This window comes from Mytilus trossulus, chromosome 5 (assembly GCF_036588685.1).
Source record: "Mytilus trossulus isolate FHL-02 chromosome 5, PNRI_Mtr1.1.1.hap1, whole genome shotgun sequence".
Taxonomy (NCBI): Eukaryota; Metazoa; Mollusca; class Bivalvia; order Mytilida; family Mytilidae; genus Mytilus; species Mytilus trossulus.
This window is the reverse complement of record NC_086377.1, coordinates 45,232,303-45,304,391: the sequence shown is the minus strand read 5'-3', so window position 1 is coordinate 45,304,391 and position 72,089 is coordinate 45,232,303. Positions and strand designations below refer to the sequence as shown.

Sequence of the window (72,089 nt, the reverse complement as noted above, 5' to 3'; positions counted from 1 at the left end):
TACTACAATGACACAACATGTAACTGGGCTGCACCAGAATGTTCTGTGTTTGTAAGTAATTTGAAAGATATATCTGCAAAAAATGTAGCTGTGTGAAATAAACAGGTAAAAGGAAATGCAGATGCATCATTTAAAGTTGCTGTATTATGCAGTTTATATATTTTTTTTATGATTGTGTTTGTATCTTCAGTTTAGTTTTATCATCTTTTCAAGTTAGAATAAAATTTTATTACTATACCATATATTGAATGATTTCTAATGTAAAATATCAAATTTTGATTCTTTTAAAAATGATGCTTGGTGTATTCAATTCAATATTTGGTCATACGATACCTGTCCTTTGAAAAACATTCTTAGTTAAGTAGGTGTTTAATCGATAATACTGTAAAGACATTTAAGAAAAACATATATAATAGAAAACCGATAACGGCAAGTGTGAATTATTTTCGGAAACTTTTTCTTTCTAAACAAACTAGATATGCATGTTGATAAATTAGAATTTCATATATACTTATTTATTTTACGGTTGAAAATAAAGTATATATACTATAGTCTAGATAAATTGTACTGTATTATTGTTACACAGAGGGAAATAATATTAAAATGCAGGTACCCTTCACTAGAAGGCTGGACTAGTGCAGTCAATTGTTAACAGCAAGCAATATATTGTTGAATAAAAAAAAAGATATATAATGTATACGGATGAAACATAAATATTGTATATCGTTATTGAAAAAGTCTGTTACGCGTTCAATAATTAATAGATTCAACATTATTCGTTGACTGTTTTGTGATACAGATTAGACACAACAACAGTCTACCTGCCAAAATGTAATATGAGGTAGGAAATTGTTTACTCAATACCAACTTTAATATAGTTAAAATTGGTAAACTACAAACATTGATAATATGTTTAGATCTTTTGGATATTTCCCATTACACGCACATTCAAGACAATAAAAAAAGGTAAATAAACAAAATGATAGGTTTGTAGGTAATCAAGGTTTAAAATGCCTTTATTTTGATATAATTTTCCATATATTCAAAGGAGTTGTACCTTAAATGTAATGGTTCAAATAAAAGTGGGTATGCCCTTTTGAAGACTAATGTTTCCATTTTTACAATCTGATAAATTGTGTTGCAAAGTACAAGATTTTCGTAGGTAAACACATAAACACACAACAAACAATATATGCAAATTTCAGTCGACGTAATATCATAGAAGGTATGCATTAGGTGAAGTTAATATTTTAATTGAACATGGAGTATAGTAATGTAAATCGTAAAAAAATCCAAAGTTTTAATGTTGCTGCAAAAAAGAACTACAGTACTACACAAAGTTAAAGAGTACTGCGGATCCGGTGTTAGACATTGTTAAACGATTGTACAATTTTACAAACTGTTTTGTGAATCTTCCAGTTCATTCGTCGACATCGTCTTGAACAATAATTTGCAGTTTTGCACCCACTGCAATATTTTAATTTATCTCGATTACAATTAAAACATTGAAAACAGAAAAAAACGTTTTTTGTTCTTCTGACAAACCACGTGTCATATAAAATCACCAACGCATGTATCTTTGCGGAATTGAATAGATACTGTTTACGTTGCATTTCTTTTGTAAATATAAAACAGCCTAAATCCCAAGAGTTCATCAGTTTCCATGATTCTTTTAAATATAGAAGCGCTTTTGGTGTTTTAAAATTGGAGTGTAAAATCCAACCTATTATATTATATGCAACATCTCGATGTCTCACATTTTTCACGTCCATCATCTTGATGATGCAATTTACAGCATCATCAGACTCCTGGATTCTTCCAACTTTTCTCTTTATTAAATATTTCAGTAGAAAATACAAAACATTACTATCAACAACAGCTCTATAATGCCAAAGGCAAAACTTGTTTTCTCTATCTTCCTTCTTTAAAGAAATTCCAACAAACCTAAACATTTCATACTTCAATGCGTCAGGGATAATCGGAAGTTCATTCGGCATAAATAAAACACAGGTTGACACCTCCATCATTGGAGTGTTAGTACCATCATACAGTGTCACTATTGAATCACTTTGAATGAATCTACAAGAACAAAATGATGGATTATACACTATTTCATCCTCGATCATTTGGTCTAGCCACCATTCGCAATCATCATAAAACTCCATAGCGTACAGTAATGATAAGAACTTGAGGTGTCCTCCTGATAATTTACCTCTCATAAAGTATGTTAAAGATCCTAATAAAAGAAAATCCCGAATCTGTGAATTCGGATTATAAATCGCCAATGCAGAAATACTACTAGCCAAACACGTGTAGATATGTGGTAACAGTAAAGAGAGAGCATATTTTGTGTCATGACGTGTGTGTTCTGTTATAGGTCCGTTTTTTTCAATTCGATCTATTGTACTCCACAATAATGTTATGAACGTAGCACTTTGTTTTTGCTTCGGAAACCATAACGTGAAAGAATAATGTTTTTAAATACAATCAACGCTGCACGGATAATAGATGTATTTACGCAGTATACAACTTGATCATAAACTTTTGCACGTGATCTAACAAAGTCAAATATATTGTTTTCTTTTACATGCAGGAAATAAGGAATTCCAACATTTAATAGTTCCCCCAATATTTGTTCTGATATTAATCGTGAACTATTGTTTAGCCTTCCATCAAATAAATTTTCCTTTGGAATAAAATAGTTTGAACAAAACCCACATTTAATCCATTTTAACATTTGAGCCACACACAGCTGTATACAATGAAACAGGTTCTTCTTTCCCCAAACATTCTGGTAATTCTCTTCTATTACATAGAATAAGCACGTTTTCCAATGATAGGAGGTTATGCAGTCAAGCTTAATAATATATCGATTGAACATTTTAAGAATAACATAACATTTGTGTTGAACATCTGTAAGATTCGTTATGAGTTTCCGTTCTTGCAAAGAGAGAGATATTCTCCATTCTAAATCTATGTCTGATGAAAAAGGATGACCTTTTCTGACAACAAAGAATCCAAGAGCCATCAACTCTTGAATCGTATCGGATGAAGGCCAGCCAAAAGGTCTTGGACGGGAAAGCCATTCCTTTGCCATTGTAGGCCATGTTGTGCATCGATAAGAAAATACAGTATCTGTGTTCAATCCATAATAGTTTTCAGCCTTTAAAGCAGGTTTATTTTTTTTTCTTTGTAATATAGGTGTCTTATCAGGTACCAAAAAATCAACCAAAACTAGTCTTCCCGATCTATCAACTTTAAGAGAACGATCTATGTTTAGCTTACACATACGTGGCCAATACCCAACTGTAAATGGTTCATCCTTTGTTACAACTTGAAGTTTAATGTATCCAGCAGGTGTATGTAATTCACGCACAACCAATAACGATAACAAATCCGTTTTAGCTAATGAAAGATCTTCGATGACAGGTAACAGTTCGTCACATTTCAGGAAATCAAGGTCCTTTGGTTCATCTATAAATAATATAAAATGGTAGACTTTGTCATGACTAATCTCTCTTTCTCTTTTTGGCGGAAAACTAAGATACTGTCAAACTACTTATGATGTTCCCTTTTATTGTCGAATGAAATATATATTAATTACTGTGGTATGGAACGCCACAGCTGTCTTATGCGAAACTCTGATATTACTTTATGTTGTTTTAATAATACTAAATGATATTTTGACTTTACTTAATATGGTTTTGACATTACGTTATGATGTTTTAGTAGAGAATTTTAAGTTTTTGACGAACTTAAACGTAACAAACCTTAACATTTCAAAGATACTAGAACACACCCGCGAAATCGCGGGCATATACAGCTTGTGAACTGTTGTAGGAGGATTTTTTGTAAAAGATAGTATGTATGGAGAATTTTATAAAAGGTATCAAAAGCTCTCTCCCTTTTTCCCCAAGTCCGATATTTGTTTCCTTTTTGTTAAATTCAATAATTATTGTGTGTCTGGCCTCAGACCACAATTATTCTTCTCCTTTGCTACAATGCTTCTTTTGGTAAAAGTCAAATCAAATAAATAATTGCACCGTTTCAAACATGAATTAAATATAACTGCTGATATATAGACCATTATTAGTCTAATAAAATATGCTTCTATGACAATTCTATCAGTGCTTTTTCTTTTGAGAGCCTTATTAACATGCCAATGGTATGATATGAATTATGTATAAATGACTAAAACCGACTAAAGCTAATTTGAGGGGTGGTTTGAGGGGTTCTGATCCCGAAATCGAAAAATATTTTCCCGGATCCTGTAAGGATCAATCTCCAAATCCCGAGCTTAAAAACACCCGATCCCGACGCCTCGAAAAAGGTCCTACCTGCCTCTCATCTCTACCTTACTTTCATTTTTGCCAAATCACTATTTTCCCCTTTCAATAATAAATTTGTATGCCTTATTTAAGGGCATTATGTTTTCTAGTCTAAGATTCCGTGCGTTCGTCCGTTCGGTCGTCCGTCCGTCCGTCTGTCCCGCGTTAAAGTTTTTGGTCGAGGTAGTTTTGGATAAAGTTGAGCATTTTTTACTTATTCTAAAATATATAAAACCTCTTAAATACTAAACATTCAAAGAAAACAGAAGAGAGAATACATAGAGTCTCTATATATTAGAGTAGTATAATCGTAGTTTACATGTAGATAAACGCTAGAAGGAGGTATAATAGTTGGGATTCTTGCAACTTAAACACCATGATAACGCTCTAAATGGCTTTTATCTATCATATGATTGGTTGTACTTGTGTCACATGTTTTACTTATTTTAATATATATATATATGCAACTGATATGACCCCTTAATAATAAACATTCAAAGAAAACAGAAGAGAGAATACAGAGAGTCTCTATATATTAAAGTAGTACAATCGTAGTTTACATGTAGATAGACGCGAAAAAGTATTGTCCTCTATAAGGAGGTATAATAGTTGGGGTTCTTGCGATCTAAACACCATGATATGGAGAACGCTCTGATTGGCTTATTTATCTTTTCATTTTTATTATCTATCATACGATTGGTTGTGTTTCAAACCAGAAGTCTTGTCTTTGACTAAAAGTCATTCTGATGACGGAATCATATCCGGACTCCTTTTTTGTCGTTTTTCTCCCAAAATAACTCAATCTGAATAATCATAAGAATGGATGACAAATGCGACTATGCATGTTACCCATATGACATAGAGGCATGATGATTGATTTACTGTGGAAGGAAGAGAAGCGACACCCAAAATGAGGTCTTCTCGTTTAATAGTATAGATTGTAATGATCTACAAACTGACCCCCCCCCCCCTTTTATTACAAGAGGTTGTGTAAGTTATTAACTTTGCACATTACTTATACCAACGTAACATATGTTACAGTTAATGGTATAGTTTCATTTACATAAATATTTGGTATATGAGATTGGTAAATGTAAGCACATGTGGAGGAGTCAACATACATTTTGTGTACGAAGTGGGACGTCTGGTTTTAGAGGATTTCTTTCGTTTAAGCACATGACAGCTGTTTCAGAGGTTATACGTCGGTCGGACTTCTTCTGGTCTTACTTTTAGCATGCCAACATTTCATTTTTATTTCAAATTGTTGTATTATCGGTCAATGTTTACAAACTCCCGATGTACTACATTCCATAGAGGATGTGTATTCGAAAGTTGACTTTGCGCATGTGCGTACTTGGATGAAAATAGAAGGAAACTTTCAGAGGCTCGATATGGGTAAATTTATCCTGATTCACTTCAGTCACTTTAATGTTGAAGTATAAATTTATATTTTCGTCCTGAATAGCTTGTTTCTCCTTGAAATTTGTAATAAATGTGAGAATCACCTCAGTAAAGTAATTTTAAAGCTTATTAAATAAGCTATAAAATATATATATGTTTTTATATTAAAATCATTAAATAAAATAAATGTTCTCTGTACCTTTTCTTTTTGTGAATTTCTGTAATTTTCCGTATGTCCTTTCCTCTTTGATTGTCGAATCCCAGAACCCCGAATTAGCCAAATGCTCTTGTTTTTATATGATGATGCTATGTAGCTATAGCAATTGCTAAAATTTAGCTGTCCCTGTGGTGTCCCCATAGGTACAGCTAAGAGTGGCGCGAAATTCGCTGTCTCTTAGGTAACAATAAGAATCTCGTATTTTCATCCCAACAACATGTTACTTCTTTGTACTACCAATATTATTCAGTTTTCATTATATAAACCTCAAATAAACTTTATTTTATTGAAAACTATTACCAAATATAGAATTTGAAAACTTACTCAAAGTTTAACTCAAACAGTAACCCGAACTTCAATTTAAACACTAATTAGATGGGTGGCCACACGCATTTAAAGCACATACAACATGGAAATCTATCTAAAAATTGATCACGTGGATTTACCTCATCAAGTATGGGATAACCACATCAAAGAATGACGAGGCTACATCAAATAATGAAACAAACACATCAAGTAGACTAAGTGTAAAATCGTCACATTTTGAAACATCATTACGTAATGTTAAAACCATATAAAGAAAAAAACAAATCATCATTTCGATACAACAAAACCACATCATGTTATGAAGCTACTATATTGCGTTAAGTCACATACACATCAAGTAATGTTAAAACCACATTGACTAATGACACAACCATATCAAATAATGGTGAAACCACATCGAGTAATGACAAAATCATATTGAGCAATGAAAAAACTATATTAAGTCAATACGAAACTATATCGTGCAATATCGAAATATCATTAAGTAATGACTATTCCATATTGAGTTATATTAAAACACCATTACGTAAGGTCAAAACCATATTAAAAAATATCATTATGTAATAATAAAACAACATGAAGGAAAATCAGAGTTTCATATAAGACAGCTGCGGATTATCATACTGTGGATTCATTTAATATATTCGTTGGATACAATTTTTTGGTGGATTTCGTTGGTACATTTAAATATTCAACGAATGATATAAAAAAAACATATATGCAAATTTTGCCAAAACCATAAAATTTGATATCCATGAAAATGCAAATTTTCCTCAATCCAAGAAAATTTGTATTCGATCACGAAAATAACTGAATCCACAGTACTCATTGACAAATTGGTCAATAGAAATGTCATCTTCAATTAGAAAAGATAGAATATGTTTTTTATTTATGAAATTAGAATAACATTCAAAATATTCGTGCTTCCGAAGCTTGTTTCTCAGGGTTCACTGTCATCAGGAACGCTGTAATCCTAATATTTGAACTTACAATGTAAAAGATGCGTAAAGAAACATATAACTAACAATCAAACAGATAAAAAAAACATATTACACTTCGTCATCTTAATCTCTAGAATGTTAAGTAATGTTTTTTTTTTGTACACAAAAAATTAACATATTTTGCGTTTTATTCTAAACAAAGAAATCCAGAATTTAAAAATCCATCTTTACATCTATTTGTAGTAAAAATTTTATTAAGAACTAATGAAATAATTGAATGTGATATAATATACATTCGTTTGATGTGTTTGATGTGTTTGGTGTGTTTGAGCTTTTCATTTTGCCATTTAATGTGGGGCTTTCCGATTTGAAGTTTCCTCGGAGTTCAGTATTTTTGTGATTTTAATTTTAGTTTTTGTTTATGATAATTTTAAACAATGTAGTCCGCTATACAAGTTCGCTAAATAAAAATGTGAACAATTCAAAAGATCAAACCTTTCGTCTTCTGTACACTTAAGCAAAGAAAACGTAATTACAGAAACAATGACATTACAAAATACAAATTCAAATTTTATCAACCAACAGTACGAGTGGAGAAACAATTATAATTTCCCTTACTTGGTATAGGAATTTTCCGACAAAAATTATGGCTGAAACCAAATTGCATATATAGCTTAGCAAATCACTTATATAACAATTGTTTATTGTTCCGTTATATTGACAACATTTGACAAAACTTTTAAGTTTTAAAAAACTACGCCCTCTGTTTCTTTAACTTTGACACTTTTTTTAGCAAACATTCAGACAACTTTAAAACACCTTGTTTGGGAAATAACTTAAATCATTAGTTCAGTACAAAGAAATGTCCAATATTTAGATTTAACGACCAATCATTCTTGAAATTGCTGCCTTTACCATATTACTACCTATACGTATATTGGTTTTTTTTCAAATCTATAACGTGGTGAGTTGAACCTGGTTTTGTGACTAGCCAAACTTCGCTCTTAATAGCAATGTTAAATATATCGCTAACATGACAACATTACATGACGGGAATACAGTACAAATAAATGCGAGACAGAGAAATACTTAAATAGATAATACGATGATTGAGAACTACACAGCTCGGTTATTATATGATGTTGTTACTGTCGTATTAATTGTCAACGTTTATCCTTTACTTCAAATTATTGTTTCTTTATCAAAAGTAAAGATATGAGATTTCAGATATAAGTTTAAAAAAAGCACAACGCCATTGTATGTCATATAATCGAAAAAATATTACCTTTGTTAAATGCAAATCAGTTTTGAAAGAAGATAAACATTTGAAAACCTAAGGTGTACTATTTTCAACTATTAATAATATAAAGTGTATGTATTACCTGGTATAAATGTGCCTTCAAATGTACTCCCCATGTGATAAGAAGTCGTTAGATGTGCGAAAGTTTCAAGAATCTCACAAATTAAGCCTGTTCGTTGACATCTCCTTCTGAAGTCATCATTCGCCCCCATAATATTAAGGACGTTACATAACATAATGCTGTCATCTAAAACAAAGGTATTTATGTATAATGCCTAAGAAATCAATAATTCAAAATGATATTGGGTATAATTCTAAAATTCGTCCACGACGGGGGATAAAATAACATTAACGGTACCACATTTCCGGCACCAGATGCGCATCTCGACAATACATGTCTCTTCAGTGATGCTCGGGATAAGACCTGTACTGTACATCTCTCACTTCTACAGCAAAACCATATAGTATTACACAGACTCCATATATGTATATGATTAGGAAAGCATTTGTCACAACTCGGCCGATTCCGTACCTTATCTACGGAGAGTAGGGAGTCACCAGAGGATTGCCAATTGATTAAGATAGCTAATTCATACTTTGGCGGGAACATGATGTAGGGTACATTGTAAGTCAAATGAGGTGCATAAGAGATGTAAGGATTTCACTAAATGAGCTTGCTATATGGTTATAATTGTGCCTGTATCTTTTGTCTAGACCTTGAAAAGACTACTAAGAAATATATTTAAAGCATATTTTTCATTTGTCAAATGCAATGTTGTTTTCAATTGTAAAACATTATAAAACCCAACAAGAAGCTACAAATATAATAACATTGTATTTCATAATTTGAATTATGTGACAAATCTGATAATGGAGTAACCAGGATGTTGTCCCTTGAACGAAGTGGTTGCATGTATTTTGAAATAATATTGTTAGATAAAAATTAAACAATATATCGAATACTTTATCTTATGTAACCTTAAAATAAAAGCATTTGACAGTTAAAGAATGTGTAAAAAGAAAAATTTGAGGAGCTGCATGACCTATACGAATTTGAAAAATAATGGCCAAAGACGTTTAGATTTAGCCTACTGCAGTGTGCTAAATAACTCAATACTATTATTTTTTTGTCCGTTAATACTTGAAATCGAAGTATTGACAAACGTAAACAGTTGAATGACCGCAAAAATAGATAGACGACGAATGGATTATACAGAGTAACACCCATGTAGGCTGTTATAATAATACAGTTACATGCTTTTGTTTTCTTCATACATCGTTGAACTTAATGCGACTAGCATACAAGGGAGATGTTTAGCTAGCTATAGAACTAGGTTTATTACCATTGTCTACAATACGTGAACACAGAATATGACTGTCGTTATCGTTATCGGTATCATTTGATGTGTTTGAGCTTATGATTTTGCCACTTGGTTACGGGCTTTCCGTTTTAAATTTTTCTCAGAAATTCGAATTTTTAGTTGTTTTACTTTTTGTGTGTACTTATACGAGTAATACTAACAAACAAGGATGCACAAATAATCACTCATTGTGTGTTATGAGTTTGTTTGTATTTATTCGAAATTTGGTTGAGGCAGAAAAGAAGCAGTTTTTTTTTATTTTACACATTTACAACAAAAATCATATGAAATATCTTAACATAGTTGACGAATTTTCGAAAACCGACAACGATAAACTTATGAAAATAAAACAAATGAAGATATAGCATTATTGAATCATCTAATAATTTAATTTTTTTCAAATAATATATTTTTTGTCAGCTCATATTATACACGGTCATGAATTACACGCTGCTTTTTTTAGTGGATGTTAATGTTTAATTGAAAACCAGGGATAACACGTTGCTATTTTTCTATATGTTAAGGGCATCCGATACAGTTTCTCAAATAAATGTCATTTTTATGAATTTGTAATATGTTGTAGGCCTTGGCGAGTTATAAAATAAAACACAAAATAAAACATAGGTCACCGTGCTTGTTTTCGAGAAAATTGAGGCTGAAAACAGGGGATTTGTGCAATTTTGTAAAAAATTAGGCAATGTTAAAAAAAATTTGAAGCAGATATTTTTCGTCGTAAATTATTAAGATAGGGTTCAATCTGAAGCTGTGATAAGTGACAAAAAGTGAAAAAATAAATCACTACATGAATAACTATACAATTATTCAAGCCTTGCTTGTAATTGCGGACCAGATGCTCAAAGTGGTATTTTTTAAAACCTAACATAATAGAAATAAACTGTTTCTGAAAATGTCATTTTTTAAAAATTTCTGCATAAATTGCATTTTTTTATGCTTTTTCCAAATCCCAAATAAAAAATATAGGTCACCGTGCTTGATTGCATGATAAACGCGATTTATCTTAAAAATTGCGTCCCCCCTTTGTAACCTCAACGTTAGCGCTAAAGTGCACGACGTCGCTGGCAGACAATTTCGACGTTATCTTTGCAAATGACCGGAGACACTTTTCAGATGTATGAATATTGCTTGTAACATGTGTAAATTACTATCTATCAATTGGTAATATTGTGTCCGGGAATAAAATTATGTGAATAACAAATCCGGCCTCTCTCTGTTTGTGGTCTAAGTGAGAAGTTTTAACTCAAGAAAAGATATTACGGACTGTTGATAATTTTTACGGCTTTTAAAATTAAAGACTCGGCAATTTCGAACTTGACATACAGGTACATTTATTGTACACACTCATATATTATTGTTTATGTTGACCTCTAGATTTATTTTGTTTTGTTTGGTGGGCTGCTGTTACATTGCAAATATTCCTTAAAATCCTTTTATTCACGTTTTAATCACTGAGAAATCCGGTTTTGTTGTTACGAATTAAAAGTTAACGTCTTTTGGACAGTAAATCAAATTTAACGCGAATTGCACATAAATTAGGCCGTTACTTTTCTCGCTTGAATTGTTTAACATTTTCATTTCGTGATCTTTTATAGCTTACATGCGATATGGGATTTGCTCATTGTTAAAGACCGTATGGTGACCTATAGTTATTAATGTCTGTGTCATGTTTGTCTCTTATTGAGAGTTGTCTCATTGCATGGCAATTATACCACATCTTCTGTTTTATGTGGTCAGAAAACAAAAGCAAAATTTATAAAGGAGAAGTCTTTTAATTTGCTAGAGAATGCTTTTGTCCAAACAATGAAACTATAAATTTGTTTTTTTCTTTTATTTGGCAAATACGATTGGATTAGTTGCGATTAAAATCCTTTTCTCATAGCGTTGGTCAATAACTATAATTTTTTTCACCATATAGCGCGTACATAAAATATAGCTCGTCCATTCCTCTGTCTGTCCTTCCGGTCCTTCTGGTCAATTAATTTTTTCAAGTGTACAATTCTTGTGAACTTTCTATAAAACTGATATCGTATGGACACGCTTGAAAATCAGTGCATATCAACTATTCTTTAAAAGAGTTATGCCATTCGGAAATGTTGATTATATTGGAAATTGCAATTGTATTTGCTGTCATTCCATCATTTCTCTAATATATTTATAAAAACTAAAAAAAAAATTAAAAAATAAACGGTTGCGCTACGAGCGCATGATACGCCCGTCGTCTTATGATTTTGGTTAATATGCTGTACCATGTTTAAGACGGACAGACGGACGCGGGCATTTGTATACCATTATTATGTCCTGTAAAAAAATTTACGGTAGTATGAACATATTGTTGGCCATTGTCTTTTGTTGATAAATACGTGCAACGTGGAAGAAATAAGAACTTTGTTCTTTATAAAAGTTGTGTCATTGTTTATATAAGCGGCGTTTACCTACATTTTCCGTATTAGTTTTAAAATGTCATTGGTTTCTTGTGATGTAATAAAATGTCAATCATGGATGATGAATGATAATTACCTGACATGCAACAAAAGGGTCAGTCGTCTTGAGATTGCTCACTATACGATATTTTGTTGAAGATCTCAAAGAAACAGTAATTTGTTTTATTTCTTATAATGTTATTAGATTGTTATCCTGTTAGAATCGAATGCACTAATATTAATGGCGTAGAAGTTAGCATGCGGGAGGAACAGAAATTGGAGCGTAAAAATTCCACATTACGTTTCTTATTACGGAACATTACACACATAAAGTCCCGCAAAACGTGACGTTTTGCGGGAATTCAAACGCTTAACGTCGCGCCAAGAGTTAACTCCCTTGAAACTGTATCGGATGCCCTTAAGTTGTTTAATTCAAAATCAAATAACAAGTCATTACCTTCCTGTGTATTTCTGTTTTCATGTCGTCCGTCGTTGACTGACTCTTTCCGTGAAACTACAGTCGAGTGTAAGTCTCGACTTACTAGAGTATTACACTTTTCCATTCCCCGCAGAATTTAAATCCTCTATTTTTAGATAGATACATATACTCAGTTTACATACAAGTTCATATAAACATGCACAGCTTATACAGGTAAAGCAAACCATTGAGTGTATTCATTGTATCTATATTGTGTATTTAAATGACATTTTTAGGTCACCAACAATCAATTGTTTCTTCGTGTCTTTATAACAAATAGAGTCTACAATATTGTGTAATAAACGCATTCATGTAAAAGATGTTTGAATCTCATTAATACAGAATAAAATTAGAGGACACATGACCTTTGGAAGACGCGAGATCGGTTACGTCGATACGTTGAAATCTTCCATCTATATTGCTGCATCTCCCATCATAAGAATCAAAAACTCATTTGAAATTCCAAAAATCAGGAAACAGGACACAATCGGATAATTATAGACTATAATAATTTTGTTACTTATCATATACATCTTAAAATTTTTCTTTTTCTTTATCGCTACGCTACGTTATTGCAGTTTAGTTTAATTATGTTTTATTTGCGTAAATGTGCAAAGTTATTGCTGTTACCTCACACCCCACATCTAGCGTTCTAATGGTGCAAAATTATATTATAGTACTCATTATTTCATCAGTTACGCTAAACTGGTAATTTAAAATCTCTGTTTATTACAGGAATTATATTTTAAAAAATTGGATCAGTGATCTGTATAAATATAACGTCAAGATCAAACGAACCTCGCCAGACAGGCATGTACACCAAACAATAGTAAGTCAGTTATAATAAATGACAAAATAGAGAAAAACTAACTAACCAACCGTACATCAACTATGCAGGTATGTGAGCTATTGATTGACAAAAAGGCATCTTTATAAAACATGTGAACTACTAAGGTTTGTATATTATGAATAACAATATGACATTTTTCAAAAGCTTCGAATATTCTCATATGTGAAATTTATTGTATGGCAGTTGATCGGTAAAGTCATGATGGTTTGTACTGTACCATGTATGCTTCTACTTCGATTTGTTTACGAATGAAAAAGTAACATAATCGTTTATTTCTTTTACCAAACCTGTCTAAGTATGTCAATGTTTATCGTTTAAGCTTCTAAGTAATTAAGATTTTCGTCGCTTTTACGTTAATATTGATAGTGTGTTAAACTAAAGCGCATTGATCAAAAAATGTATTTGAATAGAAATAGTTAATTAGACTTCAAAACATCAGACACACAAATCAATGAATGTGTTTGTAGTTAGATGTTTTTGTGTTCTGTTAAATTGTTCCTTTTAAAATTGTTATACGATATGATGACTGATGTACCCATATTTTGACTATTTTATTTATTGTGTCTGTTAACGCATCCATGTAAATATAATGGAATTTGATGAGACTGTCATCACAGTGAGAGGGTTAGCGCTATAAACCCAGGTTTATTCCACCATTGTCTACATTTGGAAATGCCTGTACCAAGTCAGGAATATGACTGCTTGTCCATTCGTTTTTGTTGCGTATTGTTATATGATTTTGCCATGTGATTATATGGACTTTCCTAATTGATTTTCCTCTAAGTTCAGTAACTATGTCATTTTACTTTTTATATAGATTTTACCACGGGTTCGTCGTGTTCATAATTAAATATCTAGCACAAAAGCCTATTCTTCTAAACACGATGTTTCGTTAAATGCTGAATGTATAAGGACTATGCTGTCCGTGCATGTACATTTATTTTATCTTTGCATTCAATTGTGCAAATATAAAATCCTTTTTTTTTGGCTACGACTGAATGACTTTATAAATATTTTGAAGACTTTCCAGATAATCTCCTCACCTCCCCAACCCTTAGAAAGTCCGAAACATAAAATGCATTTACTTTAAGTTATATCTAGGTCCAATCGTAACTTAATCACTTAGTGAGTATAAGTTTGTGTGTACCCATAATTTTTGAAAGAGCACAGCAATACCTGTCAAAAGTTCAACACCATTTGCATTACTAGCAGTTTATACTTTTACAAATATTTACATGCAGATGTGATATATCGGTTAATACAATAACCCGCAAAAGCAACATATCCGGCAAACTAGTGAGAAAATCATAATTGTTTTGAATTTATAAATACTGGTTCTAATTGTTCTATTTACAATGTAGTATGAAATAATTCGCTTCAGCGAGTTTCTTTCAATCAGTATATTTCTTTTAAATGTGTCAAGGTAGACTTCGCCTTTAGAATATCAAATTAACAATCTACAGAACATGGTTCGTGAACTGTACGTTGCAAATTAAAAGACAAGATCAATTTGACAGAACAAATATAAAACACATATTTTGTTTATGAATTGTAAAGACGTCAGTCATAACTAACACATTTGTAAAAAGATACCTCTTTTACAAAGGAGAAGATAAACACCAATCGTCTACCTAGTATTACGTTTACGTTAGTAGTACTGTAGTTTTATTCAATTAAACTCGATCGTGTTCGTATACACGTAGTTGGCAAACACAAAACAATTTTATTTTATGAATTAGTTATCAAAGGTACCAGGATTATAATTTATAATTATAAGCTATTTAAAAGCTTATATAATTTATAGTTATAAGCTATTTAAAAAATCAAGGTAGACATGTACAGTGATGTTAGTGCATAGAGACTCCATTGATCAGTATAAGGTTCGTTGTAATGGAATGTGTGTCTGAGATAATTAAAGACTTCAAGCATCGAAGCAATCGATTTCTTGTTTTATTCGCACTTGAATATCTTGTAGACGGAATACAAGACCACGTTAAGAGTGAATTTAACACTTTTCATGAAGGACTGAAAAAGCTGCCAAAACAATGTCTGCTTTCTTGCAGCAAGAATGGCTTGTGCGATGTCTGTACTGGACGTAAACGTTACATTGAAGCATTCCATAGAGATCCACGCAGCATTAATTGGTCACAAATCGGTTCATCCAAATGGCTTACAGATCCGTTCGAAGTTGAAAAATGTTTTCTTCCCGAATGGTGTTTTAAATCAAATCGTTCGAAATTCTCCGGTGATGAACATGATGATGTTGCAGTTACAATAGGAAAAATAATGAATTTTAAAACTCTCTACGTTAAATTTAGTACAACAGTCAAGCCAAATGATATATGGAAAATAAGAAATCAATTGGTAAATGCAACATGGATTTCTTTTGCTCGTAAAGTTGAATTGTGTGCCGCAATAGGGACATTTATTCAAACTTCTCCCATTTACTCGGAAAATACATTAGCGAAAACATCATATAACAAAATTGAAATATTGAAAGAGAAATCGTACGATGATATAATCAGTGGCAAACATATAAGCAAGAAGGAAATTAATACGTTACACAAAAGGGTGAATCCTAAAGTAGGCAGATTTAATATCTATATGTACGTCATTTCAATATTGTTTATATGTATTGGAGTAATTACTAATAAAGCAATACCAAATGAGCTAGATGCCACGACGATAAATAGGATCCGATATTCACATTCTATTGATAGTAAGTTCTTAAATCATAATTCTAAGTTTAAAATCCTCATTCGGTGGTGGACCTTGTGAAGCGTTAACAATTAGTTACGTCAAGCGATATAAAGGTCACACACTCACTAGTTTGTCTATGCGTCTGCTATACTAATTGAAGGTTATTTAAATCCCTAGTATATCCGTCGTTAGTACTGTTGTTAAGACACATTAGCCTGCTACGTTCATTACAACCGAATTAATGTTAACCATATATACAGAAAGGTCATACGACACAGTTAACAATGCGTGATCATCCAAAAAAGTACAAACACTTTGAGTGTGATTTAGGACTTTACGTCATCAAATTCTACCTTAATTACTAAGAAACGAAAATAACCTGATGGTAGCTATCTTACCCGATGTAAACATAAAGAATAAATAGACGGCCGGACATAGCATAATTAAGATAGAAATGTATAACATTGTTTGAACTATGCAATAATTATTCCTTTTTATAAGATATCAAATAAAGGCAACAGTAGTATGTCGTTGTTCAAAAATCATAAATCTATTGAAAACAAATCCTCGTTACAACCTTTAAACGGGGAAACACATCAACTATAAAATATAAAACAAAGGAACAGCAGGAATACTGAAGTAAAACAAATACAAACGCCACCATACACATATTAAGCGAACAACTGCCATATTTCTGACTTGGTTCATAACATTTTAAGAAACGCACCAGCCTGAAAATATTAGTACTCATAATTATTAATTAGGATTTCCCCTGCCACATAAGCATCAAAGAAAAAAATCAGTTAGAAAAAGGACATAACATCAGTAAGAATTATTTATAAAATGTCACGTAAGCATAAAAAAATGATTTGAAAATAAGAAATAGAGTCAAAGCAGATTTTAAAATTCTAAAACCAACATAAAATGTATAGCAAGATACAAGATATTCTTATTTTTATAGCAAGACGCGTAGCTAGTATGCATGCATCGTATAGGCAGTAAATAAGACATTACAGAAAGCAAACCTGTAATTTGGCCATGTTTCTCCCTATTGTCACAGTTTTAGATTTTTAGATACTGATTTTGAAATTCACTTGAATCAAACTATGTTGTACCATATTGTTTGATTGACAATTGCAATTAATAGTATGTCTATATGAAACTATATAAGAAGTGGTATAATACCTAATGAAGCATGTATCAACAAGACGTGACAGGGAAGTGATGAAACAATTGCCACTAATAAAATGATACGGGTATATAATGTATGGTAAATATTGAACGTTGACTTCCATCAACCTTAAATTCCTTAGAGTTGTAGACAGTGTTATAATAATGGAAACAACTTATGAATCTGTCAAACAAATATCATCATCACACTCTCTGTAGAAACTACTGCTGGAATATAATGATTGTATATTGTGTTTACAACTTGATTGAGGTCAGGGTTCGTGTTGCTTAGTCTCAAGTTTTCTATGTTGTGTCTTGTGTCCTATTGCTATTTTCTGTTTTCTTTTTTTAACATTGTAAGGTTTTTTATCTATGAATTGGAATGTGTCCCTGGTATCTTTCGCCCCTCTTTCAAAAGTGACAATTTGAAACGTGTGTGCATTTTTCGGATACGAGTATGTCAATTGCCTTCTTCCTGTCTACTGCAACTTTGAATGTTTCAATATATCTACTGAACTGTTAATGGTTTATGTCACATCTTTTTCTAGTACTGCTGAACAAAATGTTATTTTATTTTGACAGCAGCTTGACTTTATAAATTGCACCATTTGTGAATTTAAAACTGTCAGAAACTGATTCAGATTACTAGTATCCGATACTTTGAATTACTTGCGTGGGTTTGCTTCGCATAAGTTGCGTTCTTTCTTTAGGTAGACATTAGTCTTTTAATATAATTTCGAATAACTTCTCATTGGGAAAGCTGTTCGACAAATTATTCAAATTATACATTCTTTTCTTCTTTTTTTTCAGGTTGTAATCTTGGATATGGATTGCACTTTGAGTATTATCTTCAACAACAGAGACATTTTGCCGGAAGAAAATGGCTGATTGACGAAACATTTCATCGAATCAATGTCACGCATGCGAAAGGTGTCATGCTGATTGCGGGTCCTAATTATGGAAAATCAGCATTTATTGCCGATATTATTAAAAACAAAGACCATTGTAGACCGAATGGATACACAATTATTTACCATATCTGTAAACGCGACGTTAAAATGCTTCAAATGCCGGAGAAATTTGTACTAAATTTAATGCAACGGATTAGTTGTTCATATCCAAGATATCAAAAACTACTAAGAGAGGTAGATACACAGTGGACGGACATTAGAGGAGTATGTATCTATGATCCTTATTATTGTTTAGACAACTTTGTCATTCATCAACTGAATGAACTCAAATCAGTATTAGGTCACAAACTTTTAATAATCGTTGATGGAATTGACCAATGCTATAGCAGCCAAATGGGAGTACAATTAGTTTCATTATTGCAGGCACGATACACTAAATTTCCAAGTTGGGTTAGATTTTTGTTCACCACAAGAAACGATTCTTCTATATTGCAACAGTTCAGTGACCTAGACCACTTGCATCTTTTCCATTGAGAATCTGGAATTAAAGACGTTTAATTATCAGTTCCATGTTACAATATGTCAAACTAATCTTCACATTTGCTGAGAATAAACGTTTAAATATCATGTTACAATATTCTTAACAGTTGTGCAGGATATTTCTTGTCTTGAATACAACTGCTTTCAAAACAGATATTTTGACAAGTAACATTAACGGTGGTGACAATTTACTGCACCAAATATATGTCCATTCAGTGCTGCTCGTGACCAAACTATTTGAAAAACTAAAATATAAACAGACGATCAAAATAAAATAGACCTAAAGTATAGCCATATCCACAAGATCCAGACATAATCGCCTCTAACCAAAATCAAACTTGAAATTCTTTTCAACAGATTTCGATGTACTAGTATGTATTATCGTTTATCTCTCGTTTGCTGTGATTTCGAAACAAAATCTTCAGATCACTTATTGACATTTTCTTTTTCATCTAAAAGAAAAAAAATAATGCATATTTTTTTTTAAATTTTAACTGAAGCATTTCAGTTAAAATACATATCGCATGTATAAAAGAGGGACGAAAGATACCAGAGGGACAGTCAAACTCATTAATCGAAAATAAACTGACAAAGCCATGGCTGAAAAATAAAAGGACAAAAAGACAAACAACAGTACACAAGACACAACCCAGAAAATTAAAGAATAAACAACACGAACCCCACCAAAAACTAGGTGTGACCTCAGGTGCTCCGGAAGGGTAAGCATTCACCAAATTAATTCATCATATTTAATTTTGCGTTTTTAAATTGATATTCAAAGCGTCATTGAAAAGTCTTTTTTCGACGACAATTTTGGGGAATTTAACTTAAGCCATTCTTTGTGTTATCACTGGGTCGATGCCACTTCTGGCAGTCTATAAATCTTTTGTATGTCAGCTGTAAATTAGTTCAATTTATTTTGAATTCATGCATTTAACCAGATGCTCAGCAGGGCGCAGCTTTATACGACCTCAGAGGTTGAACCCTGAACGATTGGGGCAAGTATGGACACAACATTCAAGCTGGATTCAGCTCTAAATTTGGATTGTGATTAAATAGTTGACACAGCATAGGTTTCTGACACAGAATGAATGTGGTCTAATGAACTTAAATAACATTTTTGCCTTTGAGCAATTCACTATGCTGTTGAATATTAATCCTCTCAAAAAAAAAATTCTTTTTATTTATGAAATCTGAAATGAGAAAAATTGACCCCCCCCCCCACCACACCCCACCCCACCCCCAATTTTTTTCTCTCATGCACATCTCCCTTTCCCTTATTCCAAAACTTTCTAATGGAGTTTGCAACAATAACTGCTCATGTAAATACATCATAAAATATAAAGTGCTTGTTATCACTGAATGGTAAAGATTGTTTTAATTTATCAGTTGGTAGTAAAAGTGAAAATACATTGTATATTGTATAAAACAGTGATTTAAGTTGATTCAACTATTATTCTGGACAAAGAAAGATAACTCCAATTGAATGAAAATTTCTTGCTATTGCACAATATTGTGCAATTAGATATTTCTTGCTATTGCGCAATACTCTGCAATTGAAAATACTTGTTATTGCACAATACTCTGCAATTGAGGATTTCTTGCTATTGAACAATACTGTGCAATTGAAAATTTCTTGCTATTGCACAATACTTAATATAATAATTTTGAATCCTGATTTGAACCAACTTGAAAACTGGGCCCATAATCAAAAATCTAGTACATGTTTAGATTCAGCATATCAAAGAAGCCCAAGAATTTAATTTTTGTTAAAATCAAACTAAGTTTAATTTTGGACCCTTTGGACCTTAATGTAGACCAATTTGAAAACGGGACAAAAAATTAAGAATCTACATACACAGTTAGATTAGGCATATCAAAGAACCCTAACTATTCAATTTTTGATGAAATCAAACAAAGTTTAATTTTGGACCCTTTGGGCCCCTCATTCCTAAACTATTGGGACCAAAACTCCCAAAATCAATCCCTCCTTTTATGGTCATAAATCTTGTGTTTAAATTTCATAGATTTCTATTTACTTATACTAAAGTTATGGTGCGAAAACCAAGAAAAATGCTTATTTGTGCCCCTTTTTGGCCCCTTATTTCTAAACTGTTGGGATCTCAACTCCCAAAATCAAACCCAACCTTCCTTTTGTGTTCATTAACCTTGTGTATAAATTTCATTTATTTCTATTTACTTAAACTTAAGTTATTGTGCAATAACCAAGAATAATGCTTATTTGCGCCCTTTTTTGGCCCCTTATTTCTAAACTGTTGGAACCAAAACTTCCAAAATCAATCCCAACCTTCCGTTCGTGGTCACAAACCTTGTGTCAAAATTTCATAGATTTCTATTTACTTAAACTAAAGTTACTGTGCAAAAACCAAGAAAATGCTTATGTGGGCCCTTTTTGGTCCCTAATTCCTAAACTGTTGGGACCAAAACTCCCAAAATCAATCCCAACCTTTCTTTTGTGGTCATAAACCTTGTGTTAAAATTTCATAGATTTCTATTCACTTTTACTAAAGTTAGAGTGCGAAAACTAAAAGTATTCGGACGACGACGACGACACAGACGACGACGCCAACGTGATAGCAATATACGACGAATTTTTTTTCAAATTTTGCGGTCGTATAAAAAGGAAAAATCACAAAAATACTGAACTCCGAGGAAAATTCAAAACGGAAAGTTCCTAATCAAATGATAAAACACATCAAACAAATGGGCTATCATATTCCTGACTTGGTACTGGCATTTTCAAAAGTAGAAAATGGTGGATTGAACTTGACTTTATAATGCTAAACCTTTCACTTTAATTTGACCTTCCTGCTGTTTTGGTTTTGAGTGACATTGTTCGTATTTTCAAACCGAACATTGTCTGCTTTATTCAACCATAACCCTAGTAGTGTTTTCAGTTTGTTCTACCGTTCATTTGTGTAATGAAATAGTTTTCGTTTGGTAAATATATATGCAAATGCCTATAGAGGGGGAATACACCAACTAGTAATTTAAGGTTGCATTCAAATATTAGTTCAAAGTCCAATACAAACGGACTAAGATGGCCAGAAAGTCAAAGCACGTACAGGCGGATAACAACCGACTAAACCAAACAGGTAATTTAAGATTAATTCATAGAAACTAACAACAAACAAAAGAATATATTTTAGGATGGTAGAGTCGTTCCTGTTTTACAACTGACACCAATTGCATAAGTCGGTGCAATTAAAAGCTCATTGAAAAGGTCATAATCTGTGATTTCACAATGAGTGAAAAGATTATGAAACTATTGCTACAAGTAAACTTGTCCGATGTTATTTGACAAGGATATGCCAAATCATAATGGCGTCTGTAAAGTTTTAAAAGGCTTACATAAACTGTACAATTTTGAACCATTTGTTTAATAGCTTTCTTGTAGAAGCATCATTTTATAACAAACGAAATTTAATTATTTTACAAAGATTTTCACTTTGGCTTTAGTTTCAAGCATATCCATTCAAAAGTTAACTGAACCACATTCTGATCTGTCAAATTTCTATTTATAGAACTGCAAATGTAGTGAAACTTTTTTCCAAGTTCCGACCATCTTTACTAGAACACACAAGATCTGTTGTTCATCAGACGTCCAATTACAATAAGGAAAAAGAACTACTGATCATCATGCTAAGTTACTGAAAATACAGATGTTTTGTGTTATAAAAATTTGCTGTTACAAAATATTAGAAATTATTATAAATTAAGGAATGTGTCTCCCTCATGCAAAGCTCTGATTCCTCTTACCTATTTGGCTATACTTTTTGGACCTTTTGGATTATAGCTCTTCATCTTTTATATAAGCTTTGGATTTCAAATATTTTGGCCACAAGCATCACTGAAGAGACATGAATTGTCCAAATGCGCATCTGGTGCAAGAAAATTGGTACCGTTAATTTTATTACTGTATATTCAGAAATTACTGCAAATTATTATATCCAATAAGGCAGATGGATGACACCATTCCTCAAAAATTGCAATAATAAATAGCCTCAATATTTTCTGAATCTACAGTCACAGACAAACAATAAATCTTTGCCAATGATGTTTATTCACCATGAGGTTGTTAAATTTGATATATGCCTTTTGTGATTCTTTATATTTGTTTGTTTTATTGTAATTAATATAATAACACAATGCTGACTGCTGTATCCCTATTTTTGACATTTTTACATATTATGTGTTTGTTTTGTTCACTCTTTGTTGTCAATATAAGGAATTTGATGCTACTGTCATACAAATGAGAGGTTTAGCTAGCTGATAAACCACGTTTAATCCACTTTTTTCTTCATAATAAAATGTGTGTACAAAGTCAGGAATATGAACTTTGTTATCCATTCGTTTGATGCGTTTCAGCTGATTTTGCCTTTTGATAAGGAACGTCCAGTTTTGAATTTCCTTGGAGTTCAGTACTTTTATGATTTCACTTTTTCTTTATCTTTAACTTCTGCTTTTTCTATCGTTGTTTAGTATTACCCTTTTACCATGACATATAAATATTCTATCAAATTCTAGTTAACACATACTGCTATGGCAGGAAGATCATTTATACTATGGATTATTATTATTGTTGGATACCAATTTTCATGGATCCTGTTAATACAACAAACCACGAAATTAATTGTTCAACAAATGACAATCTTTAAATAGGCTTGTATGTGCAAAATGAAAAAAATGAATATCCATGAATATGCAATTTTTCCTCAATCCACGAATATTGGTACCACCAAAAATAAATGAATCCACACTACTACTTATAAACATCCAATTCCATTCATGAATAAACTAAACTAGAGGCTCTAAAGAGCCTGTGTCGCTCACCTTGGTATATGTGAATATTCAACAAAGGACACAGATGGATTCGTGACAAAATTGTGTTTTGGTGATGGTGATGTGCTTGTAGATCTAATCATCTAACTTTACTGAACATTCTTGCTGCGTACATATATCACCATCTATAATGATTGGCCCAGTAGTTTCAGTTGAAAGTGTTAGTAAAAATTTACAAATTTTATGAAAATTGTTAAAAAATTGACTATCGATTTGTCTGAAATTTTCAGGGCAGATAGATCTTGACATGATAAACAATTTAACCCCATGCCAGTTTTGCTCTTAATGCTTTTGTTTTTGAGTTATAAGCCAAAAACTGCATTTTACCCCATGTTCTATTTTTAGCCATGGTCGCCATCTTGGTTGGTTTGACCGGTCAACGGACACAATTTTTAAACTAGATACCCCAATGATGATTGTGGCCAAGTTTGGTTAAATTTGGCCCAGTAGTTTCAGATGAGAAGATTTTTATAAAAGATAAATAAGATTTACGAAAAATGGTTAAAAATTGACTATAAAGGGCAATAACTCCTAAAGGGGTCATTTGACCATTTCGGTCATGTTGACTTATTTGTAAATCTTATTTTGCTGAACATTATTGCTGTTTACAGTTTATCTCTATCTATAATATTATTCAAGATAATAACCAAAAACAGCAAAATTTCCTTAAAATTACCAATTTAGGGGTAGCAACCCAACAACAGGTTGTTCGATTCATCTGAAATTTTCAGAGCAGATAGATCTTGACCTTATAAACAATTTTACCCCTTGTCAGAATTGCTCTAAATGCTTTGGTTTTTGAGTTATAAGCCAAAAACTGCATTTTACCCCTATGTTCTATTTTTAGCCATGGCGGCCATCTTGGTTGGTTGACCGGGTCACCGGACACAATTTTTAAACTAGATACCCCAATGATGATTGTGGCCAAGTTTGGTTTAATTTGGCCCAGTAGTTTTAGAGGAGAAGATTTTTATAAAAGATTAATACGATTTACGAAAAATGGTTAAAAATTGACTATAAAGGGCAATAACTCCTAAAGGGGTCATTTGACCATTTCGGTCATGTTGAATTATTTGTAAATCTTATTTTGCTGAACATTATTGCTGTTTACAGTTTATCTCTATCTATAATATTATTCAAGATAATAACCAAAAACAGCAATATTTCCTTAAAATTACCAATTTAGGGGTAGCAACCCAACAACAGGTTGTTCGATTCATCTGAAATTTTCAGAGCAGATAGATCTTGACCTTATAAACAATTTTACCCCATGTCAGAATTGCTCTAAATGCTTTGGTTTTTGAGTTATAAGCCAAAAACTGCATTTTACCCCTATGTTCTATTTTTAGCCATGGCGGCCATCTTGGTTGGTTGACCGGGTCACCGGACACAATTTTTAAACTAGATACCCCAATGATGATTGTGGCCAAGTTTTGTTTAATTTGGCCCAGTAGTTTCAGAGGAGAAGATTTTTGTAAAAGTTAACGCCGGACGACGACGACGGACGACGACGGACGCCGGACGCAAAGTGATGAGAAAAGCTCACTTGGCCCTTCGGGCCAGGTGAGCTAAAAATGGAATGAAAAATAATGCAGGCTATCAGTCAAAACGTGTTTTATACAGGTATAAATTTATTTTAAATATAGAAAATATCACAGACATGTTAAATAAGGAAAGTTCTAATCCTTGTATGAGACAAAAGTAAAAATGATAAATAGCTTGCCGATTCAATCAATTTTATCAGGAATACATGGAATATGTGTTGCCAGTTTTACTACATATATTTATAGAAAAACTCAACAATGAGCTAGGAGCCTGCAGGAAAATTGACTTATGTTAGAGAGACATGTACAACTGCTCTTGACAATGGACAATTGTTGGTTATTCAAAGTATCTGATAAATAACATACACATACAAACTTAATGTTGATCATATATTCATGGAATGTAAGTGAAGTTTTCGTTAAGACAAATGACACTTTAGAGTGAATAAAAATGCATCTTTAGCTGCTTCATAACAGAAATTCTCCACATTTACAGATTTATTTGCCATATTTTTCAATTTCATACCCCTCATCACTATTACTTTATATCACAAAGGCCACCATAAAATTTGAATTCATAATAGAAAATTTCTGACGCAATTAAGGAAAAGTGACTGTTGTATGACGGCAATAGTTTAACCGTCGCAAATTCTCGAGTCAACCGATGCAGATTACTAAATGTAGATGCAGCACGATGAGGCTTGTTCACTGTGCACCACAAAACAAGATTAACTTTTGCAAATTTCCGATCCATCCAAAATTTTCTACTTTGATATTTGAAATAATCCTAAAACCTAAAATGCTGAGGATTTAAATCCTCCTAATGTTTGTTTTGTCGTCACCATGGTGTTGAACTTTGGCCTTTTCTTCAGTTCATCTTCTTTACTCAATACAAATTTATTTGATAAACCAGGGCTCCTACAAAACAGAAACAAAAATGTTAAGGTGATACATAACTGTACAGGGAGATAACTCTGTAAAATCAGCATAAACATTTTAATAACGTTCTATTGTTAAGGAAATATCAAGGTTCTTGTTGATCCAAATTTTAGTTTGTCAAATTGCTATATGCGGTATGGGCTTTGCTCATTGTTGAAGGCCATATGGTTACCTACAGTTGTTAATATTTTGTCATTTTCGTCTTTTGTGGATAGTTGTCTCATTGGCAATAATACCACATCTTCTTTTTTATATATGTCCAATGAAATTTTTACGATACGGTCTGTGGTTATTTCTACATTTTTGTTAGATGGTCAAAGTAAACATTTTGTCAAAATTTTATGAAAATGAAAAGAGCAAAATTAATGTTAGTCTAAATGTTTGGTACCAACTTGAGAAAGCATTTAACTAAATGTGTGTCATCTGTGAATCAATTAACCATGTCTTTGAAAGTAAAATTTAAAAACTTAAATATGGTCACTGAATATTCAGAAGTTTTTGTGTGCATCTGTTATTTTGATCATTAATATTGAATAATGGACATTGATGCAAGATAATTAAATTAAATTTAAGTTATTATTTAGCTGTTACTTATTAAATTAGGTTATGATGTTCAAACATGGAATACTGTGATCATTGTTTGTATTATTTGTGTACCAATATTTTAAGTACAAATCAAGTACTGGAAAATACAAGTACCTAAATATTACAATAATTCTAAAATAAAGAAATAGTACTAAATATCAAAAGTAAATTTCCAGTACTACAGCTTTTTAAGTACAAAAATACTACAGAAATAGTACCTATGCAAAAGTAGCTGTGTACAAATTATAATATCAAAATTTGAAATGCAATTTTCTCAATGTAATTTTACAAATGTAACTTTATGTACAATACACAGGGTACTCACTAAGGATTTTTGAAAGCGAGTCCAGGGACTCGTCATTTTTGGCCATGGTGAGTCCAACAGCAAGAAGATTATATTTTATTGCAATATAATGTAATATTTTATTCTCCATGGCCTAACAGAGCAATAAAAGGACATTAAATTCAGATTACTTTTTAAACTTTTGCTATAAAATGATGATATTTGTGTTTAACTGTGTTCAGTTGATACAAAATCTTACAATCTTGATGCATCTGTGGACTCACCAGTTTTGAAAATGGTGAGCCAAGACAAATTTTGATGAGTCCAGTACTAATGGACTCACCTTAGCGAGAACCTTGCTGAATACACATATGTATATATGCCCTCATTTTACCATAAACCTGTTTATGTCTGTGTGTTATCAAGTGAATATAAATCCATGATATCTAATTTACTTACGCCATTAATATGTCAATGGTTCTTTCCGTATCTTTTGTTTTTCTGTGATTTTTACCAAGGACTATCTGTTCTATGTTTAAACACTGAAAACAGACGATATAAATGGCAATTAATTTAAAATAACTAGAGAAAAACATCAACTTACATAAATAATATAACTAGAGGTTCTAAAGGGCATGTATCACTGACCTTGGTCAAAGTGTATTTTTAACAAAGGACACTCTCCAACATTGTAGAACAGAATAAAATTCATTACAAAAATCTGTATTTTGTTGATCTTGTATTGCTGATCATTTGGTCTCTATCTTCTTTATATTTTTTTTCAAAACACATAAGAGGGTAAAAAAAACTATATGAACAATTGGTAGAGTTAAATATTCTGAACATTTATGTTCTTGTCAGATTTTTTTCTCAATAACAGTTTTAAGCAAAACATTCATTTTACTGTTATGTTTAATATTTAGCCATGTCAGACCATCTTAGTTGGCAGAAGGGGTCATTGGAGGACACATTTTTAACTTGATACCCAATAATGATTGTGGCCACAGTTTAAGAGAAGAAGATTTTGAAACAGTTAACAGATGACGACCATAGATGCGGACAAATAACAGACGTCAAGTGATGTGAAAACTCTCCACCAGAGACCAAATGGTGTGTAATAAGCTTATTTTTAATTTCAAGACGTTTATAGCGGACTAAACAGCATAAGCTTTGATACTGTTAAAGCCCATACCATAACCTATAGTTGCTTACATCAACATTTCTTGCACTTTCATTGGTAATTGTCTAGTTGGCAATAACACAACACTTCCTTTTTTATATGAAATACAAATTCTTCATGTCAACAAAATTAGTAACATTACCTTTTTATAACCTCTGAGTGATTTCTCCAGATTTCCCTGAGATAGATGGACTGATGCTGTAAGTTTGTGTGTATCTGAGACCTGCTCTGAGTAGTCACCGTAAATCTCACATTTATCTGGTAAAGTGGATTTTAAAATGTCTAAACCATCCTGTAAAAAATGAATGGATGAACGTAATCCATAAAATATGATACCGCTTGATAAGAAATAAAATATTAAACAAACATGTATAAAGGAAACCTGAAATAATATGCAACAGGAATGTTGTTCATCAATTTTTAAGTCATCTTTAAAGTTTTATTATAAATATCTAAGGTGTGTAAAAAGCACAACAATTGTCGCAATACATAACTGATTATTTTGTTTTTGGCGATGGCGTATGGTTTTATTAATGATGTCACTGAAGATTTTCATTGTCTCCTTTAAATTCTTTTTTTATAGTTTTTACCCACATTATTTCATATGGAACAGTTATATGAGTTTCAGTATAAAGCAAATAGCTATACAGTGTCTCAATCAAGGGTCCGGAAACGGTCATATTTGCCAGTCATGTCCTAAACTGAAACTATAATGTCCTAAACTTTTAATTTGGATTTAGGTCAAATTTTATTTTTCAACAGTAATAATTTCGGTCATTTCGTTGAGATTGACTTTCAAAATCGCCATTTTGAACATATTTTTGTTTTGTTATCAATTTCCTGTAATTAAACTGCCACTCCAATAAAGTGTAATAATCCTGAGGGCCCTCCTAATAACTATATTAATGCCTCGGGGAGCTATTGGCTAATGATTGCTAATCTCTTTACCTGTGTTTTTAATTCACACCTGGCATTTAATCACAAGCTCCAAACTATTATTATAAAGAAATAAAAATTCCATACCAACTGGCTTCATTATTTAATTACCCAACAGGTCAGACAATTGTCAATTATGATTTAAAATCAAATTAAAACTTGGTTTAATTTACGTAGAATTTTTTTTTTTTTTACTTCTAACACACGTGCTTTGTTTACTATGTAATACACATGCTTGAAATTCTCTTCCACAGATTTAGACAATTAATCGTAAATTTAAAATAATTTCATCCTAAATAAAGCTAGTGCAACTATTTTAATTAATATTCTTGCACTACTAAAGGTAAAATATTAAAAAGCCGATGATTTCCTGTGATTTGGGTAAACAAAACTAATCCCGGAAATGAGTCCGGAATTGTTCGTCTTACTATTGTCGCATAACATCCGAATGAATTTTGACTTCAGAATCGAAAGAAACATAAGTGATAACTGAGAATATTATCGTTTTGAGTCATTAAAATCATTTTATTTTTAAACTGTTGCCTTCCCTTAATTGCTCTTGATCAATTTTTGGAAAATGGTAGGACAAATCATGAAGCAATTGCAATGCAACAGTGAAACAAGTTTGTTGATGCTACGAACATGACGATCGAGTATGAGCATACTCATAATGAGTCTCATGCAGTAATGTGATTTTGACAATCATTTTTTTGAAAAGGGGCATCAACTTTTAAGTTGTATGAAAATGACCGAAATTAGGTGAAAAAATTTCCGGATCCTTGGTCTCAATATGTAGCTTAATTTGTTCTGAGATTATGTTCTATTCCTAAGGCCTTGTACAAATCTATTTTTTTATTTGAGACAATGTATCTTGTTATTCTTTATGTATTTGATTTTAAGAAAATTTAAAGATCAAATGCCTTTTTAAACAATTGATGTCCTAAGTCAGGAACCTGTTGTTCAGTGGTTGTCTTTTGTTTTAAGTGGTTCCTTAGTGTTTCTCTTTTTTTTATATAGATTAGACAGTTAGTTTTCCTGTTTGAATAATTTTACACTAGTCATTTTGGGGGCCCTTTGTAGCTTACTGTTCAGTGTGAGCCAAAGCTCTGTGTTGAAGGTCGTTCATTGACCTATAATGGTTTACTTTTACAAATTTTGATTTTCAGGAATATATTACCTTAGCTGTATTTGGCAAAATTTTTAGGAATTTTAGGTCCTCAATGGTCTTCAACTCCATACTTATTTTGGCCTTTTTAAAAAAAAATTATTGGAGCGTCACAGGTGAGTCTTTTGTCAACAAGACAAAAGTCTTTTCCAAATAAGAAGTTTCAATCCTGCTATTAATGATGAATTTTTTTGGATGGAGCTTTGTCTCATTGGCACTCATCCACATCTTATTATATCTATTAAAATTCATAAAATGAACACAACACAATACCTCTTGTCGATCTGTTCTGATAAGTAACCTAGCCAGTTCATCCTGTACTTCTATTGTCTTTTTATGTTGTGGACCGTACCCTGTCTGACATGTTACTAGACATTCATTTAGGTACTTCTCAGCCAAGTCTTCAGCTTCCTCCTTCCCGGTACTGATGTATGCCTGAGCTAGCGCTAAGCCTGTGTCCACCATCTTAGTACTACCTTCACGATAACTGAAATATTGAATATAAGACATCAACATATGGGATAATACATTTAATTTACTGATGTAAGCCTGGGCAAGAGCTAATCCTGCACCTTCACGATAACACCAATGTTGCAAAGGTTGAAGAAACTGGATTTTCCCATTTGAATGGGAAAACACTAGTCACTATTTGGGCCCTTTATAGCTTGCTTGTAGGCTAATCCAAAATTCTGTGTTGAAGACCTTACTATGACCTATAATTGTTTACTTTTACAAATTGTGACATGGATGGAGAGTTGTCTCATTGGCACTCATAATCACATCTTCTTATGTCTATTGTGTAATATTAATATCTATATAAAAATTTTCTGGTCTGAACTTTTTTGTATGTAGAAACCTTAAATAATGGTCTTAAATAATGAGACAGTTGTCTTTGCTATTTCCAAAACTATAAAGTTTTTTTTTGCAAAGATTAACTTTTTGTATTTCAAATGACAAACATGTTAGTAAGGTTTTATTTAGGCATTTTTCCTGTCCTGAATGAGCAACAAACAGGAAGATCCTTTTTTTCAATTTAGTTAATAACAAGATACACAGAAATGTCAATTTCAAATATAAGAAATGACACAGGAGTGAAGCCAGTAATCACATTAAATGGCCCTGTAAAGTTCTTTTTTTTAAACGACAATTTTTTGAGTAAATGTAATGTGAATGAATCACTAAATTATTATTTGTTTAAGAATAATAAAAAAAAACTGTGTTTATATAAGCCTGAAATAGGAATACATTGTGGTATTCAATTCTGTCATTTTTTTTTTTAAATTTGTCACCAAGCACAGGAAATTCCTGTGACTTCAAGGTCAGGTGGAAATCTAAACTTACTTAGCACCAGCTATAGTATGAGACTGTAGGTAGAGGTCTGTGGCTTTGTCATAATTGGCATATTTTCCTTTACTCAATTCTACTTATACTTGTTAAGGAAAGTTAGCAGTAACAGTATGACCTTTTTTGGTAATTGATTCATTTCCTGTACTATGTATGCACATCTTTTTCGACAGTTTTTTTTTAAATCAATATCTTAAATTTCAATAGAATTCATTTGGTTATGTTACACAAATTAATCACAGTTTTCTTATAATACTAAAATGGCTAACACATAATAGTTTCAAGAGTCATTTGGAGCATTTTACACATATAAGAGATAATCAAGAACAAACACACCACATTTTATATAGCTGACTACGCAGTTTGGGCTTTGCTCATTGTTGAAGGCGGTACAGTGACTTATAGTTGTTAATTTCTGTGTCATTTGCTGTGTTGTGGATAGTTGTCTCATTGGCAATCATACCAGATGACGAGATCTTCTTTTTTTTTAGACAACTCAATCTAGTTTTTATATATGAATAGGCTCATGCATTTTGTACTTCTATATTATACTTGATCTTTCCTTCTTTTTTTATTTTGACTTTTGTTTTTGTTTTGGTTATTTTTTTTGTTTCTCAACTTTAATAGTTTATCTATCTATAAACCATTTAAAAAAGGGGACTTTTCATAACATAAATAAAAGGATATTTTGCCATATTCCTGATAAATAGGAACAAGGTCCATAGAATCAGGTCCATACTGTCTCTTCATTAAGTCTAATAGTTTATCAAACTGGGCGGCTGATCTGGCATGCTTCTTCTGTTTCCAGTATAATCTGTAGAATAAATTACATAATGTAAACAATTACTGTGAGGCTTTTATCAATGCAAATAATGTGACTTGGCATTGCAATAATAAGAACTATATATTCTTGAATGGTAAGTTTTACTGAAAAGTTGGTGTATTCTAAAATATTATCAAAATCTTCATAAATGAACCGCTATTGAAATATTGTCTTCCCTTAAACTAATTAGTGGATGTTTTTTCTGTATCCAGGGACTTAAACTACTAGTCCTCTTGTTTGAACTGTCCCCACCACACACATCGCAAGTCTGATGAGAAAACTGTCATTTACAAGTGAAACTGCGAGCTACTGCTCACTGATGATACCCCAGCCGCAAGTGGATAATATTAATAGTGTAAAAATATGCAAGTGTTCGGTAAACAGGAAGTTGTCGAGTGATGAATCTGAAAACGCATTTCATGGTATAGCTGACTTATATAAATCCTGAAACCAAATTTCAGAAATCCTTGTATTGTAGTTCCTGAGAAAAATGTGACGAAAATTTTCAACTTGGCTATCATGTGTAAAATCATACAAGTGTTCGGTAAACAAGAAGTTGTCAAGTGATCTATCTGAAAAAGCATCACACAGTATAGCTGACTTAGATAAACCCTGAAACCAAATTTCAGAAGTCCTTGTTTTGTAGTTCCTGAGAAAAATGTGACAAAAAATATTTATGGGATGGACGGACTGACTGACGGAAGGACAGACAGAGGTAAAACAGTATACCCCCCTTTTTTAAAGCGGGGGTATAATTAAAGAATTTTAAAAAAATGGTAAGAACTGATTCTTAAAGAAGCAGAAATATTTGCAGGTCAAAGTGCACAGACACATAATATGGCTGCAAACAGCCAAGAATAAAAATAAAACCCTAGACATTTCGCCTATTTAAATGCAAGTAACAAACCTAGCAGTAGCATGACAATATTTAATCTCCATCTCGTCACATTCGTTATCACTGACACATGTCAACCGACTGAAATCATGACAGGTCCTATCGGCCTTCGACAGAGCCTTCTCTGCATCAGAGTACTGTTTCATCTCTGTGAGTGCTCTCCCTTGAGTATGATGAATCTTAAACAAAATGAAGATGACATCTGCTTTCTCTTGTTCCGTTGTGTAGGTAGCGACAGTGTTTAACATGATGGTTTTGGCTGATTCTGCATGATAGTCTGCTTGTGGTGCTAATCCTAAAATAGAAGAAACATGAAATTGAAATGTATGTCAAGATATGTATAAAAAATCAAAAATTTACATTTAGTGTTCTTTTAAATGCTTTATATTTGGATAGATTCATGACTTCAAAATTATTGGATTTTTTTTACTTTTTATAACAAATTCCCGAAAAGCACTGAATCTATTTTATTCCTGTCCAAATATAAACCATTTAATATTTTTCTATTATTGACATCTCTGGTCTTGCAAGTTATATTTAAGAATCCTGATTGTTTAAAATTTCTGAGCTAATATCACAAAACCAGGGGGAAGAATTCACAAAAGACGCATACATTAAAAAACAATTGCAATCACATAACAGAGGTTGGGTTGTACTACGATCATCATTTATTCCCTTTCCCCCGGTCAAATCATTTTATCATAAGCTTTCACACTTCATACAAAATGTGCTACCATCAACACTTGTACACCCCAATAAAATTATAAAAGAGGCATTCATCTTCAAAAAGTATAAAACTTTAAACCTGCAGAATAATCCCACCTTTAAGATCTAGATATGCTTCGGCCAGATCAGCATGGCTTTCTGCTAACTTCCAGTGATTAGCACCATAAACAATCCTGGTAAGTGCTATGCATCGCACCAGTTCTCTGATAGCTTCATCATGCTAAAATTGTAAAATAAAAACATTAATTTTTAAAGTCAATGAGGGTCAATTTGGACCTTAAATTTTTATGATAATTCTATAATTCTAACTTTATTTTTAGCAAATATAAGTTTTGTGTTTCTTGATAAGTAAACAAGCTTGCAACAAATAAATTTTAACTTACTGTAATTAGAACAAATTTGTTTTCATACTATATATAATGCTTTGATATCCATTTAATATCAATCATGTCAAAATTCTTAAAAAATACAAACACATTTTCCCAAAGTGATTATATTTATATACTTTAAATTCAGAAATTATTGTGATAAGTTTATCATTGTGCATAATAGGACTGAATGAGTATCACAATAACAAGAATATATCTGAAATCGCGATTTGATCTTGCATTTAATTACTGTAAATTCAGAAATTATTGCGTGCATTTATTATTGCGATTTTGTCATTTTAGACTGAAATGCGATTTTTATTTTTACGATTTTGAGAAAAATCCTGTTTAATTCATATAAAACATTTCAAAATGCGAGTTTGAATTATTGCGTTTACAACTCTGTCGCATTTTTCGCAATAATTAAAACCTCGCATTAAATTTTGAATTTACAGTATACAATGCACAACTTTCCTTTCAGCATTATCAGTCATTTGTTAGTAAATTGCAATAATTTCTTTATTTACAGATTAATGTGAAAGGAGGTATATGCAGATTTGGTAATATTCAAAACTAATTCATTCATTCTTGTTTGGGTTTTCTAGTTAGCTGGAAAAGACAGGAATAAAAGTAGGAATATTTTTTAAAAGGAAAAGACCAAAAAATAGTTCTTACTTTTTCATTTTCTCTGAATTTTCCAATCCTTTTAACTGCCTGTTTGAGAAGTTTGTCAGGTGGTGTCATATCTATCCCATGACGACCATTCTTCCCAGGCTTTTTCTTCCTACTGGTTGTCCTCCCTGATCTAGCTGTGGTCATATCATCCTCGTAATCATCTTCATATCTGGAGAATAATTTGTAAAAATTAATCAAAGTGCTTGTAAGCAAATTCACTGAATGGTAAAGTTTGTTAATTTATCAGTGGGAACTTTGGGAAGTCAAATAAAATACTGCGTTGGTTGTTGCTGATTTAACAGCTATTATAGACAAAGGATGATAACTCCAATTTCTAAAGATGACTTTTGCAATGACATCATTTATACATGTTATATTTTTAGAACAGATGTTAGAATCCTGCACCTTACAAATGTAAATTTCTTGACAATTGAAACATCATCTTGGATATTAAGCATGTATATAACATCAATTGTTTTTGGTAAAGCTGAAGCCTGCATCATGGTGCAGGATATACATATGTACTTGTTGCAATGAAGACCCTTTTGTTGCCTTAGGTTGTTATCTGCTCTTTGTTGTCTTCTTGGCACATTCCCCATTTCCATTTCAAATTTTATCAAATTCATGAATTCTGTAGTGCTGCACATTTTTATCTAATGTTGCACTCACCTGTTCTCTTCATCTTCATCAGAATCTCTGTGAAGTGACCTTTGTGAATGTTGCCTTGGTGTTCTACTATGACCTTTGACCTCCACCATCATGGGAGCCCCTACATTCATATCGTCATCAGAATCTTCTGAATGCATGTTGTGAACTTTCTAAAATTACAAATAAATGATTCTTTAATAACATGATTTACCAGCTGTATCCTATGATTTGGTAAACGTTTTGAATCTAAAAATTAACATCAATTGTAAAAAAAATACCTTTATTAAAAGTTTCAGGATCCAAATTTAGAAATGCACTTTAATAACAATATAGCAAAATTATTTATTCAAAATTGTAGATACATGTGAAGCTGGATCTATAATAAAAGTATAATAAAAAGTAATAAAGCCAAGATGAACTTTGATAAGTGAGTACATGTATGTTAATTGATAAACTTAAAAGAAGGCAGGGTTTGAAGTTAGCAGGAACACTTTTCCCAAATGTTTCCTAAAAATTGGTGTTGGCTACTAAATTCTTAGCTTCTTACAAGGAACAAACAGTAATTTTTGGCTTCTGTTAGCCACAAATTAGTTAAAAATTTGTAAGGGTTCCGCGGAACCCAGTGTCTCGGCTACTATTACTGTAAATCGCAGGCTCAACAAAAATGAGGAAAAAAATCAATAAAAATATTCCTCTTGATACAATCTTTTGATTGTAAGAAGCTTCTGTCCAAATTTGGTAAAAATCTAGGATAGTTATTGAATCTAATAAATGTTTTGAAAACTTTAACTGCAGACTGTATGTAATGTTTCCCGCAGAAAAACTACAAATGAACTAAGTCCATTTATAAGAAAAATACGGAAAAAATGGAATTTTATTTTTACAAAATTTACTTCTGGATACTATCTTATGATCATAAACAAGCTTCTGTCCAAGTTTGGTACAAACCTAGGATAGTTTAAGAAAGTTATTAAAATTATAAAAACTTTAACCACAGAGTGAATGTAATGTTTCTCGCAGAAAAACTTAGTCAATTTAAAAGTAAAATACAGAAAAAATTGAGTTTTATTTTTACAAAATTTACTTCTGGATACTATCTTATGATCATAAACAAGCTTCTGTCCAAGTTTGGTACAAACAAAGGATAGTTTAAGAAAGTAATTAAAATTCTAAAAAACTTTAACCACAGAGTGAATGTTATGTTTCGCCGCAGAAAAAACTAAGTCCATTTATAAGTAAAATATAGAAAAAATGGAATTTTATTTTTACAAAATTCACTTCTGGACACTATCTTATCATCATAAACAAGCTTCTGTCTTTAAGTTTGGTACAAACCAAGGATAGTTTAAGAAAGTTATTAAAATTCTAAAAACTTTAACCACAGAGTGAATGTAATGTTTCCCCGCAGAAAAAACTAAGTCCATTTATAAGTAAAATACGGAAAAAATGGAATTTTATTTTTACAAAATTTACTTCTGGATACTATCATATGATCATAAACAAGCTTCTGTCTAAGTTTGGTAGAAATCCAGTATAGTTTAAGAAAGTTATTAAAATTTCAAAAACTTTAACCACAGAGTGAATATTTGTGGACGCCGACGACGACGACGACGACGGAAAGTAGGATCGCTTAGTCTCGCTTTTTCGACTAAAGTCGAAGGCTCGACAAAAATGTCACTGTGATTCGTCAAAATATCCTTATTTTAATGTTATTGTGATATATGTCAGAGTTCTCACCTAATTATTGTTACCATAATTTTTGGGAAAAAAAATAATGTAATTATGTACCAAAATAATTGGCATTTAAATTTACTAGCTAATAAAAGCAGTAAATTGCGTACTTACAGGTTATTTAAATCAAATTATTGTACAGAAAAATATTTAAGTATTACTATGCCCGGTAAATATAGAAGTGCATATGCTAAATTTAGAGCAGGTGTTGCTCCGATTAAAATTGAAACTGGCAGATATGAAGGTATAGATGTAAATGAAAGGTTCTGTTTTAATTGTAGAAAAAATGATTTAAATATAATTGAAGATGAAAAACATGTTTTATTAGAATGCCCAGAATATGCAGATCTGCGAACGTTATTTTTTAACAGTGTATGTAATATAGAAAGTAGTTTTAGTAATTTAAGTAATGAAGAAAAGTTTTTATTTATGTTTCTACAGCCAAAATCTGCCATGAAGTACTTTTTAAGAGAAAGTGTATTTTATACTCGTAATAAGTTTCTATAATTTTGTTTGTTTTCTTTTGTATAAGTGTTTTTAATAGTATGGTGTTTTATGCTAAGATATATTGATATATGTAATAGATGTAATATAAATGTATTTTAATCTGTGTTTTTACAGTCTCTCATAACTCTTTTTAGAGTAGCTCTTTTTTATAAATTGTTAATATTATATTGTGTTGTATATCAAATGTTTTAAAGAGGTGAGACTCTAATAAATTATTTGTTTGTTTTGTTTGTTTGTGATTTGTCAAAAACTGACTATTTTTTATATTGTATTAAAGAAAGTGTACAACTTATCATCATGCACCAAAAATTATTATTATACATGTCATGTACATGTACCTCGATCAGAATGTTATTTCTGTATAAAAAAAGAATGAAATAGATGTGTTTTTACAATTCATAGACTATTTGCCAGTCAATAGTTTAAGGGGGCTCGCGGGTCGAAATCGTTTTTTTATTTAATAAAGGATTTCTCTATATTTTTCTATAAATGGGGTCACTGTTTATTTACGCTCACAATCTGCCTTGGAAAGAAGCATATATTTTTGTTAATGTCCTTTTTTTCTGTTGGGCAAATAGCAGAAATAGCGGTAATAAGGAAAAAAAAAAAGAATTTAAAATTACAGAAATCGCTTAAAGGAGTAAGTTCGGTAAGTGTCATATTTGGCCCCAATTGCAAAGTTCATGGTTACAAGACAATAATTGTTTTCAGTTGCCTTAAAGACATATGGTAAGTTAAACAGAGCTGTTTTTCTTAAAGTTTTTTTCTAATACTTTGATTTTTTCATCCCAAAAAGGTCAAAATAAGGGATTTTGGTGAAAGTTGACAAAATCATCTGGATTTTAACCAAATAGAGGAATAGGAAACATAGAGCGCAGGCGTCATCAACCTTAATTTCAAATAAGACATGTTTAATGTCTTCACAAACATTATTTTAAAAGATCTTTGATGTCGACATATGCGCTCTATGTTTTCTCTCAAATAATCCTTGGAAATTAACCCATTTTCATTGATTTTTTTGTGAAAAATCAATATGAGTACAACTTGTGACGTCATAATGAAACGCAGACACGTAAAATTTTCAACAGAATGCTTCATATCCTATCTATTTAATGTATTAGCTATAATTTATCGTGACATTGGTCAATAAATCCGCATTTGAAATTTACGCTAAAAAAGGGGGCCATTTTAGGACCTTATCGAACATACTCCTTTTACAATTATTTAGTTAATGTAAAGCTTTTTCGAAAACAACTATAAAAAATATAGGTCACCGATAAGTTAACAAAGATATTTCAATTTTAATGCCAAAAAAATGGCATATTTGCACCAAAGGGAGATAATTTAGAGCTTTTTCAATGATATCTACATTTTAAAATTTACCTGGGGCCAACACGACGATTTTTTGTAATGATTTTTGTACCACATGATAAAGTAACAACTACTCAAGGTAATAGATAAAATTTGTATTGAAGCATTAATGTTAATTTTTTTTTGGAAAATCTTATACCCCAAGCCTCCTTAAAAGACTATTACCCTCGTTAATAGTTTTATAATTATTTTTCCCTTACTTATACTTCATTGGACAATAATGATGTCATAAACTATCCTGCATGGGTTTGTACACTTGGCAATGCCAAACTCTAATGTTTCTGTTTGTGCCTGTCGTAATTTCAAATTAATATATGGGTCATTCTCAAAAAATGTCCAAATTCAAAACCAGAAGATTTATAAAAATGATAAGCAAGTCTAAGATAAAAAATTACTTTAATTAGAACTCTAACTTCTGCAAAACCTGAAAATACAACTTAACATCAACATGAACAATAACTTTTTTGTAAAAATATCATAAAACATACCCTTGCTGCTTGCAAGTGTCCATGGAGTTACCGATTAAGAAAGCACTGATATTTAAAATTGGTCAATTTCAGATTATGTGTAAAGTCAAAATAATAGCCTGAGTATCCAATATATGTGTTATCAAATTACGTCCACCTTATCCTAAGTTCCAAAGAAGTGAATTTTTCACTTTCATACTTTAGGTAGAGGCATAGTAAAAAACAACTTTGTTATTTTTCTCTTAAATCTACTTTGCAGGATCAATTTCATTTGTTTAATATCCCATTGTGTAAATATTATTACTAATATCATTTGAGAATCTTCTTGAATAAGTTTATTTGCAATGAATTAAATATTTAAAAGTAAAAGAGGATGGTAACACAAAGGACAAAATATAACAACAATGACATAAATAGTATCATCAATGACATTTTCAGCTAAAAAACCGTTATTTATCAAAAGGAAAGAAAAAGTGTTATAAAGAAGGTATCTGTCAAAGAGGATTTTAACATAAACTTGGTTATTCTATGATTGTCAGAAATTTCTTAAGATTATTCACTTTAAAACATCATATCAGTAGGACCGGTAACTCCAAGGACGTACCAAAAATAGATGAAATACTTTTCTTGTAAAAAGAAATTTGAAAATTATTTTTGTCCTACAAGTCTTGGTTTAGGAATGACTCCTATGATCTTATCCATACCGTACCAACATTTATCTCGAACTGCGAGTGGCCAATAAAACGTACTCGTTCTTAAAGTCTTTCCTAATCTATGCATACAAGTGACATATACTTCAGCTTCATCACAATCTATTACTTTGCCAGGATATGGCTTATTGTCATATTCAACGAGAACATAACGATCGACTAGGTATTGGGGTGTTACATCATTTGGATCAAAATTCTCAATAGTATCCTTTTCCTCCATTTCAATATCTTTCAAAGCTGCTACAAAATGATTTGGAACCCAGTTTTTCTCATTCATATCTGTTCTTGTTGATGTCCACATTACATAAGCTGTTTCAAGGCCTATGTTTTGTCTAGGTAGGATTAACCTATGAAGATCATTGCGAACATTTGGATTGCCTAGCATAGGATACACAGAAAATAATGGTCTGCACAAAATACTTGAAAGTGAAAACAGTTGCCAGATTCCCATATAAGACCTGTTCTTTGTAATTTTCATTACTTCCTGTTTGTATACCATTTCCACTTTTCGCAAAGATAGTCTTTCATTTGGAATATACTCATCTGAGTACATGGCATAAGTCTTTGACAAAGCGTTGTTTGTATATGAATTATCTGTACCCCGTTTAAGGTAATCTTGGTCTAGGTAGCAATCCTTGAAAATAGTCTGTTCAATAATCATTCTGACCCGAATCTCTTCTGCTCTTTTCTGGTCACCAAAGGCAAATACACTGCCTGTATAAGGTAGACAATTACCATCCGCTCCAATCCTAACAGGAGTCAATTCAAGTAATTCTTTCTGAGAAATATCCTTTGGAAATATTTGAAGAGAATCCTCATCAACACTGATGCCTGTATTCAAAATAGATGGAAAATAGTTGTAATCTATGTTGAACTGTTGTCTTTCTATCTCGTTCTGTATCGTGGTGCATATTTTGTGTACATCAGTAAAAGTTGTACAACTTGCCAAATTATTTAAAGTCTTTAAGAAGAATGCTTCTCTGGTACTAGAATCTGTATCTTTAGGGACATATCCATCAGGTTCTTGATGATCACAGGATTTTTTATATTTTGTTTTAGCTTCTTTATCTTCTTCACTCTTTTTCGAACCACTTTCTTCTGGAATTAGCCCTCTCAAATTGCTGTCTTCTCTATCTTTGTCTTGGACATGTTTGCTATTTACTATTAATACTGCTTTTTTCCAATTATGTCCATATTCCGAACAACTCTCAACACATGTGCAGCTGACATCTCTGTACCAAATTTCCCCACATATTGACGTTCTTCTCTGATGCAATTTGAATGTTCCAGGTACAGCTTTTAGATTCTGAGATGCTAGTAGATGTGTTTTTTCTGCAATATGTTCTTTTACAACTTCATACAGCATCACCAAGGATTCTTGCTCTTGAATACTCTCCACAAAAGACTTTGCACTTGTGATGTCCTTTCCACGTAAAACTAAATCGTTTGCTGTTCTCTTTAGTGTGCCACCAACACCATCAGGGACCCCTTTCCCATGTCCACTCTCATGAAAATTCCAAGTAGCCTGTAATCCTCGTTTTGACATTTCCTTTGATAACAGAAAAAAGTTACCCTTCTGACGGTACTGGCTGCATGGGCCATCACTGAAGAAATGTAGTGTGTCTACATTTTTGTTCTCATTTATAATTCTATCTAAAATCGGATCAAGAAATGCCCAGATAGCACTTGGATTGTGGTCTAGGCAATCCGAAACTCCGCAAAACGTTTGGGTTCTTCCTTTAGTGTAATACACACCTGTGTGCAAAGTGATTTGTTGCTTGGATGCACCGAAATGCATACTTTGAATTTCTGTTGAAAGCTTGCAAAGGAAGTTCTCAGCAAAATCAATGTGTATTAAAACTTCATTTTCTTTTAAGTTTTCTTTCATTTTCCTGTAGTGATTGAATTGGTTGGTGATATTGAAGGTGTGGACTTTGAATCTTTGCACTTCACTCGAAAATGTGTCTATCAAACAATCTATACTGTCAGTTACCTTTTCCTTAACTGTTAGTGTGACTTCTTTCTCTTGATTATTTATAAGTCTGGTTTCCTTCTTTGTTTTCCACTGAAACCATTCAGTATTTATAGTACTATCAGTTTCTGATTGAAGAATGATATCTTTGCATTCCATACATCTTCCGTACATGCAATCCATTTTGTTAATGTCACAGGCAAACATCTTAACGATCTCTTGTAGTCTTTTCGATGGAAGACAGTTTAAACCGTGAAGAGAATTGACAAGAAATTGCATGTTTTCGTGGTATTTGCATGCGCATGTTTCTCTATCTGAATCCTTCGGTGGTTGAACCCAAAATGGGCGCATTCTGCAGAACGTTGGATAACTGATCTTTATATCTGTATTTTCAAGGATAAATCTTTCGTGAATAATCTCAATACTTTTGGTCATAACTCGTCTTTGCTTCTTTATTCCATTCTTTGTTACCGTATCCTTGATTCCTGGTGTGATTCTACTTATGTCATCTCTTTCATAGAATGCGCAGACTCTGTCTGTCAACCTTTTACTTAGTGAGCCTTTCTTTTGACGTTGTCTGCCTGCTGTAAATCTAAATTCATTAACTGCTTCTGTAATGATTTTGTATTTTCTCATTAGCTTGCCCCGTATAATCTGTGATAGTGCCTGCTTTCCTTTGTTCTTTGATCTGTACTTATTCATTAGTTCTGCATTTAATGTGTATTGGAACTGTAGTGCTTTCTTTGCTTGATTTTTCATTAATCTCCTTTTAGCTCTGGATCCTTCATCTTTTTCAGTAGACCAATGTCTTAGAAGTTTTCTGGCTTTTGACCTTGGAGTGTCTTGACCTGTTGGTGTATTCAAAGAGGATTTCCGTTTCAATCTTAACAGGCGCATCTGAAGCCTATGTGCAAGTCGTTTTTGCTTTGCAATTTCCAACCTTAGCTGGTCATTGTCCCTGTAGCACTTTGCCATCAATCTTTTCTTCCTGCGTGTACTGTGGTGTTCTGGAGGGATTTGTTCTAGAGCTGGTTGTGGTGAAGAAGGCGGTGTAAGAATGGTGTGATTACTTTTCTTTATTTTTCTTTGTTTTGATTTTATTTTCCTCCATTCTTTTCTCTGCTTCCTTTGTTCTCGTGGTGTCATTTCAATGATGCGTTTGCGCTTTCCAACACCTATGTCACTTTGATATTTTGATTTACATATTGCCAGGAATTCTGCTCTTCTGTTGGGGTCACTGTCTCTCTTTTCTCTATAACGACGTTGTTTTTCTGCGTTCGTCAACGGCATGATGCTCTGTAAAATAATTTAGATAGATAAGATGCAAAATAAATGATAATTTACAAAATGCATCATGAGAAAAACGTAAAATCATATCAAATTTCGAATTCAATAAACATACAAAAAGATTATTTTTTTAATCTGTTTTTTTCCCTGGTGAGAGGGTTAGCGCTATAGAACCAGGTTTAATCCACCATTTTCTACATTTGAAAATGCCTGTACCAAGTCAGGAATATGACAGTTCTTGTCCATTCGTTTTTGATGCGTTTTGTTTTTTGATTTTGCCATGTGATTATGGACTTTCCAAATTGATTTTCCTCTGAGTTCAGTATTTTTGTGATTTTACTTTTTACTATTCTTTTTGATGTTTGTGGTTGTATTATTCTCAACCGAACATGTATAGAAATGTGTTATTAATTATGAGTTTAGGTTACCTATTTACTCAATATATTTCTTATTTATAAATGTACTTTTTTTCATTGTTGACGCTTTATTGTTGTTTATGTGTCCAGTGTGTTACCATTATTTTCCCTGGTGTTACTTTCTAACTGATTTTATAATAGTGCATACGTTTTGTATTGTTTACATATATCATGACTTACACTCGTCTGTTTTGGTTTTATATAAAATCGAAAAATGTTATAAAATTCTTTTATATCATCTTTTTCATAGGTTTAATTAAACATTTGTTCCTTCACATAACCGATTCTGTCCATTATGTTACTTATTTTTAGGTAACATAATGGACAGTAACACCAAGGATATATTTACGGGAAAACATTACCAATTGAAAAATTACTGCTCCCCAGTCACAAAATAAAATCTCATGTGCAACGTATTTTCATAAGCATTTCGCTTGTCTATCATTTTTAGTTTATGCTTATTTATAAGACAACCTTTTTTTAATAACATCATGGACCTAAAAAATACTTATGGTGAAGTCAATACAAACCTAAACACTGAATTTCTTTGTATTATACCAAATTGTCGTCTGCTTTTGTCACAAGATGTCTGCAAAGGAAGTTGTCTTCAGGGATCCATCATTAAAGAAGAGTTATTGTAAGGTACATAACTCTTACACATTCTAAATTGTATTTGGTAACAACAAGGACATGGCAGATGGCACCTTTGATTTTTAATATTTTTTTCATTTTTTTGTAATTCTTATTGAGATATATGTTCACATTTGTAATTAACAAAAACATTTGTGATGTAAAACTAGTAAAAACTATGCATTTTACTTCACAAGAAAGTTGAATTCATTACAGTAAGTGCTTTCAATGGCGAAATCACATGCAAAATAAGAGCAATCTGGAGGTATTGAAGAATATTTTTTTCCTTATAATCATACCCACAAACATTAAACTGCCGTTTCTGAATCTAATTTGTGTCACCATTCACAGTACAGTACATGAAACTTGTATATATTGTATATTTTTGTTGGAGTCTTTCGTTCACAAGTATTTGGACAAAATTTGAGAATGACCCATATAACAATATACAAATGTAGCTAACCAAAAGCAAAAAAATTCTTTGAGAAAAAAAATCTTGGCAACACATTTTAAAAGATCTAAAATATAGTTAATGTATAATATGGGTCTGTCAATGTCTTTAAAAACTGTATTTGTGATTGATGTCCTTAAGCCTTATTTAGCTAGAATTTATCAGCTGCACAGAAATTTTAACACAAGTATTCCTAGTCTTGATTGTAGTAAATGAAATATTTACAAATGCAACACAGACTTTAAAAATAAATAATAGTTAATTTTATGCATGTTTAAGTGACATTTTTCTTTTCTTTTAGATAATGTATATTGAATTTTAGAAAATTTATTTATTTGGTATTATAACACACATAAAGACTAGTAATAGCAAGTTTGTTGTCCCATCAATACCAACTATTGCCATTACCCTCATAGCCAGTCAATATGTGTATACTGTTAATTAAGGTCATTTGGTAAAAATTTAAAACCATTATTTGTCATGAATGTCATTACGACCCTCATAGTGGAATATAAACAGAAGTATAGTCCAAAGGCTTGTCCCATATCAAAAAGTGGAGATTTGCCCATCCAAAATAGCTGCACTGCTTTGTCGCTTCTAGACTAACGGCCTTGGACTTATATAAATCAGGTATCAATTTGTTCATTCTTCTGAAGAGAAAGGTCGCTGTGAAAACTGTCTAAATATGAGAAAGTAAAGGGTGGTAGGAAGATGAAACTTACATAAACGAAGAGATAAATGAAGAATGAACAAATTGATACCTGATTTATATAATTCCATGTCGGTTAGCTTTGACCAGAAGCAATGTAGCAGCACATCTATGTTGGACATAAGAATATCCACTTTTTGAGACAGTATGTCAGTATGGGACGAGTGCTGATGTCAAAGGCCCAGCTTGTCTAGCAAAATAGCCGTTGAACTTCAGAGTAATCGCTGACTAATATTATGTGTTATGCATAGGCGAATTTAGGGGGGTGGCCCAGGGGGCCCCCTTTTTTGGAAATATATTGGTTGCTTATATAGGGAATCACTGAAGCGTGACTGGCGCGGGCCCCCTCTTAGGTCAGTCAGAAGGGCCCCCACTTATGAAAATTTCTTGATCCGCCACTGTTATGTGGTGTGGATTTGTCTTGATAGCAAATTGTTTTTCTCTGGTGTTTAGCCCATGAGGAAATTGCCAGAAAGGGCTAATTACACTATAGTCAAATCGGCACCTGTCTGGTTAACTCGACTTCTGGTCAAAAGGAATCTAATTGTTCCTGAATAAAGTGCTACTTGTATATGAATACTTATGATTGTAAACGATAACGTACAATATAAATGTGTTGGACAGAAAAAAAAGTTTATGTCTATAGTTTTGTTGATTTGTTTACATCTACGGTCGCCATTTGTAAACAGTCTTGAAACAAAATTAAAAAATAAATAAATATTTTATAGATCTATATATTTTTACGACAAATATATCAGATTAGTATTCAATAATAATTTTATAGTTATAAATGGTAATAAAATGTAATATAACAGATCAAATCAAAAAATTAACAAAACAATATTTTGTTAGAGACTATAAATTTTTATCTTAGACAGGTACGCGTTTTATCAAAGAGAAAAACCGAAGAGAAAATAAAACATTCTATTGACTACACAGCCACCGGCAACGGGATGGCGAATCAGTTGGTAAGGATAAGAAATTGTTTTTATATTATGGACAGTTAAAGATCATGTGTGTATTGCACTCCTCTTGTAACTATACACACAACAGATGAATCAGTACAGTCACTGGTACACAGATCCTTACTGTTGACATAGTCACATTACTCTTTTTTCTCTCCTCCAGACTCAACATCATAGATAGTCCAAAAAATTATGAGGTCTTGAAAGGCTATTATATTTTTTTTCTTTGACGCCTTACTTCGTTGATGTAAGGCGTCAAAGAAAAAAAATATAATATCCTTTCAAGACGTCATAATTATTTGGAATACATCATAGAGCGATACTGATAGACACATGTATGCAACAGTGGCTGATAATAAACAACATAAAAAGAACTAGAAAATCACTAGAATCTGTATCCTGTAGTATAATAGGGCTCTTCACGGTTAGTTCGAACTAACCGTGAAGAGCCCTATTAAAACTTTTGTATTATTCAGCACACTGACAATGGTCTTGTGTACATGAGAATAAATACCCTAGTATACCAGTCAAAATAATTATGACATCTTGCAATTAGGCGATTTTAATTTTTTTGCTTTTGATATCAAAAGTCATCATGTGAGTTTGTGGTCTAGGGGTTTGGACCAATGGCTACAGTGCTGAAGGTCCCAAGTTTGATACTGACTTGGGATGCTAAAAATATCAGTACATCAGAAGGGTGATTTTCACCCTCTCACACACATCTCTGGTACCCAGACCAGAGTTTAAACTAGAATGGGTACTTTGGGGGCCTGGGTTGGTCAAAGTTGTCCCCTGCTTTGACCTGGAGATCAATCAGCTACTGATATATCTGCAGTTTGTCTGTTTCCGACAAGTGTCCCAGTTGTTCCCTCCAAGTACTTTGGCTTCCTCCACCATAATAACAGATATCCCAGTGTTCTAGCACTCCCTTTGTGTTGGGGTGGGGATTGTCCTTTTAAATATTGCACATTGTAAATTTACATTAGTGACACTTCTCCATTAATCCCGAAAGGGAGTGTACACAGATTCCACTATACCCTCTCAGCTCAGCAGAAGCTGCAGAAGGTAACCAACAGGTCTACAATGTAGCGAGAAATTCCCGCACCGGGAGGCGTCCTTCAGCTGGCCCCTAAACAAATAAATACTAGTTCAGTAATAAAATGAACGCCATACTAATTTCCAAATTGTATTATGTATGTTGGAATGCACATGTATAATAAACATCATTTTTTTCATGAACATGATGTATGAAATAAAAAAAATAAAAAAATCACAATATATAAAATGTTTTATATATGAAGTATGTTGGAATGCACATGACAAAAGTCATTTTGTATAATAGCTAATTATTTGGACTAATAAGAATCTTAATTCATGGTTAGGTGTTTACTTGAAAATAGTTCACATTGATGTAATACATGTAATATATTAAAAGAAATGAGAAGGTGTGGTAAGAGTGCCAATTACTGAATCAGACAACTCTCCATCCAAACAGCAAGACAGAAAGGGTCCTAAATGACCAGTTTAAAACCATTCAAAAAGAAAACCAAAGGTCTACATAGATAAGAAGACTTGGTTTGAGTGTCATTGAGAAAACTCTCCTTCCAAGTCACAATGTAGTTTAAATTAGCAATTATAGGTCAAAGAAATACTGCCTTGAACACAAACCCACGCTCACACTAAACAGAATGCTATACAGGTCCCCAAAATGACCGCTGTCATGATTTGACTGTACAACAATATCAACAGGAAATCCAACTGCCTTAACTATATACAAAACAAGGAGCGTGAAACACCTATAAAACACACCAACAAAAGAGTATAAAATATGCAGTGGGTTTGATAGGCTCAAGATGAATAACAACACCTAGAATGAATTAAATTATTTGTGTTAATTTATTTTTTACCGTAACCATGGTAACAGTTTAAAAGTAGCTCTCTGGTTGTTTGGGGGCTTCCACACCAACCATCAAAAGTTCGATATTTAAAAAAAAAAATGCATATAACAATTAACCTATAAAATAATATGAAGAATATTTCATGTTTACCTAATTATGTTTAATTGTATCTTTGTAGTATTCCCTGATATTCAAACAGGAACAGGGTGAGTTTAATTCACAAATCAGATATAACTTTCTTTTACCAATGAATTTTTGTTAAGTACTCTGTTTCAAAATAAGTTTTTCAAAAGACTTCTATAAAATCTGAGTACATATATTTATAAAAACGAATTAAAAAAAGGCAGAAAAAAATGTAAGGTCTCTGTATGCAGGTAGGTATATTTTTTTTAGATTTAAGCCATTGAAAAGTTGGTGGAAAATTATTTTCTCTAATATTTTCATTCATTTAAGGATGTTTGCTGCTCAGTTTCAAAATAAATACTTTTCCATAAAATTAGTATATATTGGTAGAGGATTAATTGAGTAAACAAAAAAGCAAAAAAAATATAGGGGTCAATGTGTTTGTTTTTCGAGATATTAGCCATTTGAATTTTGGCTGGAAAATGTTCTCTCTTGATTTTTCATAGCTATTAGTATATATTTTTTTTAAATTGATGAAAAGAAAAGTAAGGTATGTATAAGCAGGCAAATTAAAAAAAAATATATTAAAAAGGAGATGTGGTATGATTGACAGTGAGACAACTTTCCACAAGAGACCAAATGACGCAGAAATTAACAACTATAGGTTATTGTATGGCCTTCAACAATGAGCAAAGCTCATACCGCATAGTCGGCTATAAAAGGACCTGAAATGAAAATATAAAACAATTCAAATGTGAACTAATGACCTTATTTATGTACAAAAAGTGAACAAAAAACAAATATATGTAAAACATAAACAAACAGCAACCACTGTCTGGGCACTGAATCGCAGGCTTCTGACTCGGGACAGGCACATTCATATAGAATGTGGCAGGATTAAAAATGTTAGCTGTATCCCAACCCTCCCCTAACCTGGGACAGTAACAATACAACATAAGAATGAACAATAAAAATCAGTTGAAAAGGCTTTACTTATCAGATGGATACATACTACAAATATAATATTTGTACAAGTGGCCATGGCTGGGTACTTGTACATCCCAATAACCATGATAACAAAATAACACAAAGTAGTTGCTAATATACAAATGTATAAAAGCAGAGGATTCCGAATCTTTGACAAAAAGTCGTGGTACATGTTAACTTAAGAATTGAATTTAAAAGATGCTTATAATATATTTTACTGTTATTTTATAGCACATGAAGACAGTATTTGGAGTTGTGCTTGGAAGAAGAACGAAACAGATGGATCCGAGAACATTATAACTGGGGGAATAGATGATCTGGTCAAAATATGGAGATGGTAAAATTATTATTTAAAATTTACTTTATCTGTTTTAAATCATATTTTGATTACAAGGAATTTGAATTTAAAAAATGGGCATATATATATTTCCATTCTCAATTTTATATAATATATACTACTGATATATAGTTCGTCTCAACATTTTCAGCCTTGTATCATCATCACTGCTGGTGATCTGATGGATAAATACTGTTGAACAGTTGACACTGGTTCAGACATATTTTTAATAAATACTGTATATATTCTAAAAAAAAAATTGCAAATAGAATTGGAAATGAGAAATGTGTCTACGAGACAAAAATCCAACCAATGAACAAAAAACAGCTTCAGGCCACCTATTTGTTTTCAATACAGTAAGAGAAATCCACACATAATAGTGGGCATGATCAGCCAACCCATAAACAGGCTAAACACAAATGTTCAGTAAAAATTAAAGTCACACTAAACTCATAAACATATTAATGAACTAAAATTCAAGTTGGCTCATTAGGTTATAAATATAAGATTCAGGTTTTGTACAATATGCATTTAAATGATCAGTGAATTGTTTGCAGATGACATACTTCTAGAAAATGTTGCCACTGATATATTGAGTTGCACATGAAAATTTCTTAAGGACATTGGCTACTTTATTTCAAAATAAAAAGGTAATAAATTGAAAGTTTTGAAATAAAGGAACCTAAAAAGCAGGAAAAAATAAAGGGTCAGTGTGGTTGTTTTCTGGGTATAAGCTTTTGAAAATTTGATGGGAAATAATTTTCTCTAGATTTTTCATACACTTATAGTGGACATTGGCGCCTTATTCTTTAAAAATGATGAAAAAATTATAAAGACTTTATAAGATTTTCAAAGAAGACATTTAAACTGTAATATGTAATCAAATTACGAAAAGAAAAGAAGGGGTTAGTGGGTAAATCATTTTAATAGTACTAAATGGATAAAACCAGAGGGTTCTGAAAATCTGGCAAAATTCAAAAACTAGAGAAGTGATCATCATATATGTTACATGTATAAGATTTGCTATTCTTTTCTCTCTTATTTTACAGGACAGACGGAAGATTAGATCTACGACATGCCTTAGAAGGACATCAGCTTGGTGTGGTTTCTGTAGACATTAACAAAAACGGAACATGTATCCTATTTAAAAATAAATTAGAAAATAAAAAGGGGTATGAAATAAACTATGAACCATTCAAAAAGTAAAATAAAATGGCCAACAGCACAACAAATTAAGAATTAAAAAAAAAGGCAAAGAGAGGTGAAATAGGCTGAAGGGACATCTGAAATCATAAGTCGAAATTAACTTTAATACAATGCCATGGTTAAAAAAGAAAAGATCAAAAGACAGAAATAGAAAACTAAAGACTGAGCAACGCAAACCCCACCAACAGTGCTCTGTAAGGGTAAGTAGATCCTGCTATGTAAGAGATTGACATTCTGAAATGTCAACAAGCAAGTTATTATGAGATCATTTAAAGTGTTTTGCTCGGTATAGTACACAGTTATGTATATAGTATGCACCCCCTTTTAGAAGTTCAAGTTTCAAAGAAAACTATTCCTTAACCTATTGATAGTGGCTGCTTCTAGTAGTTTAGACAGCCATGTAAGAGTATGGGATATCATCACAGGCAAATGTATTAAAAGTATTGATGCAGGTCCAGGTAAGGTTTTATATGTGTTTTTTTTTACATAAAATCACGACCTAGAGATAAAAAAAATGAAAGCAAATGTAACATGCTTTTATTATTGTTCTCCAACTAAAAACGAGTCACTGTCAGCTTGGAGCATAAATATCACTGCACATTTAGTTGAAGATGACCTTAGCACCTTTTCTGAAAGATTACTTCTGAGAATGTTTTTTGACAGAATCATTTTGTGTACTGTAACTGCATATGTGTAGTATATACAAATCTACTAATGAAATGAATTACTTTTTAAAATATCAGAGAAATAATTATATATTAAAGCAGTGATACTATTTTGTACCAAAAATGTCTACTGGGCAAGAAATATAACTTCTGAGCAGATGAAATTGTATCTTTAAGGAAAATAACACTTGATGTCCAATACAAGGGTAAATGTTTTCAATGCAACCTTTGACCTTCTCTAGCAGTGGATGCCTGAATAACACTTGACCTTAAGTCAGATACAAGGGTAAATGTTTTTAATGCAACCTTTGACCTTCTTTGGCAGTGGATGCCTGAATAACACTTTAAGTCAGATACAAGGGTAAATGTTTTTAATGCAAACTTTTAACCTTTTAACCTTTTAACATTTTAACATTTCCTTGCAGTGGATGCCTGGACGCTAGCATTTTCCCCAGACTCCAAATTTTTAGCAACAGGTAGTCACAGTGGTAAAATAAACATATTTGGTGTGGACTCGGGGAGAAAAGAAATGACCATGGACACAAGAGGGAAATTTACACTAAGTATTGCTTATGTAGGTTTACACATGTACAAGGGAGATCATATTCTCATTATGGTGGCTTGAAAAACACCGGTACCACTCAGATTACCATTCTACCTTGACAGGTAAGTTTGTATCTAGCCTATAAAATACTTATTTAGCCTTGAGAATTGAAAGGTCAGTTTATCCCTTTCATACAAAAGAAGTTTACCTATGAGGTTCAGAATGGGGTTTACAGAATAGAGAATACATGTAATAGCAACAAAAAATAATAGAGAATATAGAAAATGAATATCAAAATAAAGAAAAGAGAATAATTTACTGCATTGCAAAAGTATAAAGAATAACTGTGCAAAATAAAGGGTTACTTAGGTAACTGTTATGCAATACTGATAATATAATCATGATCAATGTACATAATTGATAAATAATCTTGTAACAGAAAGACTAAATTGGAAAATCATTTTCATGAGAATTTTACAGAATGAGTTATTTCAAGGCTATTAAAAGAAAATGCCCTAAAACTTTAAAGAATACAGATATTAAAAAAACCCATCCAGGTCCTCATGTTATTTACATTGTCAAAATATAGGCCACACCATTGTTATTCCAAGAGTAATCTAGACATCTAGTCAAACTGGTTTTTAACTAAAGATCTAGTCAAACTGGTTTGGTATAACTGACAGTTTGCTCCTGCCCTAGATGTCTATTTCACAGTGACCTTATGTGTTTGTGCTTAGAGTACATTGTACTGTCATATTTATTGATTTTTTGTTGGGACATGACCTAAACATGCAAAACAGTAGCTTGAGATTTGCAATAACAATAAAGTGACCTTAATGTTGGACAAGGTAAATGGCATGAAGCAAATTTTACCAACTTCTTTTGTATGAATGGGATAAACTGACCTTTCAATTCTCAAGGCTAAATAAGTATTTTATAGGCTAGATACAAACTTACCTGTCAAGGTAGAATTGTAATCTGAGTGGTACCGGTGTTTTTCAAGTCACCATAATGTATATATCTTAAAATGGTTCTATGCATGTTTTCTGTTGTATTTTGATAATAACCTGAAATTGAATTATTTTCATTATAATTTGACCAAGGATTGTGTATGTTTTCAGAGAAACTGTTACTGTGGATTCATTATAATTTTTTGGATACCAATTTTTCGGGGATTTCATGGGTCATGGTGAACCATGAAATTAAATATTCAAAGAATTACCGATTTTCTAAAGGCTTGAATGCAGACTTTAGACAAGCCAAGAATTTATTTATCCTTGAATGTGTCATTTTTTAGCTCACCTGGCCCGAAGGGCCAAGTGAGCTTTTCTCATCACTTGGCGTCCGTCGTCGTTAACTTTTACAAAAATCTTCTCCTCTGAAACTACTGGGCCAAATTAATCCAAACTTGGCCACAATCATCATTGGGGTATCTAGTTTAAAAAATGTGTGGCGTGACCCGTTCAACCAACCAAGATGGCCGCCACGGCTAAAAATAGAACATAGGGGTAAAATGCAGTTTTTGGCTTATAACTCAAAAACCAAAGCATTTAGAGCAAATCTAACATGGGGTAAAAATGTTTAACAGGTCAAGATCTATCTGCCCTGAAATTTTCAGATGAATCGGTCAATCGGTTGTTGGGTTGCTGCCCCTGAATTGGTAATTTTGAAGAAATTTTGCTGTTTTTGGTTATTATCTTGAATATTATTATAGTTAGAGATAAACTGTAAACAGCAATAATGTTCAGCAAAGTAAGATCTACAAATAAGTCAACATGACCAAAATGGTCAGTTGACCTGTTTAGGAGTTATTGCCCTTTATAGTCAATTTTTAACCATTTTTAGCTCACCTGGCCCGAAGTGAGCTTTTCCCATCACTTTGCGTCCGGCGTCCGTCGTCGTCCGTCGTCGTTGTTAACTTTTACAAAAATCTTCTCCTCTGAAACTACTGGGCCAAATTGAACCAAACTTGGCCACAATCATCATTGGGGTATCTAGTTTAAAAAATGTGTAGCGTGACCCAGTCAACCAACCAAGATGGCCGCCACGGCTAAAAATAGAACATAGGGGTAAAATGCAGTTTTTGGCTTATAACTCAAAAACCAAAGCATTTAGTGGAAATCTGACATGGGGTAAAAATGTTTATCAGGTCAAGATCTATCTGCCCTGAAATTTTCAGATGAATCGGTCAACCCTTTGTTGGATTGCTGCCCCTGAATTGGTAATTTTGTGGAAATTTTGCTGTTTTTGGTTATTATCTTGAATATTATTATAGATAGAGATAAACTGTAAACAGCAATAATGTTTAGCAAAGTAGGATTTACAAATAAGTCAACAGGACCGAAATGGTCAGTTGACTCCTTTAGGAGTTATTGCCCTTTATAGTCAATTTTTAACCATTTTTCGTAAATCTTAGTTATCTTTTACAAAAATCTTCTCCTCTGAAACTACTGGGCCAAATTAATCCAAACTTGCCAACAATCATCTTTGGGGTATCTAGTTTTAAAAATGTGTCCGGTGACCCGACCATCAAATCAAGATGGCCGCCACAGCTAAAATAGAACATAGGGGTAAAAGGCAGTTTTTGGCTTATACCCCAAAAACCAAAGCATTTAGAGCAAATCTGACAGGTGGTAAAATTGTTTATCAGATCAAGATCTATCAGCCCTGTAATTTTCAGATGAATCAGACAACCCATTGTTGAGTTGCTGCCCCTGAATTGGTAATTTTAAGGAAATTTTGCTGTTTTTGGTTATTATCTTGAATATTATTATAGATAGAGATAACTGTAAACAGCAATTATGTTCAGCAAAGTAAGACTTACAAATAAGTCAACATGACCGAAATGGTCAATTGACCCCCTAAGGAGTTATTGTCCTTTATAGTCAATTTTTAACAATTTTCATAAAATTTGTAAATTTTTATTAACATTTTCCACTGAAACTACTGGGCCAATTTCATTATAGATAGAGATAAATGTAAGCAGCAAGACTGTTTAGTAAAGTAAGATGTTCAAACACATCACCATCACCAAAACACAATTTTGTCATGAATCCATCTGCTTCCTTTGTTTAATATTCACATAGACTAAGGTGAGCGACACAGGCTCTTTGGAGCCTCTAGTTTGTTAATTAAAGTAATCTTTTACAAAAATCTTCTCCTCTGAAACTACTTGGCCACAATCATCTTTGGGGTATCTAGTTTAAAAAATGTGTGGCGTGACCTGGTCAACCAACCAAGATGGCCGCCACCGCTAAAAATAGAACATAGGGGTAAAATGCAGTTTTTGGCTTATAACTCAAAAACCAAAGCATTTTGAGGAAATCTGACATGGGATAAAAATGTTTATCAGGTCAAGAACTATCTGCCCTGAAATTTTCAGGTGAATCGGTCAATTGGTTGTTTGGTTGCTGCCCCTGAATTGGTAATTTTGAGGAAATTTTGCTGTTTTTGGTTATTATCTTGAATATTATTATAGATAGAGATAAATTGTAAACAGCAATAATGTTCAGCAAAGTAAGATCTACAAATAAGTCAACATGACCGACATGGTCAGTTGACCCCTTTAGGAGTTATTGCCCTTTATAGTCAATCTTTAACCATTTTTAGCTCACCTGGCCCAAAGGGCCAAGTGAGCTTTTCTCATCACTTTGCGTCCGCGTCCGGCGTCCGTCGTCTGTCGTCCGGCGTTAGCTTTTACAAAAATCTTCTCCTCTGAAACTACTGGGCCAAATCAAACCAAACTTGGCCACAATCATCATTGGGGTATCTAGTTTAAAAAATGTGTGGCGTGACCCGGTCAACCAACCAAGATGGCCGCCACGGCTAAAAATAGAACATAGGGGTAAAATGCAGTTTTTGGCTTATAACTCAAAAACCAAAGCATTTAGAGCAAATCTGACATGGGGTAAAAATGTTTATCAGGTCAAGATCTATCTGCCCTGAAATTTTCAGATGAATCGGTCAATCGGTTGTTGGGTTGCTGCCCCTGAATTGGTAATTTTGAAGAAATTTTGCTGTTTTTGGTTATTATCTTGAATATTATTATAGTTAGAGATAAACTGTAAACAGCAATAATGTTCAGCAAAGTAAGATCTACAAAAAAGTCAACATGACCAAAATGGTCAGTTGACCCGTTTAGGAGTTATTGCCCTTTATAGTCAATTTTTAACCATTTTTCGTAAATTAAAGTAATCTTTTACAAAAATCTTCTCCTCTGAAACTACTGGGCCAAATTAATCCAAACTTGGCCACAATCATCTTTGGGGTATCTAGTTTAAAAAATGTGTGGCGTGACCTTGTCAACCAACCAAGATGGCCGCCACCGCTAAAAATAGAACATAGGGGTAAAATGCAGTTTTTGGCTTATAACTCAAAAACCAAAGCATTTTGAGGAAATCTGACGGGATAAAAATGTTTATCAGGTCAAGATCTATCTGCCCTGAAATTTTCAGATGAATCGGTCAATCGGTTGTTGGGTTGCTGCCCCTGAATTGGTAATTTTGAGGAAATTTTGCTGTTTTTGGTTATTATCTTGAATATTATTATAGATAGAGATAAATTGTAAACAGCAATAATGTTCAGCAAAGTAAGATCTACAAATAAGTCAACATGACCAAAATGGTCAGTTGACCCCTTTAGGAGTTATTGCCCTTTATAGTCAATCTTTAACCATTTTTCATAAATCTAAGTAATCTTTTACAAAAATCTTCTCCTCTGAAACTACTGGGCCAAATTAATCCAAACTTGGCCACAATCATCTTTGGGGTATCTAGTTTAAAAAATGTGTGGCTTGACCTTGTCAACCAACCAAGATGGCCGCCACGGCTAAAAATAGAACAAAGGGGTAAAATGCAATTTTTGGCTTATAACTCAAAAACCAAAGCATTTTGAGGAAATCTGACAGGGATAAAAATGTTTATCAGGTCAAGATCTATCTGCCCTAAAATTTTCAGATGAATCGGTCAATCGGTTGTTGGGTTGCTGCCCCTGAATTGGTAATTTTGAGGAAATTTTGCTGTTTTTGGTTATTATCTTGAATATTATTATAGATAGAGATAAACTGTAAACAGCAATAATGTTCAGCAAAGTAAGATCTACAAATAAGTCAACATGACCAAAATGGTCAGTTGACCCGTTTAGGAGTTATTGCCCTTTATAGTCAATTTTTAACCATTTTTCGTAAATTAAAGTAATCTTTTACAAAAATCTTCTCCTCTGAAACTACTGGGCCAAATTAATTCAAACTTGGCCACAATCATCTTTGGGGTATCTAGTTTAAAAAATGTGTGGCGTGACCTTGTCAACCAACCAAGATGGCCGCCACCGCTAAAAATAGAACATAGGGGTAAAATGCAGTTTTTGGCTTATAACTCAAAAACCAAAGCATTTTGAGGAAATCTGACGGGATAAAAATGTTTATCAGGTCAAGATCTATCTGCCCTGAAATTTTCAGATGAATCGGTCAATCGGTTGTTGGGTTGCTGCCCCTGAATTGGTAATTTTGATGAAATTTTGCTGTTTTTGGTTATTATCTTGAATATTATTATAGATAGAGATAAATTGTAAACAGCAATAATGTTCAGCAAAGTAAGATCTACAAATAAGTCAACATGACCAAAATGGTCAGTTGACCCCTTTAGGAGTTATTGCCCTTTATAGTCAATCTTTAACCATTTTTCATAAATCTAAGTAATCTTTTACAAAAATCTTCTCCTCTGAAACTACTGGGCCAAATTATTCCAAACTTGGCCACAATCATCTTTGGGGTATCTAGTTTAAAAAATGTGTGGCTTGACCTTGTCAACCAACCAAGATGGCCGCCACGGCTAAAAATAGAACAAAGGGGTAAAATGCAATTTTTGGCTTATAACTCAAAAACCAAAGCATTTTGAGGAAATCTGACAGGGATAAAAATGTTTATCAGGTCAAGATCTATCTGCCCTAAAATTTTCAGATGAATCGGTCAATCGGTTGTTGGGTTGCTGCCCCTGAATTGGTAATTTTGAGGAAATTTTGCTGTTTTTGGTTATTATCTTGAATATTATTATAGATAGAGATAAACTGTAAACAGCAATAATGTTCAGCAAAGTAAGATCTACAAATAAGTCAACATGACCAAAATGGTCAGTTGACCCGTTTAGGAGTTATTGCCCTTTATAGTCAATTTTTAACCATTTTTCGTAAATTAAAGTAATCTTTTACAAAAATCTTCTCCTCTGAAACTACTGGGCCAAATTAATCCAAACTTGGCCACAATCATCTTTGGGGTATCTAGTTTAAAAAATGTGTGGCGTGACCTTGTCAACCAACCAAGATGGCCGCCACCGCTAAAAATAGAACATAGGGGTAAAATGCAGTTTTTGGCTTATAACTCAAAAACCAAAGCATTTTGAGGAAATCTGACGGGATAAAAATGTTTATCAGGTCAAGATCTATCTGCCCTGAAATTTTCAGATGAATCGGTCAATCGGTTGTTGGGTTGCTGCCCCTGAATTGGTAATTTTGAGGAAATTTTGCTGTTTTTGGTTATTATCTTGAATATTATTATAGATAGAGATAAATTGTAAACAGCAATAATGTTCAGCAAAGTAAGATCTACAAATAAGTCAACATGACCAAAATGGTCAGTTGACCCCTTTAGGAGTTATTGCCCTTTATAGTCAATCTTTAACCATTTTTCATAAATCTAAGTAATCTTTTACAAAAATCTTCTCCTCTGAAACTACTGGGCCAAATTATTCCAAACTTGGCCACAATCATCTTTGGGGTATCTAGTTTAAAAAATGTGTGGCTTGACCTTGTCAACCAACCAAGATGGCCGCCACGGCTAAAAATAGAACAAAGGGGTAAAATGCAATTTTTGGCTTATAACTCAAAAACCAAAGCATTTTGAGGAAATCTGACAGGGATAAAAATGTTTATCAGGTCAAGATCTATCTGCCCTAAAATTTTCAGATGAATCGGTCAATCGGTTGTTGGGTTGCTGCCCCTGAATTGGTAATTTTGAGGAAATTTTGCTGTTTTTGGTTATTATCTTGAATATTATTATAGATAGAGATAAACTGTAAACAGCAATAATGTTCAGCAAAGTAAGATCTACAAATAAGTCAACATGACCAAAATGGTCAGTTGACCCGTTTAGGAGTTATTGCCCTTTATAGTCAATTTTTAACCATTTTTCGTAAATTAAAGTAATCTTTTACAAAAATCTTCTCCTCTGAAACTACTGGGCCAAATTAATCCAAACTTGGCCACAATCATCTTTGGGGTATCTAGTTTAAAAAATGTGTGGCGTGACCTTGTCAACCAACCAAGATGGCCGCCACCGCTAAAAATAGAACATAGGGGTAAAATGCAGTTTTTGGCTTATAACTCAAAAACCAAAGCATTTTGAGGAAATCTGACATGGGATAAAAATGTTTATCAGGTCAAGATCTATCTGCCCTGAAATTTTCAGATGAATCGGTCAATCGGTTGTTGGGTTGCTGCCCCTGAATTGGTAATTTTGAGGAAATTTTGCTGTTTTTGGTTATTATCTTGAATATTATTATAGATAGAGATAAATTGTAAACAGTAATAATGTTCAGCAAAGTAAGATCTACAAATAAGTCAACATGACCAAAATGGTCAGTTGACCCCTTTAGGAGTTATTGCCCTTTATAGTCAATCTTTAACCATTTTTCATAAATCTAAGTAATCTTTTACAAAATCTCCACTGAAACTACTAGGCCACAATCATCTTTGGGGTATCTAGTTTGAAAAATGTGTCCGATGACCTGGCCATTCAACCAAGATGGCTGCCACCGCTAAAAATAGAACATAGGGGTAAAATGCAGTTTTTTGCTTATAACTATGAAATCAAAGCATCTAGAGCAAATCTGACAAGAAGTTAAATTGTTAATCAAGTCAATATCTATCTGCCCTGAATTTTTCAGATGAATTGGACAACTGGTTGTTGGGTTGCTGCCCTCCAATTAGTAATTTTTAAAGAAATTTTGCCGTTTTTGGTTATCTTGAATACTATAATAGATAGGGATAAACTGTAAACAGCAATAATGTTCAGCAAAGTAAGATCTACAAATAAGTCAACATGACCTAAATGGTCAATTGACCCCTTAAGGAGTTATTGCCCTTTAAGGTCAATTTTTAACAATTTTCATTAATTTGGTAAATTTATGTAAATTTTTACCAAATATAGTTCTCTGTTACTAATGGGCAAAGTTCATGATAGATATAATTGTAAGAAGCAAAATCGTTCAGTAAAGTAAGAACTTCAAACACATCACCATCACCAAAATACAATTTTGTCATGAATCCATTTGTGTCCTTTGTTTAATATGCACATAGACCAAGGTGGGCGACACAGGCTCTTTAGAGCCTCTAGTTCATAAATCTAAGTAATCTTTTACAAAATCTCCACTGAAACTACTAGGCCACAATCATCTTTGGGGTATCTAGTTTGAAAAATGTGTCCGATGACCTGGCCATTCAACCAAGATGGCCACCACGGCTAAAAATAGAACATAGGGGTAAAATGCAGTTTTTTGCTTATAACTATGAAACCAAAGCATCTAGAGCAAATCTGACAAGAAGTTAAATTGTTAATCAAGTCAATATCTATCTGCCCTGAATTTTTCAGATGAATTGGACAACTGGTTGTTGGGTTGCTGCCCTCCAATTGGTAATTTTTGAAGAAATTTTGCCGTTTTTGGTTATCTTGAATACTATTATAGATAGCGATAAACTGTAAACAGCAATAATGTTCAGCAAAGTAAGATCTACAAATAAGTCAACATGACCTAAATGGTCAATTGACCCCTTAAGGAGTTATTGCCCTTTATAGTCAATTTTTAACAATTTTCATTAATTTGGTAAATTTATGTAAATTTTTACCAAATATAGTTCTCTGTTACTAATGGGCAAAGTTCATGATAGATATAATTGTAAGAAGCAAAATCGTTCAGTAAAGTAAGAACTTCAAACACATCACCATCACCAAAATACAATTTTGTCATGAATCCATTTGTGTCCTTTGTTTAATATGCACATAGACCAAGGTGAGCGACACAGGCTCTTTAGAGCCTCTAGTTTCTCAATCCACAAAAATTTGTACCAATGAAAATAAATGAATCCACAGTACGTAAGTTTCTTAATAGAAAGGTGGAAAAAATCAAAGAAATAGTTACGCATAAATTGAAAAACAAACTGACAATGCCATGAGTCATGACAAAAACAAAGAAGGACCAAAAGTCAAACAACAGAGAACTTTTTTTATTTTGTAACAATTTACATTTCAGAGTCCCAATGGCCAGTATATTGCATGTGGTTCTATAGACGGGATTGTTAATGTTTTTGATGTAAATAAAGGTGTACCTATCAACACATTGGAAGGTAAGTTTTGCTGGTTAATACAATACATTTTACCATCAACAAACATGTAAAAACTCATGTTTATTCTACTTAAAACCAGTTGCAGTTCGCTCAGACAAGGTTGGGCTCATATAGAGTCATGAAAATACACAAAGAATTAGAAAAAATTTAAAGTCTTATCTTATAACTGTACCAAAATTAAATAAAATTAATTCCAAAATATGAATAGAGAGGTGCACTAAAAATAAAATTATTACAGTAAATACTTATCCTGTTTTATATTTTTTTAAATATATACATGTCACCTTTTCACTTTCAGGTCATGCCAAGCCAATCAGATCTCTATGTTTTTCACCAGACTCCCAGCTACTTCTGACAGGGTCAGATGATAATACCATTAAAGTTTATGAAATGTAAGTACCAGGTTTGTTCCTTTTTTAAAAATTTTGTCATTATTTCAATGTAATATGATATCATGTACTTAACATGTTTTATCTTTAAAAGGTCAGATTTCTTGAGATTCCTCTTTTCTGTCTTCTAACGTATTGAAATTTATCATTTTGCATAAGTTTCAAATAGATATTTTATTGTTTAAAATGACAAAAGGATCAGACACAAGAATTTCAATTTTGCATTGACCATGTTAGAAGACCATTTGATAAGTTCGATATGTATTTGAAATTCAAAGAAAACAAATGGAAAGAGGTAGCATAAATGAGATGAACGATACTACAGGGATATTTAATCGTTAAATAGTCAACAATCATGGCAAAAAAGAAAAACAACCCACAGACAAGCCAAGCCGTATGTAAAAAGAAAACTAAAAATTGAGCATGACAGTAAAATCACAAAAATACTGTACTCCAAGGAAAATTCAAAATGGAAAGTCTGTAATCAAATGACAAAATTAAAAGCTCAAACACATCAAATCACAATTTTTCTCATGAACAAAATGGTGGTTTTATAGCTAGCTAAACTTCTTACTTTTATGACATTTGCATCAAATTCCATTATAATGACACATGAATTTAGGTTGTCACAATTTAACTGATTATTGTAAATATTACATTGCAGACAACATGCCATCATGGCTGGTGCCTTGTCAGGACATGGTTCATGGGTACTCAGTGTAGACTTCTGTAAAGACGACACACATTTTGTTTCAAGGTAAAATATTTCTTATCAGAACCTTTGATCAGAATTCATTCTCAAGTATGCAATTGAATTGTAACATCCTCATTTTTTGTTACTTTGAATTATACATAGAGGGGAATATATGTTTCTTTTATATTTTGATATGAACAAGCTTTGCAGCAAATACAAATTCTGACTCAAAACCAAAGTTTTCTGTCTTCATCACATCTGGTAGAGGCAATATTTTTTGTTAATTTTATATCATAATCAAATGATTTTTTTACAGCTTTTCTCTTAAAAAACTCACTAATGAACCAAGAATATAATATTGTTGTTAAAAATTAGAGGAAACAATGCATTTTCTCCCTGATTTTCAACCTATATGGTGTCTGTATAGTAGAAAGCAGGGTTGAAATTCATTCATATGACATAATAGATATAGGAAGATGTGGTGTGAGTGCCAATGAGACAACTCTCCATCCAAATAACAAATTAAAAAGTAACATGTTCTCGTCCTGAATATTCATATTAATTTGCTGCCGGATGTTAAGCAGCCATTTATTACCTTCATCATATATGCAGTCAGACCTGTTTATAATGGTCCTCATTTGATCCTCACCTCACCTCACCTATCCTCTTCATGCCGGTCGACATTTAAGGCCCTCATTTGATCCATACAAAACTAATAAGAGAATTGGCTTCACAGAATTTTTTTATATAATCATGTTATATATCTGCTTACAGTTCATCAGATAAAACCGTAAAGATCTGGGATGCTGGATCAAGGCAGTGTGTACATACATTCTATGACCATGCAGATCAGGTAAGTTACTGTATAGCGGAGAGGGGTGGGTGGGTATGTGCGTGTTAAATTTCACGATTTCCATTGAATAAGGTATACAAAATATTTTGGTGGATTCAAAACTTTTATCAATTACCTTTGCATGTACATTTAATTTGGCAGAATATATTTCAGTGATTTTGTTCTATCCATGAAAATAAGCCAAAATTTACACTCTGCAAAAATAACATGCTATACCGTATATTTATAATTTCTGTCTTGCTGTTACAGGAAACAGATTTCTATCTAACACAATTAGAATCTTAAAAGGAGCTTTCACTAGCCTGTATATGTGTTTTGGTTTTTGTCATTGATCTCTGTAAGTAAGAATATAAACCCTTGCAACATTTATTTGGAAGCACTGACTACTGGCAAACATTTTAGGTAAATTTCTGCTTTTACAGTATATAGTTTTTTCACATGTCTGTCAGACAGTATTTCTAATGTTTTTACTTGTTTTGCAGGTATGGTCAGCTAAATACAGTGACGATGGATCAAAGATTGTGTCAGTGTCAGATGATAAGTCAATACAGGTTTATGAAGGACCACCTGTGTAATATGGACACTTATATCATTATTATTCATCATTATATCATGCAAGTTTGGTTGGGAACAATTATAAAAAATTGGTCACAGTATATCTTATTGAATGATACTGTGTTCCTTCATCTGCTTCTTTTTTTTAATATAAAAAAGGATCTATAGAACAGAGGATATGTTCCATAAATTTTATTTTGAATGGATTTTATTCCTGAAACTATTTGTGTTCTAATTAGAGGTAAACTGCTGTTCATGGTACATGTACTTATAAATGAATAAAATGAGTTTCTTCAAGTAGATAACTTCAGCTGCCAGTTCAAACTTAATTGAGAGGAGCATACATTGCTGTTAAAATCATTGTAAATAAAGATCATATTTTAAACGAAAATGTCTTAGAATTGATTTTTTTGTATTGAAAAATGACTGAAGATGATAAAATATTACACAGGTTCCTCAATGGGTATTGAAGCATGACTGTAGATGGGTACTCCATGGTCTGATGCATGTATATAGAGAACCAGCAATTGGTCTTGTGGTGTTTGAAGACATGTGTATTCATATTTTCATTTGATATTATTTATCATTGAATGAATTTAACCTTGAACATCATCTGTAAAAAACACACCATGGTATTCAGAATAAGACCAGTATCCAGTATTTCAGTATTTGCATGAACATGCAGATATTGTTTGATTTAAACTTGTTTTGATTTCTTTTTTCCTTTTTTAAACAGATCATTATGGTTTGTATTGTGTTATGGATTTTTTAATATTTTGGCCCTAGCATCATTGAAGTGATCCGTCACAGTTATGCGCATCTGATTCAGTAGAATTGGTGTTTATGTTGTAGCACATTTGTAAAACATTTGTACATCGTCCACATACTCATTATCTGTTTATGGAAACACTTTCACAAAGTACACAAAAGATATCAAATCATATATAGTTTGAGTGCAAATTCACGAATTGAACCCTTACAGAACGGGCATATCAAAGTTGACCATAGTTTTAGCAAAATTTCATGAACAACTTATATTGAGATGACATTCTCATTAAACCATGTCAATGTAAAGAAAATGAAAATGTAGAGTATATGTTTTCACAATAAACACATTAGTTGTATTCCTGGCTCAATTGTTTGGTTTGGGCACTCCAGATAACTGAATTCAAAAAGTTTTTTTGCTGCACATACTTGGTATTGGATGTTCAGTATAATACAGAATATAATGCAAGCACCTCATTTTCGTCTGAAAAAGGATCACTAACTTGATACATGCTATCATTCATAATAGTAAGATAATACAAAAAAATCATTTATGTAATCACTTGATGTGTACACACACTTACACACAGAAAATGAATAGCAAAATAGATAATGATACATTAAAATAACAGAGAAGATAGAAAGATCAAAGATGAGTGCCTATCTACAAGTCATCCAATTGTTTATGGGATGCCCCACAATCTTTCATGATTTTTATAAACGGTCTTAAAGGATTTGTGATTTTATAGCAATGCTGAATCTATGTGTATATATGTGACCTCTCTATATAGTTGTAATGGGAAAGATCAAAATGTGCAGACTTTTCCACCATAACAACAAGAGAAGCAGCTTTCAAATTCGAATTGATTTAAAAAGACACTATATCCTTTAAAATTTGTTTCAACTTTTCGAAAAAAAATACCATTAGGAATTTTATAATGGAAAAGGGATTTTTTTACAAACTCTTATTATCGAACTTCCCCTATTGGAATTTGCCTCCAAGTTCGGTCTTTTTGAAGATTTGACTGATGATTTAAGTCATGATAAACTTTTCGTTAAAGAATTTGTTTTCCCCCAATATCATTTAGTTTTAAGATATTACCACAAAAAAGCAAACATTTATATAATTTCAGTCGGTTGATTTTATGAATTAGCATGAAATTATTTTTTTCTGAATTGTCTGCCCATATATGGCGTTTAGGTAAAGTGTTTTGTGTGATTTGGCGGTTAAATCATTCGGCACGACCGGGTCAAATCGATAGGTCACATCAATTTTCCTAGCTGTGTTGGTCGATTAAGTGCTTTTAAAATTAGTCTTGGATAATGATGGTGAAACGGATATTTCATTGAGAACTGTTTCAACTGCTGTAAATCAACAAAAATATTGAGCCAATTATTGGTGACAGAGGGACGGATAAAATTCGTGGATTTAGGGATGAGTTTCAGGGTGCTAACCAGTTGATGGGGTCCCAAGTGAAGAGAAAGAAAAAAGGAACAGTGCTACTCTTGTGGGTCCAACACACTACATGTCCATCAGTCTGTATGTCAACAGTAGTAAATCATAATCGATAATTGTATTGATTATACTTTCACCAATGATTATTTTGAATATCAACAATGTTATAAAAAACGGTTTAAAATTTATTCAGCTACCCGCCGTCCCGCGTCACACATTTCATGCTCCCGCCGCCTCGTAATTTAAATTACCTGGCTCGCTCAGGTAAGACAATGATTGATTTTTACTAACCAGATAAATGTATGACGGGTGTAAATAACAAAAAAATATTTTTTTTTTTTACTTCCACCCCCCCCCCCCCCCCAAAAAAAAAATAGGTGATGCGCTTCTAAAACAGATACAAAACTATCATATAATATGTAACTCGGAAGATTTTTTGTTTATAAATTATTTTTTTTACATTACAAACAATCAGATTTTTTTGGTTCAAACTAAGGCATATTTTCTCCTATCATTATTCGTTAAACAATTACCCGTTTTAATTAATTAAACTTGAGAATTAATCATTATGCAATGTTTAAATTGAAACAAATTATTTTATTAAGTGAATGTGTAAAGAAATATTTATGAAAAAAATACAAATTAAGGTGACTTTTTTGCGTTCAGAAAAGGTGCACTGTATCGAACTCAATAAAGATGTGCTTGATAACATTTTGTGTTTTAGCTATGTAGTGATTGACTTAAGATTGTTAAGTCATTCAATCGACAAACATCGCTTTGAATCAACGTCAATTAGTCAGTTGTGGGATTTGGCAATACTTTTTACTTTCTTAGGTTTCTTAGAGATACAAAAAAAACATCCGCCCAAAAAGAACTCAGAAAAACTCGAATGAAACGAGACGAAACTGATGTTTTGAAATTGTTTCAAACACTGCAAAGCTGACAAATTACATTATAACATCTGAGCAGTTTTATGGCTTGTTCTCGGGTTCTGTTGCTTCTTCGGAATTAATGTGCTACCTTCTAAACGCGTATGAAAAGGGAAAATTTGCGTCAGAAATTTTCATTACGGAACGGCTTATTCAAAAGTCAACCGATATCTTCAAAACACTCAAAAGAAAATCATTGCTTACATTTTAAAAAAAGGAAATAAAAGGCAAGCAGTTAATGGCTGATAAGAACAACAAAACACTGAGAGCAGATGAAAAAAATGTCGCATGCTTGTCATAGCTCAGACAAGATCATTGGTTATGCGAAAGTAGATAGATATAGGAAGATGTGGTGTGAGTGCCAATGAGACAACTCTCCATCCAAATAACAATTTAAAAATTAAACCATTATAGGTTAAAGTACGGCCTTCAACACGGAGCCTTGGCTCACACCGAACAACAAGCTATAAAGGGCCCCAAAATTACTAGTGTAAAACCATTCAAACGGGAAAACCAACAGTCTAATCTATATAAACAAAACGAGAAACGAGAAACGAAAGGTTTGAATTAGGTCCTCTTCAAATGTCTCTTGCAAACTTTGATGGTACACATGTAATGAAAAATTAAAATCTGTCCTGAGTGGTCTTTTAGAAAAGGCTCATTCCTTAGGAAAGCATGTGGATATTTGATGACATGGCAGTTATTCAAACCATTACTAGGATAACAAACACTTTTTTCGATTTGGCAATTATTATTTTAAAAACCATCCTTTTAGTTTCGAAAAGTGGTCCCGCAGTGATTTTGTTACTGACTAGTATCCCACAATATTCATAAATTTAATATGTTCTCAATAGACCAATCATACATTAGTCCTAACCAAAATATATGTTGACATTGTAAGGTTCATCATAACAAACGGACAAATATGGCTGTATTTGCATCCCAAAAATAACTCTGAATACATACTTACCTGGGAAGTTGGAAAAGATTTAATGCCTGGCATCCACTAGATATAACAAAGTTAAATGAATTTTGTGTTTCAGAAAGATAAAATCTCTGTTGGATTTTGATGGGCATTTTTTTTCCTTCATGCAAAAGGTGTGAAAATTAACTAGGTTGTGGTACAACTATGAGATTTATCTGAGTCAGTGAGTGGACAGTATCAAAGTAATTCAGGTGTTTGTTTATTTTTACCGACGCAGGACGTAACGGCCATACTACCATGACGTCCATAGGATGAAACGGCCATACCCCGAAAAGATGAAACGGCCATACTTTGTAAAGACGTATCGTCCATATTATAACATGTTATATATGAATTATTTTGATACCTATAGATGGTTATTATAAAAAAATTTGATAAACTATACTGTTTAAACATCATTTATCATGTTTAATTTTGTTGTATCATTTATTATTATTCATTGCTTAGTATTACTTCTTGGATGAACACAAGTATTAATTATGCTTTTGTCAATAAATTCAAAAGGAAATACAATTCGAGATCACTATAAAAACACAGCACAAAAGCTGAGTTCAAGCGTAGTGCAAACATACATCTGGTAGTGAAATTCTTGCAAAAATGCAAGCTGTTTGGAGTCTTTTGATGTACCGACCTTGCTTTATAAAAGTAACACAGCTTTGAAATACAGGTATATACTTTATTAGTAATGTAGTTTTTCATTTGAATCATAGTTCGTACTTTCGTTTATATTTAAGATACATTTTTACTTTAATTTTGGTTTTAACCTTCCCTGAAAAGAATTATTTCATATTTGCATTACAAATTAGTCCAATAAATGGACCAAAAAAGATATTAATTAACAGATATAAAAAAAAAAAGAAGATGTGGTATGAATCTGATGATGAGACAGCTCTCAATCAGATACTGAATGACGTCACCTATTGTTTATTATGCATATTGTTTGTAATATACCAAATGTATACACTGTACATGTACTTGATTATTCTGATGAGCCGTTAAGCTCAAAGTTGATAAAAAATTTGAAATTTAATTTGATTACCTATAAAAAAAACCCATCATAAATCATATCAATCAAATCAATGTCGGGACGCGTGTCTCTGTTTATTGCAAAGTATTCAAATTTCGGAGGTGTTAATCCTTTAATTAGTTTACGTGATTGCCAATTAGCAATTAATATTACAACTATTAAACTAAATGATCATAATATAGTAAATGGTAGTATGTCTAGTGCTTTAGTTTCAGTTGTGACTTTTATAACTGCACGTTTATGTATTTAAGTGCTTTATGTTATAGGTTATATGTGTGAGTGTGAATATGGATGTTGAATATTTGGTGACATGTGTATGCAGTGGAAAAAATGAATGAGTGGCATGAGTATATAAGAGAAAAAGTATGAGATGGTTAATTTTAAAAAAATGTATACAAGATGAATATTTTATGACATATGTATGTATTTTATCACATTTCAATGCTTGTATGGTTTATATGTTTGTTGTATACTAGTATTTCTCTAATTCTATGTAAATTTATCCCTTTCCGAACCCATTGTATAAAAAAATTTAATCAACGTGTGGTTGCTGGTGATCTCAAAAGATCATTGGATGATTTTAAGAGTCATGACCTTTTTAGCTAACTGGATGAATCAAAATTTGATAACAGGTGTTAATGAAATTGACAACTTCGTGCAATGTGAAAGGCACTCGAAGGGGATTTTCGGTTAACAAAAAAAGAAAATGCCTTTTTAATCATTAGAGAAACAGATTCTTACATAATTACTCGTGGATTATCGGATTTATCCAATCTCGATAGTAAAATTATAAATTTTAAAGTCCTCGCCGAGGCGGCTCGGACTTTAAAATTGATAATTTAACTATCTCGATTGAATAAATCCGATAATCCACTGGTACCAATGTAAGAATCTATATTTCTTTATCTGTATAACCGAAGTGATAAATAAAATATGTTTGACAAAAATATTATCTCTTTGTTTTTCTTATACTAGAGTATATTGGTATGGTTGTCCATAATACATTTCTGTCAGATATTACGGGTAATTTGTTATGTTATTGAAAAAGTCTACAGTAGTCTCTGTCTTGGAAAGATGTTCTGCAAATGAAATGACTCTAAACTATAAGAAAGAAGAAAACTACAGAATCATTAAACTATGTGATGATCGATGATCACGAAAAATCAAATATAACTCGAATGAGTTGCCTTCCTTAGAGTTAACCTTTACACTGAGGCTCCCTGTTTTAAATTTCACGAAGATTGAGATTGAGAAGATTTGTATTGTTAGGAATAATATATTTTTTAAAGATATAATAAAATTGAAGATCTGTAACATGTCCTTGTTTTAATCAACAAACGTTCTTGTATTTACATAAATATATACAAAAATTAATGTGCCATTTATTGTAAATGTTAATGGTATGCGTATGTGTCATATGCGAATGTTATTCATTTTGATGTACGTCTTATCATCAGATAACTCTTTGATATATCAGTTCTCCAACCTTTCCAACCCATTTTTCCAAGATAACCATTGTATGCAGTGTTGAAGTCTGAATAATTACATGCGTTAAACCACCAGGCACTTTTGTTATCCACGGCACAATTTCCAGGCATATAATTATCGTTATCCATATCTTTTGTCGAGAATGCCTGTCCGTTAGCCTTTGCACTTGCATCAGTGTCATCCATGGTGTCTACTATGACGGTAAAATAATATAAAATAAATACATTTGAACTAAACACACACACACTAATAATAAACAAATACCACAAGCAGATTCAATACAAGAGCTGTACTAAGAAGAATGATAGAAGCAGCTTGCTTCATCATTAAACGAACTTTGCAATATTAAACATAGAATTTAAATAAACATTGCAATGTTTGGTGATTATGTTTAACGTATCTACCCTATGAACCTGAAACAAAAGATAGACCACTTCATTACGTTGACGGACATAAAATAACAAAAGGTGTCGACTGAGAACAACTTTCGGCATATGACTTGATGCATATTCACCATAGTACACTTTCTATTTGTAGGTAGATATGTTACAGTGACGCCTGTATTAAGAAGGTAAATATTACAGTTGTAACATATCTAAGACGTCTTATTTACTTACATAATTTCGAGTCAAAAGGGTCCAAG

At 32.3% G+C, this 72,089-nt stretch overlaps 3 protein-coding genes across 3 annotated transcripts; 2 read left to right on the top strand and 1 right to left on the bottom strand.

The window, feature by feature from the left end:
• The first annotated feature begins 15,321 nt into the window (after positions 1-15,321).
• Positions 15,322-19,391, top strand: LOC134718884 (uncharacterized). The gene is made up of 2 exons (XM_063581721.1): positions 15,322-16,360; positions 18,322-19,391. The coding sequence occupies exons 1-2, from the start codon at positions 15,532-15,534 to the stop codon at positions 18,954-18,956; spliced, it is 1,464 nt and encodes a 487-aa protein (XP_063437791.1). The 5' UTR covers positions 15,322-15,531; the 3' UTR covers positions 18,957-19,391.
• A 6,077-nt stretch (positions 19,392-25,468) lies between these two features.
• On the bottom strand, positions 25,469-46,873 carry LOC134718883 (tetratricopeptide repeat protein 23-like). Its single transcript, XM_063581720.1, has 11 exons — positions 46,792-46,873; positions 35,958-36,106; positions 35,289-35,457; positions 34,342-34,465; positions 33,532-33,814; positions 32,473-32,615; positions 31,799-31,880; positions 30,731-30,944; positions 28,499-28,648; positions 27,636-27,718; positions 25,469-26,287 (listed from the first exon to the last, which is right to left on the bottom strand). Exons 2-11 carry the CDS (start codon positions 36,092-36,094, stop codon positions 26,164-26,166), a joined length of 1,509 nt encoding a protein of 502 aa, XP_063437790.1. The 5' UTR covers positions 36,095-36,106; positions 46,792-46,873; the 3' UTR covers positions 25,469-26,163.
• A 153-nt stretch (positions 46,874-47,026) lies between these two features.
• On the top strand, positions 47,027-64,942 carry LOC134718882 (superkiller complex protein 8-like). Its single transcript, XM_063581718.1, has 11 exons — positions 47,027-47,155; positions 49,229-49,256; positions 50,392-50,497; positions 51,547-51,632; positions 52,075-52,161; positions 52,794-52,942; positions 62,212-62,305; positions 62,604-62,697; positions 63,359-63,451; positions 64,163-64,241; positions 64,724-64,942. Exons 1-11 carry the CDS (start codon positions 47,141-47,143, stop codon positions 64,814-64,816), a joined length of 924 nt encoding a protein of 307 aa, XP_063437788.1. The 5' UTR covers positions 47,027-47,140; the 3' UTR covers positions 64,817-64,942.
• Positions 64,943-72,089: the final 7,147 nt, after the last annotated feature.

Bases quoted from the DNA above. Each gene is read 5' to 3' on its own strand.
- LOC134718882 (XM_063581718.1), top strand. The intron at 52,162-52,793 runs GTAAGGTTTTAT...ATTTCCTTGCAG, and splicing joins AAGTATTGATGCAGGTCCAG to TGGATGCCTGGACGCTAGCA. The intron at 52,943-62,211 runs GTAGGTTTACAC...TTTACATTTCAG, and splicing joins TTACACTAAGTATTGCTTAT to AGTCCCAATGGCCAGTATAT.
- LOC134718884 (XM_063581721.1), top strand. From the start codon at position 15,532: ATGGAATGTGTGTCTGAGATAATTAAAGACTTCAAGCATCGAAGCAAT. The intron at 16,361-18,321 runs GTAAGTTCTTAA...CTTTTTTTTCAG, and splicing joins ATATTCACATTCTATTGATA to GTTGTAATCTTGGATATGGA.
- LOC134718883 (XM_063581720.1), bottom strand. From the start codon at position 36,094: ATGCATTCAGAAGATTCTGATGACGATATGAATGTAGGGGCTCCCATG. The intron at 32,616-33,531 runs GTTTGTTACTTG...TTTATTCTACAG, and splicing joins TATTGTCATGCTACTGCTAG to ATTATACTGGAAACAGAAGA. The intron at 27,719-28,498 runs GTAATGTTACTA...GTCTGTTTTCAG, and splicing joins CACTCAGAGGTTATAAAAAG to TGTTTAAACATAGAACAGAT.